This window comes from Leptidea sinapis, chromosome 1 (assembly GCF_905404315.1).
Source record: "Leptidea sinapis chromosome 1, ilLepSina1.1, whole genome shotgun sequence".
Taxonomy (NCBI): Eukaryota; Metazoa; Arthropoda; class Insecta; order Lepidoptera; family Pieridae; genus Leptidea; species Leptidea sinapis.
In genome coordinates this window covers 1,428,235-1,489,182 of record NC_066265.1, presented here as the reverse complement: position 1 = coordinate 1,489,182, position 60,948 = coordinate 1,428,235, and the positions used below count along the sequence as shown (strand labels likewise).

The window sequence follows — 60,948 nt, the reverse complement described above, 5'->3', positions numbered from 1 at the left end:
GATAACGCACGAGTTGAATGCAGAGTTCAGGAATGTGAGAGTGCTGTGACCTAATTATAATTATTGATGACAATTATCATGAGTGTGTCGATAAGTTAAAACAATGCTTTAAGTTTACCATTTTACACTAGGTTAAAATTATGAAAAAATATATTATTAATTTTATCATCATTTTAACCTAACATTTAAATCTTACATTTTTTTTTCTGCCTTTCCTCAACACACAATATCACGCACACAAGCATCTAATAGTTGCCGTAATAAAAAAGTTGTTCTTCTTAGGTAGTGTGGTATCTAGTCAGAGTGCAGCGAAGACCAATACTTAATCTAAGTGATATCCCTCACTTTTGGTAATAAGTAATAACTGTACAAATTTAATTTGTACCAAAATGTATATCCGGCATCATCCACATTTTTTTGTACAAATAGCCTTGTTGCGCAATCAAAAAAAACTTGTATATTTTGCGTAATTTGTAAGCCAAAAAATTAGCGAAGACTCTTCCTAAGGCGATAGTTATACTTGTATTTCTTTGTTCAAGTTTTCACTTCTGCAGGCACTCACGGAGTTCAACCCATAGAAAGAATACGAGCATAAATGACATTGGCCTGGTACAGATTGAATTACTTCCATAGACAAAATATCAAAAATGATTTTTATTATTTCATTAATTAATTAAGTAATTTTACCGTACCAAATTATACTTCCGTCATAAGAAAGGTAATTAATGCTTTTGACCACATTACTGTTTCTATTTTTAATTAATAAGGCATAAAGAGTAATTATTTTTAAAATCCAAGAAAAAAAAAATCAGCGAAAAAAAGTGTAAACTTACTCCTAGTTCAGTCTGATTCTATTGCATTATAAAATTTTCACGATTATTTTTTCTGTCCAGTAACCGTATGATCATTAAGTTGCAGTAGCTATAATTAGTTAGAAGTATAAATCTTTCATCCATAATTTCAAGACTTTACGAGTTTTCGATCAGCCCACGTGTCCTGACGCGAGTTTTGCATTTTATACCATTTACTAGGGACCGTTCAACAACATATTTGCCTGGGAGGAATTTTAAAATTTACTTGGCGTCCTCTGTGATTTATCTATAGGCTTATGATTGTGTTGAACATTCAACGCTGGTCACGAAATTATGTCACTATGGCATAAAAGGAACTGCGCTCGATCTTCTGATTTCATATCAAAACAATAGAATTCAGACGATCGATGTGAATGGCAGGAGATCTCTTGGGACTTCTCTCAGTATGGGGGTACCACAAGGGTCTTTTCTTGGACCGTACTCATTTTTATCTATATAAATGATCTTCCTAATCGTATTGAAAAAAAATAAGGTAGTATTGTTTACGGACGACACTTCACTCATATTCAAGGTGAAAAGAAACCAAGTTATGTATGAAGAAGTAAACGATTTTGTATATGACATCGTGTACTGGTTTAGCGCTAATAACCTGATGTTAAATAGCAAGAAAACGAAATATATATAATTTACTGTATCAAATATCAAAAATGAAGATGCGGATAGGATTAAACGGAGAGGTTATAAAACCGGTGCAATCTGCTATATTTCTAAGCATAACTCTGGATTCCAAATTACAATGGGCCCCCATATTGAAGGATTGGCGAGCAGACTTAGTTCTGCAGCATACGTGGTTAAAAATATCAGACAATTAACTGACATTAATACGGCGCGACTAGTTTACTTTAGTAATTTCCATAGTACTAAGTCTTATGGTATATTGCTATGGGGCAACGCTGCCGATATTAATACAATATTTGTGCTGCAGAAGAGGGCATATCGTGCTATTTATAAACTAGGTCATTAAGAAACATTGAGAGCAAAATTTAAAGAAATTAACATCTTGACTGTTGCTTCTCAATATATTCTTGATAATGTAATGAATGTTTATAGCCAAGTAAGTGAATTTACTAGAAAAAGTCATAACCATAACGTTAAAACCAGGAACATGCATAAACTTATAATGCCTACTACTCGGCTAAGTCGAGTTAGTATGTCTTTTGTGGGGCGAAGTATATGCTTTTACAACATGATCCCAGAGAATGAATGAATCAAAACAAATGTATTACGAAATTCAAAACAATTCTTATAAAACGTTTGTGTGGTAAAGTTTACTATAACATAAATGACTTTGTCAATGATACCACAGATCGGGAATGGAGCAACCACCCTAAGGCTCTTAAATAATAAGTTTAATTGTATGATATTACTTTATAACCATATTTTAATGAAAAAAAAAGAAGCCCGTTGAGTTTGTTACGACCGTTCTTCTCAGGTCTGAGGCGTACTTTTTGGAATGGGTTTGGACCTTTTAAGCTTTCATTAAGTGATATAACAATTTTGAATCAAAATATTTGAATTTGAGTACTGCATTGGGATATTAAAAGACGAAACAACTCCGTCCACACGTTGATAAGACTGTAATTATGGTAGCAAGTACCAAAAACACTTCAGAAATTAATTAGAGAATCGACCTTCATACAAATAACAATAATGGATGAATAGTTACCGTACCACATGAGTAAATAAAATAGTATTTACTCATGTGATTGTACTACGGAACTCTTTTTTGTTCGATTCACTAAAAACATTGATTTAGATTTTGTTTCGATATAAGATAAGCAGATGCGGTTAAGTTCGATTTGTTAACAGACGTATTTTATGCTGTTGTACTGACGCATTTCAGTGTAATAAATAAATTATAAAAAGTGAATACATAATATTATGGCCCCACAGATCAAATATACCAAGGTATGTTCGTAAAATATACTAAACATTGATGAAACGATTAGTTTTTGAAGCGTGAAAGTTATTTTGTGGGAATGTCATCACTACAGACCAAACTAGTATTTTCTACAAAAGAGTATCAAACTTCTACTCTCCAATCATTCTCCATTATGTTCCATAGCCTATTCGCTATATTAATTATTTATGAACCAATGCCTTTTGTGTGTTACTGTTATTAAAATTAGAGCTACAATATTTTTAACAGATATTATATTTTTTAGTTAAATTAACCATTACTTAGGTCCAGACAACATAAAAATTTGTCAGTAATACAAGTAATAATGTGACCTAAATCTGTGACGAAGAAGTCAAGTCTATTTTTTTGTGAATGGGATATAATCTTATGAGTTGCATACTTGTTTCTGTTATATTTTCAGTAAATATAGTATTCAGTAAACTTTAGCCAAACAGGCCATTTATCCCAGTAAATTAACAATATATCCTAGATATTCCTAAATTCCTACCAAATTGGTACTTTTCAAAATATTTATATCTTGTTTATTGTATTATTGTAAAAATCTATATTTAAACTTTTTAATTTTCCTAGAATTGAGTTTATATAAGTGTGTAATTCTTTCTAGGTGTGTTGGTATGATTTATATGTTATGCTGTGTATCATTCTAATAGTAAAGTCCTCGAATGGTGACCACGTACCGGAAGACGCAGAATTGGTAGGCCCACCACAGGATGGACCGATGATCTGGTCAAGATCGCCGGAATACGTTGGATCAGGGTAGCGCAGGACCGATCATCGTGGAGATCTTTGGGGGAGGTCTTTGTCCAGCAGTGGACGTCTTCCGGCTGATATGATGATGATATGATAATTCAAATTGTATTTCTGCAGATATTCATCGACAACCAATGGGTTGACGCGAAAAGTGGGAAAACATTCGACACATACAATCCTCACGATGAATCTGTTATAGCCAAAGTTGCTGAAGGTGATAAGGTATGACGTTGATTAAAAATTTTAGCCTTAACATAAGCATAATTGCTTTAATAAAATGACTAAGAGATGATCATTTCCGACAAGGTACATCATTGGTGTACTTTCAGGATAATCTACGAACGACTTCAGTGAATTTTTTGTGCCGTTTTGTCAAGAAGTTATTTTATAATCCTATTTTGATACCAACAGCAAAATTCCACCATCGCATATTATGTCAAAATACGTAATTCCAGTCACATCAGGTTGACATCAGCTGGCCTTCTACAAACCCGTATTTTGCAAGGAGCTTCTTGCCTCGCCTCGCACGACCACTTTTTGGAATCAATTACTTTCTCAAGTTTTCTCCAACTGATACAACTTTGGGACATATAAAGCATAGACTATAGAGCATACTCCCAAATCAAAGGCCAGCAACGAATTTCTTGTCCTCTGGTATTTCAGATGTCCATTGCAACAAAGCAGTTGTCAGTTCGCAATAGTAAATGGAAATAATGTGAAGAATGATAACTGAGTACGTGATATTTGACTTTGACTTCATAATAATTAGCATATCCGACTCAATTATAGGAAGAATCTTTTCTTAACGTCTAAGCACCACAGAAGTGTGTCAAAGTTCAATGTACTTGTGTCAAAAATTAGAAGAACTCGTCTTTTGTAGTTGTGTAATAGTCTGCCTATGGATCACCATGTTGCGTGTTCGATCTAATCTTTTATTTGAATGTTTTTCCATGGATTCTTTAAAGAATTCTGGCAGAGCGACAAATCACAATGTGTAAGGAAGTGTAATTTATCGGCTTTAGTTTATGAAACTCGAAATATTAGCATGATGCTCATCTGATTTAAAAAAAAATACGGGTTGCACTCCGGAAGTGCCGGCAGAAGTGAAAACTTGGTCATTAAATTGTGAATTTTTAAATATTTTGGATGTTTAGGGAATAATTTCGCAAGAATTGCTTTATTTATCAATATATTAAAGTACTAGCATTTATGAGGTCTAATAAAATATTCATTTATTGCGCTCTCGAACACAAAAATGACAATTTATATTGAATAAAAAATTTAAGAACTATTACAATTATTATACCTTAAAAAGTTTATCTCTCAGAAAAATCAATTTTCATCCATAATCTCACGACTTTCTTACGAATTTTCGATCAAGTCACGTGTCCTAACGCGAGCTTAACATTTTATACCGAACAGATGTTTCTCTCTTAAGTAAGAGCCCTGCTAAGTTTTTTCATGCAATTTTATTGCTATATCTTCAGATATAGATACACGAACACCTGTTTTTTTCTCAGTGGAAAAAAAATGTCTAAGAATAAAATTTATTAAAATTCATACAGCGGTCGCTATAATCACTAATGATGAAAAATACATATATATTATATATATAATAGCCATATTTTGATATCAGGATTTTTCAGAAGTTTTGGATTAGATAAAGAAATTATCTGATACACAGCTGTTTTGTTTTTTGGTTGCGTCATGACTACTAAAACTGGTTTGCTCGTGGCGGTGCCGTGGGTTGGCCTTTTATCTTCCCTGGTCAATTCTGTCATCGAGGACTCCTTTTCTTTTCTAAATAAAATATTTTACAATGCTTTTGCATTGTTGCAATTACTGCACTCATAAAATTTTGAACTTTATTTGAATGATTTATTCTCCTTTTTTTGAAGTGATAATTTCTTATGGGAGGGTAATCCGCCTCGTTACGTAACGCGATACTTCCGTCAGAACAAAATCAATTGAAACAATTTTTAACCGTTATAATTTAATGGTTTGAAATAAATTGTTTCAAATTGCACAGTTATATTTTTTTAAATCTCTAAGTGTATATTTTGTTTACTTATTACTATTATAATAAAAGCCGTCTGTGTCAGTTATTTAGATGACATACAATGTATAAATTTCGTTGCTTATTTTGGCTACCATAAGCAAATTGTTTCTTTTATAGGATTAACAAAATTCTAATGTAAAATAATATATTAATAGTAATGTAGTTGTTCTAGAAAAGTAACTAAGAATAAAATATATTTTAAACACGGACGAGTAAAAGGACTCTGCGCCGTGATATTACCAAGTGAAGCACCGTTATACTAGTGTGTGTGCGGGATACTAGTTACACAATTTTTCCTCCCTTAAATAATCATATATGGCCACAGATATAGTATCGTTTTTACACTTTTTACAACGCACGACGGCATTTTTAAAATATTTCATTGAGACGCAAACTGATCTGTCACAGACGATGACAATTCTCATAATGGCCACCTATCGGCCTGTAGTAGTGTAAGTGTGTGCGTGGGGCTATGTATATACACGTTAATCGGCTTGTTTTGGTGCTACACTGTTATGTAAAGTGACACGGAGTCCTTATTTATTTACTAGTCCGTGATTTTAAAATCATCACTTCGGCTTTTTGTCACAACTTAGTTGAGTTAATAATTTAGTTATTTATTAATATAGTTTAGTTGAATTAAGTGACCGACTACCGAGCGAGTCGGCCCCACGTTTCATTCCTGAGCTATTACACCAGTATTAACTATTGGTTTTAAGATAACAAGATTTACTTAATAATAATAGAGGGATAATTTATTCAAGCATAAGGTACTAATTGATTTAATCGATATAAAAATGAATTTACAACTTCATTATAAGAGCAATTATAAATCATAAAAAAACAATAATTATTCTTTAATAAACCAAGTTTCATATGATTGTCACCTCTTGATTTGATAGAAGCAATTAAAGTTGTTTAATATGTCTTAGAATAACATTATTGTTTATAATAAGTAATTAAGCGCAGTTAATGATTTTTAACCAAGCTTCGTTCTAAAGTGATTTTCGTTTGTCATATTTAAAAAAAAATCACTAAATAACATAAATTATTTTTTGTATAACTTTAGCATTTTTCCTAAAACATGAAAAATACCTAAACCCACGACCTACTTTCGCATCACATACTTTTCGCGAAGGACAAAGAGCCTCGCAAAGACCTGCCGCCCGGAGCCACGCAATGGGTAGGGCCGCCTCTGTGTTTACACATTACTGCTTCACGGCAGAAATAGGCGACTTTGTGGTACCCATAATCAAGACGGCATCCTGTTCAAAGGAGCCTTCCATTGGCTCGTCGTACAGTGTGAACAAGTTTGTTGCCAGTAAACATTCTGTGGTTAGGTAATGATACAAAGTTAATAATTATATTATATTATAATTATATATTTTTTACGGAAGATGAGGACAAACCTGGAGCACATCTGCAGTGTCAAAGGAATCGCAGAAGCGTTGCCGGCCATTTCGAACGCGCATACCCATACACTAGCGGGCCTCCCACTCCCATATGCCAAATTGTCGTTTGGACTTCTTCGTCTGTCGTCTGAACATGCCGTTTGACATAATCGGCTGTTTTTTTTAAATGTTTTGAGCTTGTTCGCCAATATCTGCTATCACTAAACCATTTTGAAACTAGAACAAAGTAGTAAAATTACTGATCCAACTATTGCATTCCAGGCAGATATAGATTTAGCAGTGGCTGCAGCAAAACGTGCATTCAAGCGTAATTCAGAATGGAGACGCTTAGAAGCATCTCAACGTGGAAAACTATTGTTCAAATTCGCAGATCTCATCGAAAGAGATTTTGAATATTTAGCAGAATTGGAAAGCTACAATAATGGCATGGTACGGAGTATGGCTACACGCTTCATAAGTCTAGCTGCTGATCAAGTGAGGTATATTGCCAGCTTAGCGGATAAAATTGAGGGAAGCACTATGCCATTGGGTAAGTAACTAAGAAAATAATACATTAGCAGTTTATTGTAAATTTGTACTCCTTTTATCTTTACCGGTTGGTGGACGATGAGTTGGTCTTTGGTGAACTGGATGTCCTCTGCGCGTTGTGTCGTCTCCATCGTCTATAACACAAATATTTTTATTTCAATAAATAAAGTCAAGTAATATATTATTATTAAGAGGATAATTAATCTCAAGTCTGGGTTGCTACATCTCGTGATGTAAAATTAATTTTACTTATTATATACAATTTTATTTAATCGTTACAAGTTTTATTGAAAGTTTATTCCGCTAAGATGTGTCTTGGCCAATTAGAAACGTGGCCTCAGCACGAGGCATCTTCAGGAGATGTTAACATACTAAATTCTAGAGATTGAATTGAATGGTCGTGATGTCTTCTGAGAAGATACAGGCTTTACAATATGGCTTTGAAATCTGGTGAAATGGTAAATCTGGCTGATAAAAAAAAAGACAATCTACATAAGTTGATATTGAATGGAGAGAGAGAATAAAGATATTTTATCGCATGTTTTTAGTTTGATCCACATATTTCGCATCTTATTTAAAACAAATAATTAGAAATGGTTCTATTTGAAACCATAGCATCTAGCATTCTCATAAAATATTTTATGCAAGTTCTTTAACTCTTTATCCGACTACAAGCTGATCATCATATTTACGCCTACGTCGACATTTTCCTACACTAAATAAAATTATTCAATTTGGCGTTATTACGCGGAAAACCATAACTATCAAAATGTATTCAGTTATCTTAAGTGTTAATGTCACTAATCTTTGTTAATCTACATGTAGAACGCACCTGAGGACCAACCGCACCGTTTAAAGTTGGGGGTTATACGCGTCCTTGACTGAAAAATGACACAGAGAGTTCTCTCTCTTTCTCATTTTTCTAAAAACTGACTAGAATTAAACCTCGAGATCAGACAACTAATACATGGCTAAAAGGGAAATACAACACATAGTCCGTAAAACAGCAAGCTTAAAGTGGCAATAGGATGGTCATATCTCAAGAATAGAAGATTTTCGGTGAAAGATGTTGCGTGTTCTAGAGTGGCCTTGTGGGAGAAGACCACCGCAAATTCGTTTGAAAGAAGAAGTTATATAATTCCAAATATTGGTACCAGGCCAAACTGGTAAAGCATGTAGACCAAGATATTGCTAAAGGCCTAAACCATTATAGTAGAAGAATGCTAAAAATAACAAGATTAATCAACTATAGGAACGTATGGGTTGAGTATGAGCTTGAGTTCCAGAGTGGCAACCTTTGGGGGAAGAAGTATGGAAGCGCAGGACGGACAGACATGAAGAAGAAATATATCATAAAGATGTATTTAACGGATGGGTTTCTGGGCAAACTGATAATTCACGTAGCCCAATTATAGTAAATGTACTAAAAAGAAGAAGACCAATCAACTATAAGCACTGTTTTGATTCCGGTGGTGTTATAAATAAAAATAAATAAATAAAAGGCATAATAAGACTCATAGTTACAAAAAATTATAGACACTGTAAAGGTGTGCCAAGTTAAAAGTAAAATTAAAGTAAGTAAAACTATAAATTGCACATATTTGTGCAGGCATTTTTTGTTCTTGTCCATGCGAACAGAGATCCAGCACTTAAACACTGGATTCCTGATGTCGTCAGAGACAGCCACGAGTATTTTGTTGTCGGAACGTCGCAGTCTGCTCTTTTTTAAGGCATTATTTTCCCCTTCTAACATAATGATCCACGGTGCGCACGCGGCAGCTATAGAATTTTTACATCATGTTTATAGCTCAGACTCATAAACGAACGACTCATAAACCTAGATCACGACATAGAATTTCACACAAGTATTTTGAAAAATACACAGTTTTCAAAGAGTTTTGCTACTATATGCTTCGCGATTTATTCATACAAAAGGATATCTTTTGGTTTCATACTAAGATATTATGTTGAAGATTGCAAATATTTGTATTTTTTCAAGATGGCAATACAAGTAATTATAGAACAGTAGCATAACCACATGAGTAAATAAAACGGTTATTGGAACGAAGTTCCTTACGGCAGGCTTGGAGGGGATAGGGATTTTGCTGCGCGACGAACTGAAAAAAATGTGATAGTAAAACCGTAAGAAAAAATCCGTGGAAAAAAGTGCGTGGAAAAGTGCGTGGAATAAAACCGTTAAATGAGACGTGCGCAGGCGCGACAGTCGTTTCTATTTCTATGTAATTGTTATTGTCAAACAAATGTCTTATTTTGTCTTGACTTATGTTGTCAAACAAAAATAAAGAGACATATTTTGTTATTTTAATTGATAATTTGGATTACGATTTTTTTATATTTTACGTAATTTATTATTTCCTAAAATACTGAATTTCCTAAATACTTTTGTGTAGTTAAATAAAAACTAATCTGCAAAATTTAAGAGAAAAATCAAGAAAATCTACATAAAATTGAACACGATTTTTTTTACAAATTGTGTCGATTCTACATTAGCCGAAGGAACTTATTTCCTACCTGGTGTCCCACGACACCACATCTTTTTTTACTCATGTGGCGTAATTGAGCGGACTCCTTGTATTTTGTTCCATCGTCTGGACGGATGCTAGTGTTGGTCCATACAAAAAGATTGACACGTAGAAGGCGCGGCGCAGATATATTAACAGCTCGGACAGCGATCAGTCACGGCGGTGTACGGCGTGGACCTCAATAATTTTGTTATCCCAAGATTGCTTATCGGCCTTGTAAATCGTGTGTATGTGTGCGTGCGTCGATTCGGGCGCTCTAGTAAATCAAATCAAAGTCACCACTAGCGACACGCTGGTATGTTTACGAATATGACATAATATTGTCTTTATTATGGGCAGATGCTGACTCTTCGCGTCTACGCGTTACAACCGTAAAAACATAAAAATATATCACAAAAAGATTTCATCAACTATGATGAAAAAGTTATTCGCCAGGCACACAAATAAGCATCGCAAAAAAATAAGTACCTAATATGATTGATGATAAGTACAGCTATCATTATGACTTGCGTATTATATCGTCAACGTCATTATATAATTTCTGTGAATCAAAAACATCCGTATGATGATGTAAGCTGCATTACAAATCCATGTTTAATGATAATCTAAAAGAACGAGTGAGCTAAGTAGGATATATTTTACCAATTGTAGGGTCCTTTGCACAGGATGCCGGCTAGATTATGGGTACCACAACGGCGCCTATTTCTGCCGTGAAGCAGTAATGTGTAAGCAGTACTGTATTTCCATAGTAGTCCGTAGCTAGTGAAATTACTGGGCAAATGAGAATTAAAATCTTATGTCTCAAGGTGACGAGCGCAATTGTAGAGTCGTTCAGAATTTTTGGGTTTTGCAAGAATCCTGAGCGGCACTGCATTGTATAGGCAAGGCGTTGCAGTTACCATCAACTGAACGTCCTGCTCGTCTTGTCCCTTATTTTCATAAAAAAAATATATCCTATATTATGGAACACTCCATACTAAATGCCTAAATGTACGGGAGTGTTTTATATCAAAATTTTGAATAATACTTATTTGATTTTAAAATAAGTTATTGTTATTTTGTCCAGAAGGGATAACCCTCACTTCTGGAATTCATTTCAAAGGAGTTCGGCTTCTGGGCTTCAAAGTTGCCCAAAAGGCAGTTCAAAGCCCAGAAGGCTTCAAAGTTGTGGAAAGAGCGCTCGCACGGAACGCGAGAGGTCGCGGGTTTGTGTCCCGCATCGTTCATATTATTTTGTTTTCAGTTTTATTTGTGTAAAGTTATTGATATTATTTTATTGATTAGATAACGTTCTTTCGATATCAGTATAAAGTTCCTTGATATCTGTTATAGTTACAGAATAATCGCCACGTCATTAACGATAACACCCTGTATATACAAGAAATTTCTTCCTATGTATTGACTCATCACGCTATCTCTGGAACCATAAGGCGTAGAGACTTGAAATTTTGTAGTAAATATTCCTTTTGCCGAGTAGAGCTCAGCTAAGATCTTACGAAATTCCACTCGCAAGAGTTTTTAGGTTTCCGTAGCCAAATGGCAAAAAAACGGAACTTTTATAGTTTCGTCATGTCTGTCTGTACGTCCGTGTATGACACAGCCACTTTTTCCAAAACTACATATAAGAACTATACTGTTGAAACTTGGTAAGTACATGTATTCTATGAACCGCATTAACATTTTCACACAAAAATAGAAAAAATAAACAATCAATTCTGGGGGTTCCCCATACATAGAACTGACAAACCCATACGTGTAGGGTATCTATGGACAGGTCTTCAAAAAGGATATTGAGGTTTCTAATATCATTTTTTTCGATGGGCACCGTCACTCAAATTCGACACCCTGACGTTAGTTTGTCAACTAGATTTGTATCATACTTCAGCTACCACGCCTCTTGAAACTCATATATCTACTGAACCACAACCAGTGGACAAAAATAATTTAATGATACTCAAATTAGCGCCATATTAGTAGATTCTGTAACCAATAGAAACCCGCATTATTGAGTGAGTGTTATAGGCTATATGTTAACCCGAAAAATGAAAATACTAAAAAAAGGGTCGAACAAAACAGTTACGAACGCTGTCTAACGATGAGAGATATATTATGATTGTATTGTATACTAGCTGACCCGGCAAACGTTGTATTGCCATATACAATATTTTTAGAGTGAGACCGTTCCTTGGACATTGCAACATTATTTTATTTTTCTAAAATCAAAGAATTTTTCTTATAGTATAAACGTAGCCTAAGTTACTCCTTTTTACTTCAGCTACCTGTCAATAAAAGTCCCGTTAAAATCGGTCCAATCATTTCAAAGATTATCCGGAACAAACAGACAAAAATTTAAAAAAATGATCATTTGTTTACCGTATAAATATTCATATACATGTAGTAAAAAACGGTTATTTCAATATTACAAACAGACACTCCAATTTTATTTATATGTATAGATATGAATGTGGCAGGATTGTAACACCAACTAATTAATACACAGTTACACTGGTAAATGCGGGTAACAGCTAGTTACAAATATAGATATTATTGTGGCTATTATTAACCAAACTTTATACTATATAACCTATATATATATATATATATATGGTTAAAAGAGTAGATATATATATATATATCTAATATCTACTATTTTAACCAAAATTTTTTCGCCTCGTCTGCTCAAAATCCTGGCGTGGAGTTAAATATTATAGTAAATGCAGAACTTGCAGGCTCTTTGATATTAAATAACTCCAAAAATACCAACATTTTTGGAGTTATACTGCTTTTTAACCGACTTCAAAAAAGGAGGAGGTTCTCAATTCGTTGGTTTTTTTTAGTGTTTGTTACCTCAATTCTTTCGACTGAGTGGGCCGATTTTGATAATTTTTAAAAATTACCAAAAATAACAATAAAATCGTAACTAAAATAAGATTAACTAATTAGACTGTATAAAAATACGCAATTATTTTTATAATTTTTAGTGCATATTATATATATTGTTTTGAAATAGTGTTCCTGAAGTTGTTTTTTTTTAACAATTATCTGAATGACTTTTTTTTTGCGCACACCGTCACGTAAATTCGACACCCTGACGTTAGCTGGCCATCTAGACCATTTGTATCATACTTCAGCTACCAAGCCTTTTGTAACTCATATGTCTACTGAACCTCAAACAAATCGAAGAGAATTAAATAAATTTCAATATATAATTTCAATTTATATACGAGTTTTAAAATAATTAAAAATAATCTCTCTCTAGGTGTAAAAGAAATAATTTAATAATAATTAATTATACTTTATTTAACTTAATCATGTGGAATAATAATATTTTCGTTGGTTGTATTTAATACCTTCTTTATTACAATATTGTTTTTTCTGTAAACGTAAAATAGCAAAAGCAATAATTTTTTTAAGGATTTTTGTTTTACTACGCAAAAGAAAAATAAATTTTTGCGTACGTACTTAAGTACACACACTTTTTTTTAAATACTTTATGAAATAGTTTTTACTTTTCAGGAGGTCAAAACTTTTCGTATACCCTGAAGCAGCCAGTTGGTGTGTGTGGCCTGATCCTCCCATGGAATGTACCTCTTCTTATGTTCCTCAGTAAAGTTACAACAGCTTTAGCTGCTGGTAAGTTTGTCAAATCAAATGAAATCATAATCACTTTATTAATTTAGGTGAAAAACACACGACACTTGTGGATGTCAAAAGTTGTTTAAATCTATTTAGAATTAACCACCATTTCGGAAAAGGTTGAGCTAATGCTAAGTTAAGTTAATGAGAAGAAGTTGCAAGAATCCCTTTGCCACTGTTTTAAATCAACATTTAATTTCCCATATTCACAAGTCAAAATAAGGTTAATAAAATAGACATTTAATTTCAAATAAATTACAGTGTATTTGGTACATAAAAAGTTAACTATTCACCAAATTTCGTGCAAAAAAGTTTCTTTTGTAAAAGATAAAAAAAAAACAAAAACTTGATTTAATGTAAAAAAGTGGTAAAACAAAAGTTGTAGATGTTCTTATTACTCACAACTTTGCCATTTGACTATTTTCGATAGAACATATAGTTTTGCCGGAAATCGAAATAAACCGTTTTTTACCCTTAAACAGCCCCCATTCTTTCATTTTTGTTATATTCTCTTCCATTTCCAATGGGTTTCATCATACTATTTTTTTTGGTTTCAAAAATGATCTATCGTGGTCTCATAAGATCGTTTGACATATGTCAGCATGATGTGTTTACAAGCGCTACCAACGTTATGAACTGTCATACGATATTTGACATTATTTGAAATTTTAAAGTTCACGATATATTATGATTGATTAGACTAGACATCCCTATTAATTATAACATTTTTTTAATTACTTACTGTGTTAGTATTGTTTTATATAATTATAACTATAATCTTAGAAATAACTATAATAGCAAATTGTATTCAATTCTTTGGTTAACTTGATTCGTGTAAGTTAGTTGGCACTGCAGTAGTGCCAACTACCAGTTGGTAGCATCATAACTGTGACGGTCGTGCCCTATGCAAGCCAGAGCGCTCAGTTCGAGAGAACATTAATTATTGTGAATTGTAAGGGGTAACGCTGCCTAAGTTGTATTGAATCTTTTACTATAATAATTACTATTAGTGGAAATAGTAAAATACAGATTTTCTATTTTAAGGGCGTTTAAACCAACCCCTTCTACACATATTTACTCGGATGCCCGAGATCTTTGTGCGATTTAAAAGTCAATTGTATTTTATGAAAGACTATGAAACATTGAAAATAAACTTTTTCTAGCAACTAAAGTCGAAGAACTGGGCTTGGGGTATTTGTTGTCTTTATATAAATTTCTAAAATTGAAAGTATTATCGACAAATAGTTCAAAATTCATGGTTGCAGCTTAACGTAGGTACCCAGGTCATTATCATAACGTAGGTCAGGTCGAACCTAATCTTATCTTCAAAATTAATAGTAAATCATAAAATTGCCGATTTGTCCTGAAAAATTGAAATTATTATTTATACATCCTTCGTCTTCTTCGCGTGCCTCTCCGACTAGAGGAGGTTGGCAGTCAGCTTTGTAATTTCAGCTTTTTATTCTTCGCGAGGATAAAAATTAATCTATACATTGCTGCCATCTAATAGAAAGATAATTAATGCCTTTGCGAAAGAACTTTTGTACTGCCTCTAAGCTGCCTATGTTTTTAAGGGCCGTGATGTGCAGATTGCACTTTGCGACCTCAGTTCGCCGGTCAGGCCAACATTAAGTCAGTCCCATTACTGTTCATTAATGGCGGAGAATTGAAATCTTACATTTATTTCTAGGTTGTACCGCTGTTGTGAAGCCTGCAGAACAAACCCCTTTAACTGCTCTAGCATTAGCTGCTTTGCTGGTGGAAGCTGGAATCCCAGCTGGTGTTGTGAATGTTGTTCCTGGCTTTGGTGAAACAGCTGGAGTTGCTCTGACGCACCACAAAGATGTCGCTAAGATATCCTTTACGGGATCACTGGAGGTTAGTTCAATAACGTTGTCAAATTGCAATGCTGAATACTTGCACACAAAGTAGCTCGAATAAAAAACAACTCCATTAGATTTAGCTTTAGCAAAAGTTCCATTTGTTGCCATTAAAACAGGCGTTACATTATTCGGCGGGTTCCTATGTTAAGTACATGTGGTCTTTTTAAAAACGTATTGATGTGAATTAGCCCTAAGCGTATTAAAGGCAACCATGCACTTGATGGTAAAAGAAATAGATTAAGAACACGAATCGCATAGTGGAAGTGCTGGTCATTCAAAGAAATGAAAATATTCTGTAGGAGGAAGCTATATAGGTAATACTAGCATTCTTCCTACTTATGGATTCCGACCCAGACTGTTACAAAAGCTTATCTTCAAAATTAATAAAAAAAAGTAAACAAAATTAAGACAATCTGCTATGACAAGAAGCATGCTCCGAAAATTAAAATACATAAAGTCAAGAATAAAGCCCTACTGAAATATAAAAATAGGAGACGTTTCAATAAAGGTAAGGCAATTAAATTGGAGGTGGATTGAACACACAATAAGCAATAATGTAATGCTACTCAAAATACAATAAGCGGAAAAGTTGAAGACAGTACAAAAAAGATGGGCGAGCTTAAGTCAATAACAGGAACCACTTGGACTAGATGGACAGTGATAAAAAATAATGGATATTTATGCATTAGGCCTTTTATTTGTAAGGAAAGAGAAACCCAACAAAGATGTCGGTTTCAATTCGATATAGAGGCAAGGCAAGAAAAAGTATGCGTATTAATAAAGCAAGAATTATTGTAACATTATCTTATAATAGGAGCGTTTACAGCCTCAGGAGTTTCCCTAGTTTTTTGGAATTATTTCATCTTCATCTAGTTTCTCAAGAATTTTTTATTTAATTGTTTTATGGCCGTTCCCAACATACTATCTACAGATAGAGATAAATAACTACCTTCATTAGCTGTCAATAATCTGAAGCTGTCCCAATATACCCGATAAGTCATTCTTGTCGCCAGTTCACTGTTGCAATTTCCATACAAACTACTATCCCTGGTAAGCTATACGTCTTCCCATTGACAGACAGCGTGAACGGATAGGATGAGTAACCGTCGATAAATTTATTGGGACAGAAAGGTCACTGAAAGTTACGATTTTTTATCTCAAGTAGGCCACTACCGGAGATAGACTGAATATTGGGAATGGCTATTAGTCATTCGTATTTTGATTTACAACGCGCTAACACAACAAAAAACTGAAGAAAATACATCAAACATTGAGTTTTATTGACACAAGAAGCGCCAGATTCATTCTAATTGTAAATTTTGCAATTTTTTAGTGAAACTTTTATTACATCGTCTCAAACTTTTTCGTCTGTGTGTTGCATTTCGCGTGACGGTCGGGCGGCGCCCATAGTTCGCAGCAGGTGACCGTGTAGTGTACATATTATTACTCATTTGTGCCAGTGCTCCACTCTATTTTGATTGTTTTAATTTCCCATTATCATTCCAATTTCCCAAGCATAAAATTAAGATTGATAAAGCGATTTTTATACCCTTAATGGAATATTATTCCAAAAACTTTTAGTTAAATGTCTTTATTGTGAAAAAAAGTTTCACTTTTACCGTCGTTTCATAAAACCACACAATCCTTTTTTTTATTTAATCTTTTTAGTCCTTCGTATTTTGATTTACAACGCGCCAACGCAACAATGAAACAGAAGAATTAACATGGAGCATTGAGTTTTATTGACACAAGAAGCGATTCATTCTAATTGCAAAGGAGACAGTTTTTTTTGTTCGATGATTAGGCCCACCTCGAAATGTGGTGTAGTATTGAAACATATATTGATTTATTACTTATAATCTCTAGATTACAACGGTATATTTAGTTAGAAATGGTCTAACCGGAATACTGAGAAATACGACAAAAATGTGAACGTCAAAATAACCTAAAAATCGTATAGAAATGTTAACAATAAGCTTTAATATCTTGAGAAAACAGAAACGGCTATAATTAAGTAGGAGTAGTAAAAGGCATAAAAAAGGCATTTATTTTCTCAAAATTGATTCCTTTACAATTCTTTTTGATGTCATTTCTAATAACTACTAGATACAGCATTCTTTTGTTGCGCTCTTTTCAATAATGTACAGTTATTTCTATCGCTATAAAATAATCACAATCTAGTCCCAGGCTGTCCGATCATTTAGATATTCAGCAGTGAAATAGGATTTACGACAGAGCAATTTTTTTTATAAATCATTTAAATTTATTTATAGATAATGCCTGAACAGTGGCTGGGTCTTTATTATAAAAGTGTATACATTTACCCTTAAAGCTATTATGTATCTTATGAAGCCTACTAGAATTAGTTACAAGAAATGCCTTATTTCTAGTGATATAATAATGAAAAATACTATCTGATATCAAAATCAACAGAGCCTGTAGGAAGTTTACAATGATGCACAGAACAGAAATGTTCATCACACAAGAATATTAATAGTTCAAGGCGTGTGTACACCGACACCCCAATACTTCAGCTTAGCAGTCAGGGCACTAACCCTAACCTCTCAAATTCAAATTCAAATTCAAAAACACTTTATTCATGTAGGTCACGGAAATGACACTTATGAATGTCAAAAAAAAATAAAAATATTGTTTCTTATTGAATTTACCGCTACTTCGTAAAGAGTTGAGCTAATGAGAAGAAGTAGCAAGAAACTCATTGCCACTCTTTTAAGTCAAGATTTACGTTTTAGTTGTTTTACAAATCATTTCAATTACAATATATGCAAAGTGACGCAACAAAAATACTCAAATGTCAAAAACTGAAAGGCTTACACGAGTAAGTCAAAAAAAGAAAAAAAAGTGAATTAATACTTATAAACACAAGAGTTATTGAGTATAGTAGGTGCATCAATCCACACATACCGTAAATAAATGGAGGCATTATGTGAGCATTTCATAAAATAATAACTTTAACTTTAAAGGAAATAATAATAATAAAAAGAACTACAAGCAGACCGGTAACAAGATCATCCACCCACTAAACCAGAAAGCTTGGCAAAAATACTTAATAACCATCATTATTTTTTTAATGTAGGAGGGTCCATTTACTATTTGGCATTTGAATTTGTAATAATTATATTTATTCAGGTTGGAAAGCTGATACAACAAGCTGCTGGGGCTAATAATTTGAAACGTGTAACTCTTGAGCTTGGTGGAAAGAGTCCTTTGGTTATTATGGATGACGCTGATTGTAAGTTCCATTAATTTGTTAAATACTTATAAATAAAAGTAATACATACATACATTATGTTATGTTTTTAAAGTGATAACCCTCACTTCTAGGACTAATACACAAATAAAATTTGAAACACAAAACTTTATGAACGTTGCGGGAACGATGAGAGTTGAACAAAGCAAACAGAATTTTATAACGAGGCGGTACTCGAACGGTCAGCTCAGTTGGTTAGAGCACCGGCACGGAACGCCGGAGATCGTGGGTTCGAATCCCGCATCGTTCATAAAGTTATGTTTTTCAAATTTTATTTGTGTATTAATCCTAGAAGTGAGGGTTATCACTTTAAAAATATAACATATTGTTTAGATTTACAAGAGCGACATCTCAAGTCAATTTCCTAATATGCAAAAATTGGGGTTGAGCAGGTTATCAACTGTAAAGTAGATCCTGTAGATGAAGCCACAACCTGAGAGTTGAACAAAGCAAACAGAATTTTATAACGAGAAGGTACTCTTACGGTTAGCTCAGTTGGTTAGAGCACCGGCTCGGAACGCCGGAGGTCGTGGGTTCGAATCCCGCATCGTTCATAAAGTTTTGTTTTTCAAATTTTACATACATACATATAAATAAAATTGGAGTGTCTGTTTGTAATATTGAATTAACCGTTTTTACAATATGTATATGAATATATATATATACGGTACATACATAAAAATAACATTTATTACAATTTTTATCTGAATATCTGACTTTTGTCTGAATTCGGCTAATCTCTGAAATTGCTGGACCGATTTTGACGGGACTTTTATTGGTAGGTAGCTGATGTAATAAGGAGTAACTTAGGCTACGTTTATATCAGAAAAAATCTTTTATTTTAGAAAAATAAAGTAATGTTGCAATGTCCAAAAAACTCTAAAAATAATTTATATGGCAAAATAACGTTTGCCGGGTCTGCTAGTTCTATAATAAACTTCCAAATCATATTAATGTATTTACAATTAAAAAATTTAAATGTATCGTAAAAAAATTAACATCTAAGGCCTATTATAATGTGTAAGATTATTTGGATGATAAAGATAGTTAGAACGAATATTTCTAAATTTATTGCTATTGAATATTGTTATACTCATATGAATGCTATTTTTTGGAATGGTACTTTTTTACTCCATTCTGACTTGCACTAAATAACTTATTTAATATTACAGTGAATAAAGTATTATTTTAATTTGAATTTGATTTATGGAAAATTACTGTAAATGGAAGATAACAACCAAATGTAGTTTTAAGTCGTTCTCAAACCGAAATAGTTTTTAAGTCCTATATACACCTCAACAGGCTTACGGCCGTTCCCAATATACTATCTACAGATTGAGATAAATTACTATCTTCTACTGTCATTAATTAGCAGTCAATAATCTGAAGCTGTCTCAATGTGCCCGATAAGTGATTCTTATCGCCTTATATTGGGACGCGTGAATTGAAATTTCCATACAAACTTCTATCGCTGGTAAGCTATACGTCGTCTCATTGACAGACAGCGTGTGAGTTACCGTTGATAAGTTTATTGGGACAGAAAAATCAACGATAGTTACATTTTATCTCAAGTAAGAGCTAGACCGAATATCGGGAACAGCCGTTAACCTATAAAAGCGTGTCAAATAAACTATACTTAACTACTTACTATATATAATATTTAACACAAAAGTGAAGTCTGATTTGATATATATCTCTAAACCATTTTAAAAATTAAACAATGGATGTTTACAGCAGTAAAACAATGCTGTAAATGAACAAAATTATTTGATACAAAAGAGTAAAATATTTTAACAGACATTTATTATTATGACTTGGAACTAATTATGCAATGGAAAATTTCAGCATTCAAAACTGTAGACATGTTTTATTGAACTGCTATTATTATTCAATCTACAGGGAAAATATGGTGGCAGCTTTCACCCTTTTATTAAAAACGCTCTTTGATCAATTTAATGGCACGCCTCGTACGCCCGCTGTTAAAAGTTCATCGCAGAATTTTTGCATTTTTAAAAAGTTATGTGAAATTTTTGGAAACTCTATTCTGAACACTGTTTTATATATTTTTAATTTTAATAATTTTCAATGTGATGATACTTTTCAGTCTTTGATTTCTTTTTAGTAATATACAAACATAAATTAGGATATCATCCCCACCATCTGGATGTTATCTCAACATTGCGGTTTTCAGGGAACTTTCTTCTTCGTACTATCATGCTGTGGAATGAGTTTCCTTGTGCAGTGTTTCATGTTAAAGACCGGCAACGAACTATAAAAAAATTAATAACGTTTTTCTATCCTTTCGAATCGGAAATTTATCATTTTGGTTAAATTTTATTTCAGTGGCAGTCGCGGTACAATATGCCGCTTTCGGTGTTTTCACGCATCAAGGCCAGATTTGCATTGCTGCATCCCGTCTCTACGTTCAGTCAGGAATCTACGATGCATTCGTGCAAGCTGCAGCTCAGGTCGCCAAGTCTCTGAAGATTGGCAACCCGGCGGATGAAACCACGCAGCACGGTCCACAGGTAAGTCATTTTTTGAAATTAGATGATTACACATTGACACATTAACTGATGAATTATTCAAATAGAAGAACAAAAATTAAATTTGTAGCCAAAATTTATGAACCATGCGGGTCTCGAAATTGCGATTCTCGGGTTCCGTCCGAGCGCTCTTGCCAACTGTGCTAACCTTTCCAGTGACGCATGGATCGTAAATCTTTGTATGCCTTGTTCAACTCTCAGCTTCTAAACGATCGACTTTACAGTTGATAACCTGCTCAACCCGAATAATTGCATATTAGGAAATTGACAACCAGTACCTTCAAAAAAAGCGCGTGCACCACTTCTGTGATTCCTCTGGTATTACAAGAGAATGTAGGCGCTGGTGATCACTAATACCAGGTGACATACACTCGTTGGTCCTCCTTTTCCATAAAAGAAAGCCAGAAGTTTCTTGTGCCCGTTCTTTTCAGGTCTGAGCCTCTTCGGCATACTTTTTTAATGGGTGGTAGTTTTTGACTTTAAAAAAGTTAAATCATATCCTAGTTCTAATAAAAATATTTGAGTTTAAATTATTGATGATCTTATTTTCAAATAATTTTAATGTATGGTTTTTACCCAAGGACAAAAGTATTGCCACTTACAACATTTCTATTTCCTTATTTATATATCTTTGGTCCTGCTGGTATCACTGTGTAATTAATGTCCCATTTGTAATTAATCCGGGTTTGTACTATTCGGGTATTCTCAGACCTTTACTTTGATTAACCTGATCCGAGGACACAGCGTCAACGGCATCCAATTAAAGCAGACACAAGCTCGGTTCTAATTACGAAATCACTCGGATCTGTTAATTGTTATTTTATTTTATTTATTGCATTGGAAACAAGATCATCAGCTCAAACCAACATACAATTAAATCATTAGTCAATATACTCGATTACAAGAAATTTCAATATACCACAAATTCAAGCTCTAAGGGTTGATGCATCCGATATATCGTATATTACATCGTATTATGTCGTATTAGTAGGTACGTTTATATAAGTAGCTAGTATAATATCTTATATCTTTAAACGAGCAATTCTTGTATATATATAATCTGAATCTCGGAAACGGCTCCAACGATTTTCATAAAATTGAGTATGCAGGGGATTTCGGGGGTGATAAATCGATCTAGCAAGGTTTCAATTTAAAAAAAAATGGTTTTATCCATGTTTGAATGAGAAACAGCTACAATAACATTAGAATACAAAGGTAAATTTCGCCATTATATACAAGACTATTATAGCTCAGATGGGACATTGGGTGATCTGGAAAGCAGAAGACCCCGGTTCGAATCCAGATGTACTATTAGTTTTTTTTTTGTTCAAGTTTTGTACATTCTTAAAAATCCGAGCAAGGCTCGGTCGTCCGGATATTATAATATAATAGCTGTCTCGACAGACGTTGTTCTGTAGATAATAAAAAAATAATGTTTTATAGGACTTTACCAATAATATTTAAGAACATCAAGAATTATTTCGTAAAATATGCTCCCTGTTGTTATAATGAAATTGTTTCACAGCGGAACTGTCAAACCGTGCGTCAGTAAATTCTCTCATAGAAATGTCCATATATAACAAATATTGGAAATAAAAATAATTATGGGTCCCAAATCGAAATAAAAACTATCCTATCTCTCAAGTTGGACCAAACTGCACTCCATGAAGTATCCCCATTTAAATCTGTTCATTAGTTTAGGAGTCCATCGCGGACAAACAACGTGTCACGTAATTTATATATAATTAGATTATATATAGTAGTTTATATTTATACAGTTTATTCTTTATTACATTTTATGTAATATTTCATATTATTTTAAATATCAAATATTAATTGTAATTAATTCTAATTTGTTATACGTACGTTACAGTCATTGTAAAAACACTCTATTTGGTTGAAAAGAGTGGTCGTTGAGTTTCTTGTGTTGTTCTCACCTCACGTGTTCAACTTTTCCCAACATAGTGTAGATTCAGTTATTTAAAAGAAATATTTATAGTGACTATTCAAAAGTGCTTAGTTTAAGACTAATTGGATAAAGATTGATTTGACTTTGACTTTGAAATGTAGTAATTTCAATACTCGTTTTATTGTAGGTAACTTATTTATGAATGTTATTTAGATTATAATTTGTATAGTTATTTCTTTTCAAAGGTTTCATCTAGTGTGTGTTTACTGGTTTTTCTTCCACTTTTCTTACTTTGTTAATATTTATATTTAAACAAGAAAAATAATCGATATATAGATATTGTTATATTCTCACCATGAACTGTTATTGCGATTCAATTGACAATCTAAAATGAACTGCTTTGCTATTTCGTACCACGACGTGATTAAAGCTATCTAATTTAGGTTCACGTCAAATCAACCTATTAAATCACAATGATGTCATTTGAATATAAAAAATGATGTCATTTGAATCGCAAATTGATTTAGTTCGTTCATTCATTCGTACCATGAGGTAATATTTCAACCTAAACTGGATAGCTTATGTGTCAAAGTAAGCGATTCGAAAAAAGATGCTACTTCCTTAGAGGAAAGTGAATCGTGTGGTTAATAACTTTTAAAAAATAGTGAAAACATACAGAAAAGGAAAATTTTATTGTTGAAAGATGAGATTTACTTACTTTGTTAATATTTATATTGAAACAAGAAAAATAATCGATATATAGATATTTTTATATTCTCACGGCTCACATAATATTATATAGTAATTAGAATATATTTTCTGTATAAGAGAATATTGTAATATTCTTCTGAGAAATAAAGTTCTTAAAACGTTTTATTATTACAGGTTGACAAAATTATGCTGGAGAAAATATTGGGTTACATCGAGAAGGGGAAACAGGAGGGAGCAAGATTAGTGACGGGTGGGAAACGGGTTGGAAACAAGGGATACTACATCGAACCAACGGTGTTCGCTGATGTCAAGGATGATATGACCATCGCTAAGGAAGAGGTTTGATTACTTACTATTGATAAAGTTTAACATCGCATTAAAAATACGGAACTCAGCAACAGAACTGGCGTTGCTGATGTGGGAGAAAAAACCGCCAGGTTAACGTGAAACTAGGCTGGGCATGTATGTTGGATGACACAGACCGATGGGCACAGGTCGTCACGCCTTAGGTGCCTCAGAACGGGCAAAGATAATAATAATAACAATAAGTGTTGGTAGATTGGTTAGAGCGTCGGGCATTTATTGTTGATATCACCATCCCGTGTGATGATAACCTTGTGAAAGCTGAAATAAACAAATTGTCGAAGTACCTAGATTTTGCACACGAGGTTACTGACATATGGGATGTTGATTCAACAATAACTGTCCCAATAGTCGTTTCCGTAAACGGTCTTATAGCAAAGAGCCTCGACCATCATCTCGAGAGGGTCTCACTTAATAACTGGATAAAAGGTCAGTTACAGAAAGCAGCTGTATTGGGAACGGCTCACATCGTGCGGAAGTTCCTCAGTCTGTCGCCCTAACCACCGGCGGAATTGTCGTGAACCAACGCCGGCGGACTTTATTTTTTATATTTATATTTGTAATATTGTTTTTTTATAAATATGTTATATATCGGCGCAAATACTACAACACACCTATTATAAAAGCGAGAATAATTTAGTTTAATTACATTGTGATGTGAAATTATTGTAAAAACAACATGAATGTAAAACACGTGCACGTGCACCGAGCCCCATAAATACGGCCGCATTTCAAAACACGTGGATAAGCACGTGCGCCGGGTCCTATAAATACAGCCGCACGGTCGACACTTGAGTCAGTGGTGCTCGGGCTGTCGTACGGTACGGACCTCTCTGGGTCGTCGTAACGCTTCCCGTTGAATAAACGAAAGTAATAAAATACCTACTCGTGTAGTTTTCTTTAGAAGAACCAATGAGTGATCTTCAGCAAGATAGCAAGTGTGATGTCAACAGTAATGACGTCACACCTTTTAAAACAATACAGAGGTTCTTTCCTCGTCATATATAAATATGTAGAAAATAAGATGAAATTGTAATAAAGAGAGTAACAATAATAATAATAATAAACACATTCATCTAGAACTTGCCCTGAAACATTAATTAATCATCACATACACCATAATAATATAAATACAAACCAAAAAAAATATGGAAAATTGCATCGCTAAATTATACTGGGACATAGATATAAGGACTGACCGTACTATTCTCAGTAATAGGCCTGACATCACACTAACCTTAAAACAGTCAAAAACAACCTACCTGATATTTAGCCGTACCCAATACCCACATTCTTAAGCAGAAACACACCGAAAAAATCCAAAAATATATAAATCACTTGCAGATGGAATCAAACAAATGTGGCACGAAGAAACTGTCAGAATTATACCCATCGTAATTTCGTCAACAGGTGTAATACCAAAATCTTTGAAATCTGCTCTCAAACTTTTAGATCTTCACGAAAATACATATTATATTCCCTTACAAAAAACAATAATTATAGATACTTGCTTGCTGTTTTATGAACCCAACCAAAATCTTTGACAATCCAAGACGAAAATCATACCAATCATCATTCATCAACACACAACTCATTAACACCACATCTTCATACGCAATACACTTGAACCAAGTTACTTGGCATATGCCCGTACTTAGGTTTATCACCGACCTAAAGGCGATAACCAAAATCTGTTGTAAATAATAATAATCCTTTATTTCATTTTTGTACACTCACTGAAAATAACTAATTATTAATAAATAATTATTAAATGTACAATATTTATTCAATACTTAATTTTTATATCTTTTCATCGTTAATTGTGATAAGAATAACATTGAAAAACGGTTTTGCAGTGATATTAAAAGGGGTGCCACCTCTTATCCCAAAACTAGTTAAAACTGTATCTTCGGGGTCAGTGATTCCTCGACAAATGACAATCACAAACGAAACAATTAATAATAAATAAAAATTAAATATGTGTGGGTGTTTGTGTGTGTGTGTGTGTGTGTTCAATTCATAGTGAGTAGGTCACAATTGACTTTGAAAGAAGCGGACGTCGAAAACCATGGCGTGACGATCTGGATACTTCTAATAAGACCTGTGGGTCTACCATGAACTCTTATTGCGATTCAATTGACATCCTAAAATGAACTGCTTTGCTATTTCGTACCACGACGTGATTAGAGCTATCAAATTTAGGTTCACGTCAAATCAACCTATTAAATCGCAATGATGTCAATTGAATGTCAAAAATGATGTCATTTGAATCGCAAAATGATTTAGTTTGTTCATTCATTCGTACCATGAGGTAATATTTCAACCTAAGCTGGATAGCTATGTGTCAAAGTGAGCGATTCGAAAAAAGTTGCTAATTCCTTAGAGGAAAGTGAATCGATTGTTAATAACTTTTAAAAATAGTGAAAACATACAGAAAAGGAAAATTTTATTGATGAAAGATGAGATGAGAATACTTTATTGGACTTTTTTGTAAAACAAAATACTGAAAATAAATACCAAAAATGAAAATACTAAAGACGAGGCAGTTGTTAAATAATCATAAAACCAAATATATTAAATTCACCGCGCCAAATGTCAAAAATGTAGATGCGAATATTTTATTAAATGGAGAGGTGGTAAAACCAGTGGAATCTGCTATATTTCTTGGCATTACTCTTGATTCCAAATTGCAGTGGGGCCCCCATATTGAAGGATTGGCGAATAGGCTTAGTTCTGCAGCATATGCGGTTAAGAAAATCAGACGGTTAACTGACATAGATACGGCGAGATTAGTATACTTTAGTTATTTTCATAGTATTATGTCCTATGGTATATTGTTATGGGGCAGTGCGGCCGATATTAATACTATCTTTGTGCTGCAGAAGAGGGCTATTCGCGCGATTTATAACCTAGGTCCTAAAGAATCATTAAGAGAAAAATTTAAAGAAATAAACATTTTGACTGTTGCTTCTCAATACATTTTTGATAATGTTTTGTATGTTCATAAGCACATTGAGGAATTTTCTAGAAACTGTGACATTCATAATGTTAACACGAGGAACAAACATAAACTTGTTATGCCTACTACTCGGTTGGGTCGAGTTAGTAAGTCTTTTGTTGGGCGATGTATATGCTTCTACAATATGATCCCAGAAAATGTACAAAACAAATGTGTTACGAAATTTAAAAGAATTGTTAAAAAACGTTTGTGTGGGAAAGGTTATTATAGCATAAACGATTTTCTTAATGACACCACGGACTGGGATTAAAGCGAACACCCTCAGGCTCTTTAATTATTAATGTTCATTGTACGATATTACATTGTAATCCATATTTTATATAAAAAAAAAGCCCGCTGAGTTTCTTGCGCCCATTCTTCTCAGGTCTGAGGCAGTCTCTTTTGATTGGGTGGTAGATTTTGACGTTCAATAAGTGATTATTAATCCTATTTTGAATAAAAAAAAAAAAATAAGGGCCCGGGCTATAGCCTATTCGCAAGAACGAATTAAAAAAATGTAGGTACTCTGTGTCAAATCAAACATCAATGGAGGTGCGTTCATAACTCGTTATTTTTACGAAAACACACTTACAAAGAACTATATTTACTTACATTACTATTATTTAATAAGTACAAAAACCTACCACATTACTATTATTTAATAAGTACAAAAAAGGGCTATTTTGTTTATAATTTGACGCTATAAAGCGCAATTTTAAAATGTATTTTTAGTATTTTCTACGTAAAAAAAAAACCGCAAAAATCATATAATTTTAGGTTACGAAACGCAACGCATATGGTTCGAGTAAGAGAGACAAACTTATGCAAATACTGTAGAGCGTCATCTCTTTCTCACACCGCGGACCACAGACAAATTTATTTCGTTCATTCTTTGTAAGCGATCCAAACACCATTCAGTAAAAGGCACTTCATGGTACGAATTTTAGCGATTCAGTTTCGGTACCTAAACTGAACTGCATTGGAATCGCATCGCTTATTAAAAGTTGATGGTAGGCCCTCTGGTGGAGCTGGCACAGGACCGCAATAAATGGAGTAAAGGGGGGGCCTTGCCTAGCAGTGGGATCCGATAGGCTAATAAAAAAAAAACAATTTCCTCAAATAATTATTTAAAATTAGTAATTGTTATCCGAATCCACAGTAGTTGGTGTTTCAATGCTACTTTAATTAAACTTCAATGCTATTTTAATGCTATGCACATGCATATAATATAAAAAATAACCAAAATATTATACTATCTATCATTGCTTTTGTCGGACTTACTTTACAAATTCGACTACCACAAAAAAGTCTTTTCATTGCTATTTTACATCTATATTTACGCTTTCAGCATTATACATTATTTTTTATGCAACGTAAGTACGTTACGTGATCTATGTCTCAAGATAACGAGCGCAGTTGTAGTGCCGCTCAGAGTTTTTGGGTCTTTCAAGAATCTTTTCTTTCATGCATTGTAATGGTTAGGGAGTATCAATTAATATCAGCTGATCGTCCTGCTCGTCACGTCCCTTATTATCATAAAAAAATAATCCAGCGGCCGAACTCCTACACCGGAGTTTACGTCAAAATGCAAAATAACACCCGCATCACGTTGACGTCTGGTATTCAACAACCGCGCGTTTTCCAAGAAATTTCTTGCCACGCACAGCCACTTTGTGGAATCAATTACCGACTGTTGTTTCCCGAACCGATACGACTTTGGGACCTTCAAGAAAAAAGCATATTTTTATGAAAATAAGAGGCGAGACGATCAAGGCGTTCAGCTGATGGTAACTGATACGCCTTGCAGATTACAATGCAGTGTCGCTCAGGATTCTTGAAAAACCCAAAAATTCTGAGTTGCGCAAAAACGTTTGCGCTCGTCCCCTCGGGACGTACAGACTGCAACACAGTAATGTTTACACATTAATGCTTCACGACATAAATAGGCGCCGTTGTGGTATCCATAATCTAGCCGGCATCCTGTGCAAAGGAGCCTCCCACTGGTAAAACTCCCACCTTAAAGGCCTGTTGTTGCGGATGTTCATGGGAGGTTGCCTCGCCACTCTCCATTGCCCGTTTGCCTCCTCTTATATAAAAAAAACATTTGTAAGATCAAAATATAATCATAACTTTTTCACGAGTTGGGGCGGCGCTGTGCATAGCGGCCTTCTTTAAATTAAAAAGAAGCCCTCTAAAGGATTCAAGACCTCTCTAAGAATAATCAATCCATTGTACTTTCTGACTTTCTTAAGATTCTATTACAAAGGGAAGTCCAAGATAATAAAAATTGTAAACAGAGTAATTAAAATGCTGTATTTCTCCAACATACCACCACCAACTCTCGTTTTGAAAGTAGCAAATGATCGATAAAGCATCTAGCACATAGGTTCTCAACGTGGGCGATAACGCCCCCTTGTAAGCGTTACAGACTTTCGGGGGGGCAGTAGAAGACCCAGAGAAAATTAGGGGGCGTGGGCAGATTAAAAAATATAGTCTAAAAAGGCAAAAAATACACGAAAATACTCTAGACAAAAACATATTCTCAAAGTGGGCGGGGAGCAAAATAAGGTTGAGAAACTATGAATTCTAGCATATCACTATACCGGGTTGGTTTTTGGAGATGGGCGGTGATGGCCAAGTCGGAAACTACAAGACTTAGAGGAATGTCGTGAAAGGAGTCATGCCCTCGATTTATAAGAAACCAATAACTGCATACTTAGTTTTTTAAAATTAACCCGAATGATTTTTCAAAAAAAGTACAGTCCGCATTATTGAACCAATGGACTCTGTTGCTAATAAGGATCAATCTTTGCGAAGAAATGTATTACTAAAAATGAAAGGAAATACCAAATTTTGCATGCAGTCAGGTCATTAGAGAGACGTATAAACTTATGCATTGGTGTCAACGGATATCATGAAAAAGTGAAATGTGAAAAGAAATTTGTAATTTTATTTTATTTGCTTTCATTTCTAGTAATATCTTTACAAAATTTGATCCTTATAAGCAACAGAGTCCAATAATACAGGCTGCTTTTTTTTGAAAAATCATTTGAGTCGATTTCCATCAAAAGATCAAGAAATTAAAAAAAAAAGGATTGTGTGGTTTTATGAAACCACGGTAAAAGTAAAACTTTTTTTCACGTTATAGCGATTTAACTAAAAATTTTTCGAATAATATTGACATTAGGCACTAACAAAAACAAACAAAATAGCGTGGAGTACTGGCACAAATGAGTAATAGTCTATATACTACATGGTCAGCTGCTGCAAACTATAGGCGCCACCCGACCGTCACGCGACATGCAACACACAGACGAAAACGTTTGCGACGATGTAATAAAAGTTTCACTTAAAAAAACTGAATATGCAGTTATTGGTTTCTTATCAATCGAGGACATGATTCCTTTCACGACTTTCCTCTAAGTATCATAGTTTCCGATTTGGCCCTCACCGCCCTTCTCAAAAAACCACCCTGTATATATTTTTTGAAAGTCCTACGAAATATCGTAGTTCCGAAACTGTTTCGATATTTGAACTAAATAAATTAACAATTACTCTATCATTTAGTGTTTTTTTAATTACTTAAAAAAAGACGAAGTTTTCATGTCGTCCTTACCGTCGGTCGACCTTATGTAGATGATCTGACAGCATGATAATACCTGCACAATTTTGATTTGTCAAGTATGTGTTGTGGTTTTTTTGGTAGTATTCATATTCAAAATACTAAAGTGGTAATATATAGTGTGACTGACAGTGTACGACTTGTTAATACAACAAGGTTACAATACCATAGACAAATAAAATAAAATAGACAGTCTCTCAAAGAAAAATTAAAAGAAAAAATATTATGACTGTTCATTCTCAGTACATTTATGAAAATTTAATATACGTTCATATAAACCGTCACCTTTTTGCTCTTAATAGTGATTTTCATTATTATATCACTAGAAATAAGGGATTGCTTGTAACTAATTCTAGTAGGCTTCATAAGATACATAATAGCTTTAAGGGTAAATGTATACACTTCTATAATAAAGTCCCAGCCACTGTTCAGGCATTATCTATAAATAAATTTAAATGTTTTATAAACAAATGGCTCTGTCGTAAATCCTATTACTCCACTGCTGAATATCTAAATGATCAGACAGCCTGGGACTAGATTGTGATTATTTTATAGCGATAGAAATGATGGTACAATATTGTATATTTTTTTGAAAAGAGCGCAAAAAAAGAATGCTGGGAGAGTTTCTTGCGCCGCTTCTTCTCTCTCAGAGCGCCATTTGTTTCCGAAGCGGTAGTAGTATCATAGTATAGTAATGACATCAAAAAGAATTCTAAAGGAATCAATTTTGAGAAAATAAATGCCTTTTTATGCCTTTTATGCCTTTTTACCAATAGATCCGCTTCCTTTTCTATCTTGCTGTATATCCGTTAGAGATGTTCTTCTTTATTGCACGCCTTGGACGCCTATACCTTTTTTTAATGAAAATAAGGGACGAGACAAGCAGGACGTTCAGCTGATGGTAACTGATACGCCCTGCCCTTTACAGGATAATTGAAAACCCCAAAAATTCTGAGCGACACTACAGTTGCGCTCGTCACCTTGAGACATAAGATGTAAAGTCTCATTTGCCCAGTAATTTCACTAGCTACGACGCCCTTCAGATCGAAACACAGTAATGTTCGCCTAAAGGCGAACTCACTGGTAACGGTACCTAAGTTATGTTTCGTCATATTATGCGCGTTTGTATAAATATTTCATTTATAAGTTCTACGTTTTGATTATTATATTAGATATTTATTTTGATTTTTCGTTTCCTTGCGTTGGTTTGATACATCTATAAGATAAAAATAAACTTCACTAATAAGGTATTTTCACTGTTATGAAAGAAAATAGATTGAATTTTATGAGCAGAATAAATCCATCTGTGTACAATACCAGGAGACTAATTAGCCAACCGCCCGCCCACTTAAGAACATTTGAGAATATCTATCATTTATGAATGAAATTTATATAACAGAAAATCCTGATTTATTTATCTATTAAAGCCTATTACAAACTATTTTTTTTCTTACAGATGAACTTACAGTACTAAATAATAGATTGACCAAAAAAATCGTATAACTAGAGGCCAATTAAAAGTTCATACAAATCTTAAATTATCTTAATTATATTAAAGAAAAATATATTGATATATTATAATCTAGATTCTTATTCTTTCTTATTTTAGTTATCTGAAAACAACTACAGTTATATAAAATTGAACAAGTAGTAACAAAAGAGCTTTATAAGGCTTTATTAAAAACACGTAACTCTATTTGTAAGAGTTACTCCAACTATATAACAGGTAGTTACTAACAATAATATTTTTTTTTATGGAAAAGGAGAAAGAGTAATATTTTAAATACTACTAACTATTATACTAACTACTTACTTGTAATATACTAACATTATATGCCATTCTGACCGGAATATGCAGTTTCTCATTAGATTTCATGTTACATTTTTTCTAAATTAGAAAATAAAGCAATTGTTTTTATTTCCCACTTTTCTGGTTTGAGTATCTGATACAGAAACTTATCTATACATACATACATATAAATAAAATTTGAGTGTCTGTTTGTAATGTTGAAATAACCGTTTTTTACTATACTTATATATATACGGTACATAAACCAAAATAACATTTCTTACAATTAATGTCTGTCTGTTCCGGCTAATCTCTGAAATGGCTGGACCGATTTTGACGGGACTTTTATTGTCAGGTAGCTTATGTAATTAGGAGTAACTTAGGCGTTTATTTTAGAAAATTGTTTTATATGAGAAAAATAAAGTAATGTTGCAATGTCCAAGAAACGGTTTAACTCTAAAAATAACGTTTGCCGGGTCAGCTAAGTAATATATATCAATTGATACAACAAATTGAGTTTGATTTTTTTTATTCTAGATATTTGGTCCAGTACAGAGCATTCTCAAATTTGAGACTCTGGATGAAGTGATCGAACGGGCCAACGAAACAAACTATGGCTTGGCTGCTGGGATCATCACAACCAACTTGAACAACGCAATGAAGTTTAGCGAACAGGTCGAAGCAGGCACTGTTTGGTAAGAAATACATATTATTTGAGATGTAGAAAATTGAAAAATAAAATTCCTACTAATCAAAGTTAAAATCCAGAGTCGACAATTTTCAAACTTAAATGCTTGATAAATAACTGCAAGAATTAACAAAGCATTTTTTTTGAGGAATCGAGCAGGACGTTCAGCTGATGGTAATTGATACGCCCTGACCATTACAATGCAGGGCCGCTCAGGATTCTTGAATAACCCAAAAATTCTGAGCAGCACTACAATTGCGCTTGCGACATAACTTGTGAAGTCTCACATGCCCAGTAATTTAGTAACTACGGCGCCCTTCAGACCTAAACACAATAATGCTTACACATTACTGCTTCACAGCAGAAATCGGCTCCGTTGTGGTACCCATAATCTAGCCGATATCCTGTGCAAAGGAGCCTCCCACTGGTGAATCTGGTGTCGACAAACTTAACTGGCCAACTTTAGTGCAAATATTTACTTTTTATTCTTATAACCTCCACACTTGCCTGTTAATACTTTCCAAGTAAAGTTTTAGGTAACGACAAAATATAATAACTATCAGATATAGACTATCGGTACACCGCTGAAGTCCTTGTAAATTTTCCTGCAGATAGATGTGTCTTCTACCGCATTTATTCCGAAGAGCTGTTTAACCTGATTCCTGCAGCCGAATTCCACCGTCGCAACACACGCCACAAGTTAGGATATCATCCCCACCATCTGGATGTGTGGCGGTCCTCCACAGTGCGGTTTTCAAGGAGCTTACTTCTTCGTACTACAACGCTGTGGAATGAGCTTCCTTGTGCGGTGTTTCCGGGACGATACGATACGGGTACCTTCAAAAAGAGCGCGTACACCTTCCTTAAAGGCCGGCAACGCTCCTGTGATTCTTCTGGTGTTGAAAGAGATTGTGGGCGGCGGTGATCACTTAACACCAGTACGCTCGTTTGTTCTCCTATTCTATAAAAAAAAAGTTAATAATTGCTTTTAAAAATTTAATACCTTTGAAGAAGGATAATATAACGGAAAAGAAATTCAACCTGAATATATCCTCAGGCATTTGACGGAGCCCGTTTCTCTTTATTACAATATGAAGCATAAACATGTTCTTCAGGAGAAAAACACTTTTTATTAAATACTATGTTTTGTTTTAAATTAATTTTCAGAAGCGTCATTGAACAACTGTGCAAAATATTAATACTAACCTCTACAGTCATTATTTTCATTCATCGAAACTACAAAAGATCTGGCTTCTAATATTTTTATGCTATCGGTGTAATCACTGAACTTGTTATAAGTGTCGTTTTGCAAGATGGAGTCGCTAGCTTTTTTTATAATATTTATTTAAAATACAATGTAGTTATAGCTTACAATATAATAACACACACTTCAACTTTAGGAAGCTTATTTGTGTGTGAAGCCGCTTAAACTTAAATTACATAATATTTAAAAAGAAAAGAACAATTATTTTCAATTAATACAGTTATTTCAAGATCTTATTTTAAACAAAGTAGTATAGAAATCAATAAAATGCAAAAATAAAAAATAATTATCAACTAAATGTTAGTAATTACAAATTAGTTGTCTACTTAGCTTACCGCAGATAAAATTATATTAATGAAGGATTTTGTCTCTTGGAAGCTCCCTCATCAGTTTTAAAATGACTGTTATATTTCAGGGTGAACACGTACTTGACAATGCGTCCACAAACACCTTTCGGTGGATTTAAGGAATCCGGAATTGGACGTGAATAGTAAGCATCTTCTCATAATATTATATTCTCTATGGAAATTATTATGTCTTTGAAAAAATTTTGTTAAACATGCCTTTTTATCAATGTTAAGCTGCAGATTTTACTCTTCTCATAAATAGTAGTTACTGGTCCTATGTTCAGGTACGATTTCTATTGTTGATATAGTTATCTTCTTTGGCCATCAATTTTGGTAAGGCGTCATTAAAACTTTTATTGATTTTAAATTGCAGTGATAAGTGATAACCGACTATACTTTCTTGTAACTTAAGAGGGATCACAATGGAATTGGACATGGAAATTTAAATGGACAAAATGTTTTTTTTTAATGAAAATAAGGGACGAGTAATTGATGCGCCCTGCTTATTACAATGCAGTGCCGCTCAGGATTCCTAAAAAAACCCCAATTCTGAGCGGCACTAGAACTTCGCTTGTCACCTTGAAACATAAGATGTTAAGTCTCATTTGCCCATTAATTTCACTAGCTACGGCGCCCACCAGACCGAAACACAGTAACGTTTACACATTACTGCTTCACGGCAGAAATATTATTTCTAACATATTTATTCAAATAAAACAAATCTTCTAACTAATATAGGTACAATACTATGATTACATTAAATTAAAACTATCAACAAAATGAATTTTAAGTATAAATTTTCAGGTTTTGTTACTATTGTAAATAAAGGTATAAGAATGGTGCCTCCCTACACAGCCCTTAGTTCAGAACTTTTTGTTAAAAAAATAATTTATTTATTTTAATATTTTTGATGACATTACCGACCTTGGCATCCATCATCGAAAAGCATTCCGCTGTTTGATTTTACTTACGTGCAAGAAAGTTTCTTGAAAACCGCACTGTAGACTAACATTATACAAACATAACTACCATCAAAAATACTTAAATATAATAAAAAGTAATAATAAACAAATAAAATAATGATTTGAGGCGTATAGTTGCAAAATACTCTAAAATGATTCTAGGAAAAAGATGAGAAAGTACTTTTTTTATTTTATTATTTACTATTCCAGAATACAATTTGTATCTGTTAACATTTTTACTGTAGAAAGCACGGCAACACTAAAGAAAAAAATAAAATCGTCAATATAGTCATAAAAAATAAATAAATAAATAAAAAAGTTTGATTATAGCGGATTTTGAAACTCATCGTTCATTATAGTGGGATTTGAAATTGACTCGTTACGTTTTAGGGGACTTTGCAAGCAACATAAAATTAAACTTGGATGGGTTTATACATCGTTCATTGTGTATAATCAGGTTTATAGGATAGATAACAGTGGTTAGTATAAGCATTATATTTAATAAAAATAAGTGTGTACATAAGAAATTAACACTTTTTATTAAAATTAATTTGACAAGACAAACAGGTAGTTACTGCAAAGTATAAAAATTATTTTTTTAACAAAATGCTTAAAATAGAGTAATAAACTTTGTAATAATACCCTGCATAGTTGTTATAAAAGATTACACATAACTTTTATTTTCTGTAAATCCAGATTCACACAAGTCAGACATAGTAGGACTTTCAATCATATTTTCCGGTTGTTCTTGTGCTCTGATATCAGGTTGAATCATAGTTATTTTTTTCCCTTTTTTGGTAATTGTCATTTTTGTGTTGTTTTCTGCCCGATAGTTAACTTCAGTCTTAGTCCGGGTAATAAATATTCGTTTACACTTCATAAAAGCAAAATGCCGACTAGTAGTAGGCTTTATAATATTCTGATAACTAGTCTTCCAGTCATATACAGGAATTGATGCCACATCTGTACATTGTGTATGTTCTTGCAATACGGACACATATTCAGTTGGTGATGTTATAACTTCCTTAGTTTTCATGACCTTTTCAATTTTAGCAAAAACCCTGTCTGGGGGAATAAACGAGTGGCCAACAATAGGGTAAATTATTTCTATTCTTTTAAGTTGCCTTGGTGCTTCTAAGTAAAGCCATTTACTGAGCATTGAGATCATGCCGGTATTCTTGTTCTGTCCAGAACACCCATCAGATATTATTCTTAATACCTTAATATTGTCCATCAAATTGTTATTTTGCAGAAAGTTGTAAAAAGCACTAATTATTTCATTACTGCTTTTTGCATGGGTTGTATCGTCCCAGTAATAAGAATAAACGTTACTTGGTGTCAATTTTGCCTTCGAGTTCCCTACTACAATAGCAAAATGGTAGAAACTAAACTGTCTACTGTAATAACTGATCTGGTAATTTAGGAAGTGCTTGGTTCTTTTGACAATCGAAAGATATTGTCAAATGCCCATCAGCTTCTTCTTGAAGTATGCTGTAGAATGCTTTATATTTCAATCTGTGAATACGTTTCTCAATAATTAATTGGTTTTTATTCGCTACATCTTTCTCTGCTTTCAATCTTTCGCCAATCTCAGTACATGTTGAGCATACATCGGTTCTGGGTGTTCCGAAGCCGATGTTGTAGTATTTGTTAAAGACATTTCTAAAGAAATGTTGTTTTACTTGCAAGTCTGGTTCACGAGATTCCTTGTATATGCGCCACATTTTACGTATGTTGAGTTCTGCCGAAAGATACACTCTATCCATATTTTTGGATCTACAATAGTGACTCTCTTGGCCTTTCAATGATTCTATGAACCACTGAACAGACAATTTATGGCAGTAAACTTATCCGTATTTCTGTCCCCACCCCGATTTTCTACGGGCATTTGACCCCTACTTTCATAAAATCTTTGTAAAACACCCTGGATCCGATCTTTCTTAACTAACAGAGCCCCCATAAATGTTTTCTGACATACTGGAACTTTAGCACCTTTATCTTCTAAAATGTAGTATTTCATTGCCTTTATTCGTTTATCATTTTTCTTCCTTTTTGCTTCCTGTATTGAACTAAATTTCAAAATAAAATTATCTTGAGTAACTTTGTTGGAACATAATTTTTCGTAAAATTTTCTAATCATCTGCATAGTTAGTTGTTTGCATTGAAATGCCTTTTGGTTGTGATTACAGGTAGGGTATTTTGGTAAACCAGCAGCTTTGTATCTGAAAGAAACAAATCATAACCTCAAATTTTTGAATACTATAACCCGACTACGTATATTTTATACGCGTAGCCTATGTCACTCGGGCCATCATTACGAATCCCAATGGATCAATATACCTCAATTATTAAGTCCACTCAACGATAAGGCGCTAGGGTGGAAAATTACTACATACATACATAGACTTCCGTAGTCCGGTTAAAATTTAAATTCGATTTACTTAAAAAAACAATAAAACCTAAAAAACAATAAAAACCCATCTTTATAGACATCGTTATCTTTTCTCTAAGTCATTCAATATTTTTTAAATTGCGCACGCTTGTATTACACCGTCCCAAGCCAAAAAAGGTGCATTTCTAGTAACCATTTAACATACCTTTTTTCACGTGCTACTTCTCGTTTCCACTTAGATTTTATAACAGGACGCTTCCTAGACTTGCCAAGTTCAGATTTTTTAATAAATTGTACTAATTCATCCATTATTTAACACTAAAAACCCAATATTTACGTACGTTATTCTCCACAATCACAACAGAAATCGCCATATTGCGAATGAATGAATGAAGTGCTCTGATTGGTCACTTTGATTTTAGGGCCTTTTGAAAGTGAAACATATCGTTATAGCGGTTTTTGCAACTAAACACGAATAAGCTTTTGTAAATTGGTACGGTTATAGTGGGATTTGCTAGGAAGTTTTCTTTTTATTTCAAAGAGAATTTAAAATACTAGCCGTTGATTTAAAAAAGCCAATCTATTAAAAATGTTGTTTTAGGGGTTTTGCAACTATACGCCTCATTTATTGATCTCGAATATTTTTACACGCTTTTTATTAGCTTTATCTGTATGTATGTTTGTTTTTAACCGACTTATTTGGGCGCGATTTTGACCCACATTGAACAGACAGATTTCGTTTAAACTTCGTAAATTTATCAAGGACCGATGACAAAACATTAATTTAATAAAATTATTCGATTTCTCAGTTTGCAAAATAAGATTTTTGTTAATTTATATAATTTTCATCTATCGTCTATAAGGCAGGAATTGATGTTAATTTTAAATTTAAAAATAAATTTTCTATTTTTTAGTTCGGTTTTCTATAAAAAGCGTGTTTGTAGTTTTTTTTTAACTACTATTAATTTAATTCGTCGTTATTAGCTAAAATGGATAATATTTACTTTCACAGTGGACCGCAATGCGTCGACCAATATCTTGAAGTGAAGACTGTCACCATGGCTTTGTCGTAGAACAAACTAACTTGTTTTAAATTCAACTGAGACATTCGAAATGAACAGTCAAGTGCATTTTATAATAAATTTTTCAAAGCTATAAGAATGTTTTTTTCTTTTATCTTCCTTTAATTGAACCACATCAAACAAGTCTAAATGGATTATAAGTTATTTTTTTGTGAAAAGACTTGCCTGATGATAAGGAATATTCCCATTTTTTTATGAAAGACAGGACAAGCAAGTGCCCACATTCTCTTGCAACAGCAGAAGAATCCGAAGAGCGTTGCCGGCCCATTAAAGGTACCCATGTCGTATCGCCCGGAAACACCGCACAAGGAAGTTCAGTCCAAAGCTTGGCTGTACGTGGAAGAAGGTTCCTTGAAAACCGCACTTTTTTATGATAATACGAGACGAGCAGGACGTTCAGCTGATGGTAATTGATACACCCTGCCCATTACAATGCAGTGCCGCTCAGGATTCTTGAAAAGCCGAAAGATTCTGAGCGGTACTACAATTGCGCTCGACATCTTGAGACATAAGATGTTAAGTCTCATTTGCCGTGTAATTTCACTAGCTATGCCGCCTTTCAGACTGAAACACAGTAATGTTTACACATTACTGCTTCACGGCAGAAATAGGCGCCGTTGTGGTACACATGGTACATAATCTAACCCGGATCACGTGCAAAGGAGCCTCGCGCTGGTTGGGATATTGAAAAGAATTCATGGTTATTTAGTAAAATTATATTTACTCACGCTTACTGACCTACGTTTTGTAGATCAGTAACAATCAAACATATAAGTCATGCTGCCGGACATTAGTTTTATCTGTACTTACTAAAATATGTAATCTTTTAATACTGTTTTTATGGAATTTAGTGTAATAGACCAAAGATAGACTTGGCCAAATTGTAGTGGGTTCAATAAAACACACTTGTTGAAGTTTTTAATATTTAAAAAAGGTTGGCTGCTCCAAATCTACCACAAATAACAAATATGTAATTACATCTTAATTTATTTTACACACTATACTATAGGTACTTATGTAAAAGAACAGCGGTATATAAAACACTTTTAAAGGATTAAAACGCGTGTAATTGTAACGGTTTTACATTAGGTGTTTGCGTAAAAGTAACATTTTTATTTTAGTTAACCCGACGTTTCAAGACCTTTCCAGATCTCGTTTTCAGGGGGACGCGTTTTAATCCTTTAAAATTGTTTTATTTAAATGTGTAACACTCGCGTTAATCAAAGAAAATACTAACAGCGGTAAAATTAGTAATATTATATTAAATTATAACAGTGAGGGACTCTAGGCTCTTCTGGTAAAGTTAAGTGTCTTTACCTTATTATCTTATTGTTTAACGGACGATGCGGGAAATAATTCCTTTACTTTTATAATTAATGATTAGTCGACGACACACACCAGAGTAAGAGGCCAAGAGAAGCGATGGACACACAACTTCCCTGCAAACATTTCAATTGATAGGGAGGTGTAAAGTAACCACTAGGTTACACCCCGATTAAAGGTATGGATTCTTAAATTAATAAATAAACTATTAAAATAAAATATAAGGTATCGTGACGGAATCTTGCAGACAAGCTGGGATTGACAGTCGGGCACCAATATCCGATATACATATATAAAATTAAATCAACTACAAAATTCGTAATCTACTTAATTATTTAACTTAGTTTATTAAAAAATAACGAATGTCTGGAATCGAAAACATCTATGTCCAATTTGGATATTTCATTGTATGAGCGAAACATTCTTATGATTGGGTTGTAATACGAGATGTTATTTGAACAAATGTCTAAAATAAAGGATTTTGATTATCAGCCCATTTGTCTAATATTTATGTGTATCCGAGATAGCGAAGCAAATATTATAAAGGAGTACTTAGATTTATCTTGTAATAACAAACCAAGTAATATATAGACACTATCCAAATTTATTATGCTTCATAAGATACATAATAGCTTTAAGGGAAAATGTATACACTTCTATAATAAAGTCCCAGCCACTGTTCAGGCATTATCTATAAATAAATTTAAATGTTTTATAAAAAATGTCTCTGTCGTAAATCCTTTTACTCCACTGCTGAATATCTAAATGATCGGACAGCCTGGGACTAGATTGTGATTATTTTATAGCGATAGAAATGACTGTACAATATTGTATATTGTACAGTCATTTCTTGCCATCTGTGTCTGTCTTTGGCAACGTGCAGTGCGTCATGTAGTCCGGTATTCAGAGATGTGCGGATTTGGTCAGACCATCTTATAGTGCTGCGACCTCTGGGGCGACGTTTCGGGCGATATGTCCAAAGAACTCTAGGATTCTACGGAGGCAAATGGATGAGAGTCTGATTTTTACACCTAGAGTGTTAAGGATGGATTGGTTGGTGCGGAATGCTGTCCAAGGGATTTGAAGCATCTTCCTCCAGCGCGCCACAACTGAAATTGTAATTATTTTATAGCGATAGAAATGACTGTACAATATTGTATATTTTTATTGAAAAGAGCGCAAAAAAAGAATGCTGGGAGAGTTTCTTGCGCCGCTTCTTCTCTCTCAGAGCGCCATTTGTTTTCGAAGCGGTAGTAGTATCTAGTAGTTATTAGAAATGATATCAAAAAGAATTCTAAAGGAATCAATTTTGAGAAAATAAATGTATTTTATGCCTTTTATTGAATACCAGGTAAGTAGAAACACCCCTAATGAGAAGGTAATTACTAATAGATACAGGTGATAAGCCGGCTTCAACATTTTACGTAGCGGGTTCACAGTGGGATCCTAACATGGAATTTATAAGGAAAATGACATCCACGTATCAAAACTCGGCCAAACGACGTAAATCTGTAATATTGGTAAAATTTAATAGCATTAGTTTAATAACATTGAACGAATACTGAGAATAGCCTCATAATGTAAATGAATAAGTTTCTAGTGACCCTGGCTACTGAGATCAGTCCCGGGTTCGAATCCCAGTAGGTGCAAACATTTATATGATGAAAATGTATGTTTGTTTCCGAGTCAAGGATGTTTATAAGTATTTATGTATATTTAAGTAAGCATATGGTGTTAAATATACCGTTGTATTGTACCCCTAGTACAGGCTATTTATGCCCAGTTTGGGGCAAGATAACTTATGTTAAAGTGTATTAATATTATTACTGTCTAGTAAGGCGTCTCCCCCGAAAGTGAATGATTTCCGTTATTCGAACCTGACCAAAGAGTGACTAAGATACCTAACCACAGATAGATAATAACCAACAATGGAACTAAAACAGACCTGATGTTAAGTGATTACCGCCGCCCAAACTCTTTTGAAACACCACAGGAATCAGACTCACGTTACTGTGTTACTGTATTTTCAAGTAAAGAACTTTCATAATATGGAGTATATTATGAATTGGGGTATTATAAATGTCTTAAATCAGACATTTATAATGACTGACGTTATACGCTCGACGTATTACTAAATGGACACCAGGAGAACATAAATATTATGGTAGCGGTGATAGTAATATCTTTCATAGCGGTTGTAATCATGTGTCATCCTAGCAACTTGTACTTTATATGCAGTTTAGAGGTTTTAATGAAATTTTTGCATCGGATACAGCGACTCCGTTGATTGAGTTTTTGGACGCCAAATTTAATTTGTAAATGAGCAGCAGTCGCACTGTATCAACAACAAGATCAAAAACACTAATTGACGCAGTATTCCAAAGTTATATTGAGAATATTAAGACCAAAGTATTTATTGAATACTTTAATTACCATAAGCCTCTTGTATTATTTATCGAAAATGTAAGCTCTGAGTCTGAATAAATGTACGTTATATATACGAATAAAATGTACAATAATTGGCAAACCCACAATTATCCTCTTCCCGAAATTTTACATTAGTCTCATTAATTTGAAGCAAAAATTTTTGAAAGCTTCACTTCTACCACGTGTGATGCACATATGTATTTATTTTATTAAAAACACTCTGCTTAATAAAATTTTGAACCGCGCAAGATATTGAAATATACAAATAATACAGTTAAGACAGGTATCGCGTTTGAAGTATTGAGATGAACTGACAATCCTTCACAATAAGATTGATGATGTCAATATCTGTAATGCCTTACAAAGGGGTAGGTATAACAACCCCCGCGTTAAGAAGAAATTTACACGAATGAAAGGTTTCATAAATTTAACTGATACGTTATTGAGGTCTATCTAATTCTACTTCAAGATCAGGATTTTTATTGGATTGCAAAATACTGTTGACATACTAGTCCTTTAAAAAAAAAATATAAAAGCTAATGTAATTGTTCCAAGTATGCACTATGCCCAAGTGCTGGCAGCTATTTAGGTCAACGGATCAGCCTAGCTATCCAATGTGGAAATGCTGCCAGTGTTAATAAGTTAATTGTAATAAGTTTCCCCGTAATAATTGTTTTATTTTAATGTAATCATAGTTATATGATTTGTTTTCTTTGAATAAATATAATATCTGCTTTATCAGCAATATCAATATTGAAATATTGCATATTGCAAGAGATGAAATCTTTTTTACCAATCTATTAATTACTCTTATGGTAAGCTATAAAATTTAAAGGAGTGTTTTGTACACCAGTACCATATAATATGACAAATCCATTAATAATCGTTATTCTCACATTGAATAGAGAGTTTAGCAGGTTTATACATTTTTCAATTTGACTGTATATTCATTTTTCAATTTTTCAGTGTTCAGTTTATGCTACGTATCTATATCACTTGAGGGTCAACCAATCTTGTCTATTTCATTAAATTAAAAATAATCTAGGCTAACTGGAATAAATAAAGATTTAGAGACTGCTTTGAGATTAAGTACTAAATTAAAATATCCTTATACTTAGACCATTTAGACGTATGCACACTAACACAAGTGACACACAAATGGCAAATGTAAGACGTCACGCACACTAAAGTAATACACCTGGAATGTTTTCATCGGTTGTCCAGCAACAAGAGGCTCTATCTAGCCGTATAAATTACCGAAGTCCTTATGCATTTGTTTTCGCGTTCATTAAGACTGATGTAGTTTGTTTAATTTTACAAACAATGAGAGTGAAGACACAGTAGACATAATGTGTACGAAGACGTCTTTGAATTTAAACGAGTGTCAATAAATTTCATTGTTTAGTGTTCAAAATTGAATAAGATGTATTTTGGAATTTATAAAACTTGTAATGTTCGGGTTATGCTATTCACGACTGTAGAAATTTTATCTAATGTATCATTAAATCGTTCTAGATTCATGTAAATTTCGAGTAGCTGTAAAAACATATTACAAATGTGTTTTATTTTTGACCTTTTTTACCCGACTTCAAAAAACTGGTTTTAAATTCGTCCGTATTTTTTTTTATTTAATCTTAACAAATTACAGTAAGGGTGCGATCTGTTGCAGAATTTTAAACTGTCTGTAATCAAATTGCAATGCACTTACCTTCGTTGCTGCATTGAAAAAATTTGTAGGTTTACACATATTTAGACACATTATTAGTTAGTGTAGGTACTTCAGATTCGCTTAAAATAAAAAAAATAAACAAAAACCAACCGATTTCAAAACCTACCTTGGCTGACACAGACTCCAAAAATAACAATAATCGGAACTAGAATTAGATTAATTAATTAGATTGTATAAAAATACGCACTTGTTTGTGATACTTTTTAGTGCATATTATATCTATTGTTTTTGAAGTCGGTTGTTTTTTGGAATTTTTTTGTCCTCAAAACCAGTCAAAGATTTAATTAGAAGTTCATACTTACTATATGCGAAAAGAATTTATCCGCGGTCAATCAAATTACCTTCAGCTTCCCATGGGTGTCATCAAGTGATATCTGAAAGTTTGATTTTTCTCCTGAACAGGTAAAGGTTGGAAATCCCACGACGAACGTGGAGCGTGGTGTGCAATCAGTGATATCGTGTTCTCCCTAAGATACGATGGAAGAGGCAGGATTATGTGTCAACCTATTATGACTGACAGTCAGTTATATTATAGTGGACGAAAGAAGTGGGCAGATCGGCGCTAGTTCTCTGCATTGATCTATGCCAGTTTTCATGTGAGTGAGGTACTTATGTGATCGATGATCTGGACGGATCTATCGTAGAAAGGCAGCGTGACTGTTCCACATCAAAAAGCCTTTTTTTTCAGCTCTTACGGAACTCATAGGCCTGGGACGTCCCTGTTTGCTTTACTTCTCGATGTCGCACAGTAATCATGTAAGGCACAACGATTTTCTGGAAGCATCCTTCCTACTACTTTGTTTTTGCCACGGTGTTTTGTAAGTGGATTATCAGCAGCGTCTGCAAGGGGTGTATGTCCTCGCTATCAGGCCATCGGCAAGCTAAGCTGCTCCTAGGCAACTATCAACGTAACACGATTACGTGAACAATGCATAAGCTTGGACAGGAGACAACTGAAAACCCCTTACGGGGTTCCTCTCAGCCCAGCCAGAATGGGTCTAAGTTAATCAAACCTGTGCAGATTCTGCTGCGAAGCTGCTAAAGACCTCAAACACATCCTTCTGGAATGCGAAGCCATTGCCACAATCAGGCTGGGGTGTCGTTAATACCTTCACTCAAAGCAGAGGATTTGCCCTGCCAAAACCCTCTGAAGATTATATCCCTCTTAAAAGTAATAGATCTTAAGGATATAATTTAAATTTCGGCACAGTAATACATTTCCTAGTTATGAGTCTCGATTTTTCCAAATCTCATTTTTAGACATAGGGAGTTAAGGGCCCAACATGCTAGCGCAAGCAGGGTGCGAAATAGATCCTAGGATTTAAGTGAACCTTAATCCGCAAATTAAATAAAAAAGGAGTGTATGTAGCAAACAAGTACGTGACAGCGGTCACTTCTTTGTACCTCGCATACGCACATTCTCTTAGACACCTACTATTACACTCCACTTATCATACTGTTCTTTTGTGTCAACCTGCCTATCTAATAACTATGGATTATTTTCAAATTGTTTTGAATTACAGTTTCAATACAGTTATAATACGTTAGTGACTTTTTAGTCAAAATATTTATTCTATATATATAAAACAGAATGTATATTTGTATGTTCCCTAATAACTCCTAAACTATTCGACCGACCGAAATATTTTGTAGATTAGATTCGTTAAAGCTCAAGGAAGGTCTACATATATAATTTATATGGCAAAACAACGTTTGCCAGGTCAGCTAGTATATAATATTTAAAAGTCTTACGGCCGCACAAATAAACTTGGTATTAAGTTTTACCTGAGAATAAACCAACGAATATGTAACATTTTGACTTTATTGTTGACAACACTTTCAATACAATGATAATTCTGAAGTTTTCCGAATAACAAGCAGCCTTCCAAATAAACGCGGGAAACGTTATATATCCGAATAAACCAATCGTAAGCAAAATTTCTATTTGTAAACATTTTGCATTTTGTTTTGCACATTTTTTATGATAACTTTATGCCAATTTTATTTGTAAGGCCGTTAGAAATTAACATGTCTCTTAGATTATAATACATTGATCATCTTAGAGAGATTGATTTATTGATTGATTGATTGATTGAGTGTATTTAGCGAAACTACGGCATTCAACTTGCGTAAATAAAGCTAGCGCGGAAGATGTTCTACTTATTCTCAGCTGCGTGCTCTGAGTAGTTTGTTATTTCATACAGGGCTTGCGCCGATGAGGAAATTTTCATTATATTTTATATTAAAATTGGAAATAAAAGTATAGAAGGGGTTTGTAAGGCTGGCAATCTAGGGATAATTAATTTGGAGGAATTGAGATTCGAAAAATATGTGAATAAAACTATAGCTAACTGCTACTATCGACTAAAGCCATTATAGTATTAGAAATTATATTGATACTCGGTTACGTCTTACACTATGCGATTCACTAATCTTCGTGAAACTGAATTTCGGACAGGTGGTGTATGGTGATCGATTGCTTGCTCGTTCTAGGAAGGCTATGCAACGTGTACAAATGCAAGTGCACGCTAATGCTCAGACATACCTGTCCGATCCCATATATTATTTTACAAGAGCCTCTCAATATGGACCGGCTGTCTTAAAACACCAGCTGCAATTTTGTTTATCGCAAATCTAAGTCATGATTTAGGTTTAGTCAATTATTATAGAAATATGCTTGTCGCTATATGTTCCATTTAATACTATTTTTTATTTTAAAACATCGAAGAATATAATTATTTATTCTATGAAAAGCGCACTATATTTCCGCTGAAAATCAGTGCTGTGTCATAGCCACGGCCTTGTCACAGATAATCCTGACTCGGTGACCCATTTCCTGCACTGCACAGGAACTCTCCAATGTTCAATCAATCATTATTTGAATACATTCTTTTTTCTTTCTTTTAATAAATGTTTTCTCTTTCTGAAGGAACTTTCTATTTCTATTTGAACTAAATTTGTCGAAACAGATTTAATTTTTTTTCAGTTATATAACGATAAGTGTCAAGTAAGTAGGAAAAAAGCCTGCCATCTGCGTGCTATTCCGGCGTGGGCCGCAAAAACTGGTTTAGTTACAAGTATGGAAATGTTTATCGTGAATAGGCTTAAAGGCCCGCAGCATAATTACATCTCTCTTTTATCTGAAAGCTATTATTGCCAACATAGTGAACCATAAATACAATAAAAATTGATAATTTATTGCTATCGCACATATTTTGGTAGTTAGAAATTGATCACATCTCGTTTTTGAAGTAGTTATTTGTCTTTTATACTTATATTTATTATGGAGTATTGCTGTCATCTCTGGTCTGGCGCACCCCAGTATCTGCTCGATCCATTTGACCGCGTGCAACGTAGAGCAGCTCGAATTGTCGGAGACTCAGTGCTCTGTGAACGGCTGGATCTCTTGGCGTTGCGTAGAGACGTCGCATCATTGTGTGTCTTCTACCGCATTTATCACGGGGAGTGTTCCGAAGAGCTGTTTAACCTGATTCCTGCGGCCGAATTCCACCTTCGCACGACACGCCACAAGTTAGGATTTCATCCCCACCATCTGGATGTGTGGCGGTCCTCCACAGTGCGGTTTTCAAGGAGCTTTCTCCCTCGTACTACAAAGCTATGGAATGAGCTTCCTTGTGCGGTGTTTCCGGGACAATACGACATGGGTACCTTCAAAAAAAGCGCGTACACCTTCCTTAAAGGCCGGCAACGCTCTTGTGATACCTCTGGTGTTGCAAGAGAATGTGGGCGGCGGTGATCACTTAACACCAGGTGACCCGTACGCTTGTTTGTCCTCCTATTCAATAAAAAAAAAAATACTATATTATTCGAACAAATATTTGAATAGTTATGACGATGAAACAACCGAGTGCGCGTAATATGGCATGGTCCGGTGGCGGGCGAATGGGAACAAATCGCAGTGTCAAACCTTGAAAGAAGCAGGCATATATTTGGGCATGCCGTGTTTTTCTTACGGCCAGCTACGTGTTTGTTTAATAGTTTAACAGATCATATGAGCATATTGTAATAGCTACCTATAACTTTTGCATTACCATCAACCATCATATACATACATCCGTTTAGAAGTGGGAGAGTCACGCTGCCGTCTTATGACGTCAACACAATCGGGCCAGACTCGTCCGGGTTAAAGTCCGTCCACCACCACCTTGTAGCCGCAGCCGGCCTTGTATTTCCTTACGGAGACGCAGATATCTCTACCTAGCGATACGTCATATTTAACGTACCCCGGGTACAAAATTGAGCATAATTTTTTGCCTCATGCAGGGGTATGTGTGTACGTTAGGGAGGATATCTGCTGTCGCCGTCTCGGCAATTTTGAGGGTAGGGACCTGTCTACTCTCTGGCTCCGCGTAGATTTAGAGGACCGCGTCCGCATCTATGCGTGTGTCTACAGGTCCCATAGTGGTAACGCAGAAACCGATCATCTCATGGGTTGCGTTCAAGCGGCAATTGATGACGTGCTTGCACAGATCCCCTCTGATTTCAACGGGCACAATGCCGAATGGCTTGGATCACGTACCACAGACTACGCAGGCCAATCTGTGCATAGTTTCGCATTGGCGTATGGTCTGTCCCAATTGGTTGAGTCGCCATCGCGGCTCCCGGATGTGGATAGCAATGTGCCGTCCTTATTGGATCTTCTGCTGGCTACACATCCCGACTCTGTCGACGCTCCTCTCAGAACGTCCGACCATTGCCTGTTCAGGAGTGTAGTGGCTATCCGACGCCAACGTCGCAGACCACCAGCGACCCGCCGCGTTCCTTTTTGCATCCTACCCTTGGGGCAAGGTTTGTTTCTCTTCGGATGATCCTAGTGCCTGCGCCGTTGCAGTAGCCGATGTGATACTGCAGGACATGGATATTTTTATACCAAGCTCTGTAGTACCGATCGGTGGCAGATCACAGCCCTGGTTCGATGCGTCAGTTAAAGCAGCATCTGACTGCAAAAAACAAGCGTATCGATCTTGGGTTGCGGCGCTGGGCTCAAAGGATCCGAACTGCAAAGTTCTAAAGAGGAAATATAACCGTGCCTACAGAATTTTTAAGCGGCAAATCGCCCGTGCGAAGTCAAAGCACGTCGTCAAAATCGGCGAGCAGCTTTCCAATTACCCGACTGGAACACGCAAGTTCTGGTCGTTGTCGAAAGCTGCTCTTGGTAACTTCAACCAGCCGTCCATGCCGGCATTGCACATGATGATTGACACCCTGGCCCATACGGCAAAAGAGAAAGCCGAGCTCTTGTGCGCTCTTTTCGCCTCCAACTCGACTCTTGACGACAACGGAAAAACACCGCTGACCATCCCGCGGTGTCAGAGCTCTATGCCTGAAGTACAGTTCAGACAGAAAACTGTTAGGCGAGCTCTGTTTTCGTTGGACGTCAGGAAGTCGAGCGGGCCGGATGGCATTTCTCCAATCGTGCTTAGAACGTGTGCCCCTGAGTTAACGCCGGTGCTAACGCGTTTATTTCGGCACTCTTATTCAATAGGCGTAGTCCCTGACTCAAGCAAGTCAGCCCTTGTCCATCCAAAAAAAAGGAGACAGTTCGGATCTGGCGAACTACAGGCCTATTGCTATTACCTCCCTGTTCTCCAAAATCATGGAGAGCATAATTAGCCGCCAGCTCTTGGTATACCTAGAGGGTCACCAGTTGATCAACGACCGACAGTACGGCTTTCGCCATGGTCGGTCGGCAGGTGATCTTCTGGCATACCTAACACATAGATGGGCGGCGGCTATTGAAAGCAAGGGGAAAGGCCTGGCAGTTAGCCTGGATATAGCAAAGGCCTTTGATCGTGTATGGCATAAGGCGCTCCTCTCAAAACTTCCATCGTTTGGGCTTCCCGAGAGCTTATGCAAGTGGACCTCCAGCTTCCTCACTGGGCGCAGCATATAGGTCGTTGTCGACGGATATCGCTTGAACCCGAAGCCCGTGAACGCTAGAGTGCCCCAAGGCTGTGTGCTATCTCCTACGCTGTTTCTTCTCCATATCAATGATATGTTGGACACCTCCAACATTCATTGCTATGCAGACGACAGCACTGGTGATTCCCGTATACACGGACCATGCAGGTCTCTCTCAGGGAATCGTTGACCAGTGTCGGGAGAAAATTGAACCTTGTCCAATTTAACCCCCAGAAGACTCAAGTTTGCGCGTTTACCACAAAAACAAACGAATTTGCCGTATCATCGCTCATCGACAACACTTCCCTTAAGGCCACGCCTAGTTTTGGAATACTGGGTCTCGAAATCTCGAGCGATTGCCAATTCCGTGGCCTTCTAGAGTTCAAAGCCAAAAGGCTTCGAAGAAGCTGGGCGTCATCAATAGGGCACGGCAATACTTCAAGCCGGCCCACATTCTAGCGCTGTACAAAGCGCAGGTCCGGCCACACATGGAGTATTGCTGTCATCTCTGGACTGGCGCACCCCAGTATCAGCTCGACCCATTTCACCGCGTGCAACGTAGAGCAGCTTGAATTGTTGGGTACTCAGTGCTTTGTGAACGGCTGGATCACTTGGCGTTGCGTAGAGATGTCGCTTCATTGTGTGTCTTCTACCGCATTTATCGGAAAGTTACCACTTATTGGTAAAATATCCCGGTACTTTCAGAATACCTTTCTTTTTCTTATTCTATATAACTATATGAAAATCTAACATATACATACACTAGCCAACCCGACAGACGTTGTTCTGTACATAATGAATTTGTCAATAATATATAACATCAAGAATTGTTTCGTAAAATATGCTCCCTGTTGTTATAATGTAAATATTTCACAGCAGAATTGTCAAACCGTGCGTCAATAAATTATCATTTTGGTAATAAAAATAAAAGAAAGGATCGTGTGAAATTAAAAGCAATTAAAAAGAAGACAAATTTTAAGAATGCATACAAAACATTCAAACAATTAAAATGGAAATGGACAGGTCATATGATAAGAGAAAAGACAGAGAAATGGGCAAGACTAATAACTGAATGGCAACCACTATATAGCAAAAGAAATAGAGGTAGACAGCCTATGAGATGGGAAGACGACATCAAGAAAATAGCGGGGCAACTATGGACTCGTATAGCAAAAGATAGGACAGAATGGAAATCTTTGGAGGAGGCCTATGTCGGAAGACAAGCACACAGTATTAACCGTTTGCCGATAGCATTTAGAGGCACTTTTTTTTATTATTTTAGTACCTAGTATGTAAAATTTGTACAGTAATAAAGGCTTTTTTATTTATTTTATTTATTTAATAAAAATAATTATAGGTCCCAAATCGAAATAAAAACTATCCTATCTCTCAAGTTGGACTAAACTGCACTCCATGAAGTAATCCCCATTAAATCCGTTCATTACTTTAAGAGTTCACTGGAAACAAACATCAGCACACTGGATTTATATATATTTAAATTTTGTGATATCTATCTAAAATTATCCCCATTTTAATATAAACAAAGTCTCTACGAAAAACAATTCCCAAATCCACTAAATATTATTAAAATTAATGAGTAATCAAGTTATTTGATTTTAAATCAAGTTAAGAAAAGCCCTATTTAGTTGGCAATCACGGACATGCGCTTTAGATACACAAAATTGTTTGTTGAAATCTTTGCTTTCTCGCGCTGCCTTAGCAAGGTAACTAACGCGTCTACGATTGAGTAAGATGGTTTGAAGTTCGTTATAGTGTGAAGTGACGAGATTATTAAATAGTATGGATTGAGTTTTGAGTGTTTTTAAAATGTGATTAACACGCAGAAGCTGTAAGTTTAGTTATTTTTAATAGTTTACTAAAAGAAAACTTTGAGAACTTTAAAGGTTGATGCATCTAATATAGGATATTTTTTATTTAGTACAGTTATATTAATTACATTTTTTTTATTAAATATTTGATATTTTAAACGCTTTTAACTTTGAACACAATTCATATATTGGTTACAGAAGGTACAGGATAATTTGAAAAAAAAAATGTTTTATTTTAGATAATTAGCTAAAAAAAATATCAAAGCTATCCTATTTTTCAAGTGATATGAAAACTTATTTTATTGATGAATCTTTAAAATGTTAAGCTGTATATATACTAACATTTTAAGTTTTAATCTTTATAATAACATTGTAGAGTGGAATAACGGTACGTATTATGTTTTGAAGTTGAAAAATATACGATTTTTGGTTATTACACGAAGAATTCCAATCAGAAACAGAGGGACTTGGGAAAGTAGCGGCTCTCTCGACTTTATTAGAGCTTATTAAACATGAAAGTTGAAAATTTTACATGCATTGAATTTTAAATCTAATCTCTGGGGATTCATTAGTTTAAGATAGAGATATAAATATAAATTACGTAATATATATGATTAAAATTGATGAACAATTCGTTTAGTCGTCCTTTCGCAACATTTGATGCATACACAAGACAAATGCATTACTATACTTACTTAAACATAACGATGGCTAATTGGATTCGAACGACGTCTACTAAAATGTTTCAAAAGTGCCTTTGTAATAAATAATATAGTGATTAATCAGAAGCGCTTAGTTTAAGCCTATTTGAATCAATTTTATTTGATTTGACTTGAAAAGAGAGAGACCATTAGATAATTAGTTTTTTTTTTAATTTTTTTTTAATGAAAATAAGGTACGAGACGTTCAGGTGATAGTAATTGACACGTCCTGCCCATTATCATGCAGTGCCGCTCAGGATTATTGAAAAACTCAAAAATTTTGAGCGGCACTACAACAACGCTCATCATCTTGAGACATGGGCAACTCTCATTTGCCCAGTAGTTTCACTAGCTACGGCGCCCTTCAGACCGAAACACAGTAATGCTTACACATTACTGATTCGGCAGAAATAGGCACCGTTGTAGTACCCATAATCTAGCCGGCATCCTGTGCAAAGGAGCCTCCCACTGGTTTTTCATATTATTTCAAAAAATGATTTATATGGTTTTACGAGCTTACACCGAAAGCTCTACGAAAAGATGACATCAAACCACACCGATTTATTATCGCTATAAAATACGCCTTAGAGACCTTCTTTTCATGCGACATGGGATAACGAATTTATACCATCATTTGATGTATCTTTCAACAACATTCGTATTACAATATGATACGCTGAAGGTAAATTGTGTAAGCTTAAATAAGGTACCTTTTTGGCAGTTCAAACACCGAATGTTGAGTAAAGGAAAAGTTGGAAATTACTGGTTTCCTTCTACTACTAAACTTGTTTCAAAAATTGGATTATCGTGTACGCGTTCTTCAATTAATCCAAAAGTATAATTATTCGATAATTTATTCATCTAGATAGTCTCTTGCTGTTGGACAACCGATAAAAACAGGACAGGAATATTAGTTTAGTGAGTGTGACAGGCTACGTCTGACATTCGCGATTTGTATGCACACTTTGTGTTAGTGTAAGTGAATTGCTCAAAATAGAGGTTAGTTCTAATGTCTATTTTTTCGCCGTTTTCACAGCTTTTTTTTTAATTGTATGAATGTCATTAAGATTCTAAGAGGCCAGTATTCAAATTCTAAAAAAGGTTTAATTGTAACATTCAGTGTTCCCCTCGTATAATATGGTAGCAGGTGAAGTCAGTTGCCTTATTTACTGAACACAGAAAGCATATTGGAGGCCAATTTGATATTATTTTACATACATTAAAAGAATATTCCACAATTAAAAAAATTAAAACAGGCAGGAATATAAGTTATGTTTGTGTGACAAGCTACGTCTTACACTCGCGATTTGTATGACACTTTGTGTTAGTGTGCATGAATTGCTAAAAATAGCTCAAAATAGAGGTTAGTTCTAAAGTGTATTTTTTGACGTTTTGGCAGCTATCATCAGGGCCGGATTTAAACTTAATGCCGCCACTGGGCACCGGAAAAAAATCCGCCCCAATACTGGAACTTTACATAAACTTATACCTTATATATTTTATTTTTCAAAACTAAAATACATAATTTATTGCAGAAACTTTACTATATGTAATATATTCTAAAAACATGAATAAATATTTGTTTTTTTTCTAACAATTAGAAATTTGGCACTAAGGGAGACTCATAATTATATTACATAAATTTTTTCACAGGCAAACACGTCTGACTTTTTGAATTGCGAATTGGTCGATTAAACAAAATTAATTAATTATAATGAGCAATCTTCAATCAATCAATCAATCAATCAAATTCTTTATTTGCGTATAAACATGGTATGTTACGATGGTATAATGTTACAGTTTCACATGTTGCGCCAGGCTTAACTAGGCATGCAAATTAATTTAATACAGTAAATAGTAAGGTAAATAACACATAACGTCTTGATAAGACAAAAAAAATTTTTTTCACTTTCAAAATTTTGCCGCCCTGGGCACTTGCCCCAACTGCCCCTAGTGTAAATCCACCGCTGGCTATCATAGTCTATCTAGACGTATAAATGATCTAAGATATAACTGACGAATAGTAGCGCTCGTAATTCCAAATCTCAATGATTTCGTCCAAAAGACTCGCCGAGCCGTTAAAATCTTCTAATTACTCTTCAATAAGATTCGTTTTCAAATTTAATATGAATGCTACTTGCACGATTTAAAACCTTCCAGTTTTAACATTAACAAGTTTTTCGTATCATATCAATGATAAACTAAATTCAACTTTACTACTTTTATAATAACAAAGTTAATGTTGAATCCAATAAAAACGCATACAAGGCATTTATTTTCTCAAAATTGATTCCTTTAGAATTCTTTTTGATGTCTTTTCTAATAACTACTCGATACTACTACCGCTACGGAAACAAATGGCGCTCTGAGAGAGAAGAAGCGGCGCAAGAAACTCTCCCAGCATTTTTTTTTTGAGCTCTATTCAATAAAAATATACAATATTGTACAGTCATTTCTATCGCTATAATACGAGTATAATCACAATCTAGTCCCAGGCTGTCCGATCATTTAGGTATTCAGCAGCGGAATAATAGGATTTACGACAGAGCAATTTTTTTATAAAACATTTAAATTTATTTATAGATAATGCCTGAACAGTGGCTGGGACTTTATTATAGAAGTGTATACATTTACCCTAAAAGCTATTATGTATCTTATGAAGCCTACTAGAATTAGTTACAAGCAATCCCTTATTTCTAGTGTTATAATAATGAAAATCACTATTAAGAGCAAAAAGGTGACGATTTTTGTGTTATCCTTCTTCGAACGAGACTCGTGCCAGAATTTGGAGTTGTTCTCCTGAGGACGCCTCGTGTAGGGGCGAAACACGTGTCGATTTGATTGAAGACGACTCCTAGCGGAATTTACACTCAAGACGGCTCACAACAATTGGCTAAAATGGATTTCCGAAAAATATCGCTTAATTCAATAAATTTTGATAATGTTGAAGTTTAGTTGATATTAAACGTATTTTTGGGATGTGATAATGCATTTTAAAATCAACCCACTTTACTGATTCGGTATCTATTTTTTTGAACACTCTACACAAATTATCTTACCTCAAACTAGGCATAGTCTGTAATATGGGTACAAGACAACGATATATTTAATACAATATACTTACTTAAACATACATAAATACATAATATAAACATCCATGACTCGGAAACAAACATCCATATTCATCATATAAATGATTGCATATACGGGATTCGAACCCGGGACCTCTGTCTGACCTAATCATTTAAACAAGATGTTGTCCTACGACTTATATAAAGCTAATGTCTCATAGATTCACATGCAAATATAGTTTATATTGTGATTAATAGAAAGGTTTGATTTTTTTTCTCTTCATTCGTTTGGCAAACACCTAAGCGATAAGCGCGTACACCTTCCTTAAAGGCCGGCAACGCTCCTGTGATTCCTCTGGTGTTGAAAGAGAATGTGGGGGGCGGTGATCACTTAACACCAGGTGACCCGTACGCTCGTTTATCCTCCTATTCCATAAAAAAAAACAACTTTGAGCCGTTTATAATGTTCTTGAATGAAAATCGATCAGTTGATTAATTTATAAGTTGAGTTATTATTTTTTAAATTTAATTTCCTATAAAATACTTTTTTTTTGATGAAACTCTTTGAAAAATGATTATTCGAATAACTTACGCGGACTTTTTAACTTAACTAAAATATATAATGCATAATGATATCTTATGGCATATTTAAACGGATGGCAAATAATGAAAAATGTAAATGTTTAATACTGAAAACAGTCTATGGTTTGTTGAAAACCAGTGAGCAGGTTAATTAGATTATGATTAAATGTTTCTTAACCACTGCAACGCGCGCCTTGACAGCTGGTAGTTACTTTAACGTCCCGATGACGCGATTAACGGCCGTTTTCAATAACCTCTCTATCCTTACTTTAATTTACTAGACGTAGACAAATCTATCCTTTTACGCTTACTTACATTTCAATAACCTATTGACAGATAGCACTGGACTATAACTATATTGGACATAACTATGAATAGATAAGATCTTGTAAACGGTGACAGCAATGTATCCGTGAGTGAAACTAAGGGTAGATAGGTTATTGAAAACGGCCTTAAGAATATCCGTAGGCGAGTGCCAGATTTATACCTATGGTTATATAAAATACATTCAAGTAGTTATAAGTATAGAAAATCGACATGAATGATAATTGAATTATGTTTTTGACCCAAGTTCAATAACTTGGTAAATAAAAGGTTAAAGCTTGAGATTATAGGTTTAATATTAGCGTGTATATTAATAAAACTTGTATATAATTTAAATAGATAATTCATTTAGATACAATTTGTACACTTATTAAAGTGAATTTTTATGCTATCGGTTCAAGGGACTACCAGGAGGCCTTGTTCTGAAGAAAATCAGTTTAATACACAAATAAAATTAGCTGTCTTCATTAAAATTTGTAAAATAGGAAGCTTAAATATTATATATATATGCTTATTATGTGTCAGTTCAGCTCCAAACTTGGGGTCACACAATGAGGTCACTTAAAACCAGTGATGTGCTCACTATGTATGTATGGACGCAACTGTAACTGAGTGGACTCCAGTTTTGGAAGACCAGTGCCACGTAAAGTTTTGCTTTTGTTTTTTTTATTTTAAGTAAGTTAAGTTTTAGATTAAGCATATATTTTGATATTATTAACTATTTTGTGTGAATGTGTCAGTTTTTCTTCCAAAATAAATTCATTTTCATTTAATTTAATTTAAATTTATTTGAGGGATATTCAGTTACATGATGTGGGAGTATATTATATCATCATGATCATTTCAGTTGAAAGACGCCCACTGCCGAACAAAGGCCTTCCTTAAAGATCGCCATGAGGATAGGTCCTGTGCTTACCTCATCCAATCTTGATCAGATCATCGGTCTATATTGTGGGGGGCCTACCAAGTACCAACAATACGTCTTTCGGTACGTGGTCACCATTCGAGCACTTTACTGCCCTAACGGCCATTAATTCGTTGAGCTATGTGCACTGCCCACTGCCACTTCAGTTTATTATATCTAATAATATATAAAATTTTCGTGTCGCGGTGTTTGTAGTTAAACTCCTCCGACACGGCTTGACCGATTCTCATGAAATTTTGTGTGCATTTTGGGTAGGTCTGAGAATCGAACAACATCTATTTTTCATCCCCCAAAATGTTAAGTCCCCCAAATTTTTTAGATAAATTATTTATTTTTTATGATACAACATTAAAAAATACACACAACCCAAAATTTTCACCCGTCTACGATCAACACCTATCTTTGTATCGAGATTTTAATATTCCATCCACAAATACGCAATAGAGTTGCAAGATAAATGTTATGTACGATATATTTGGTAGTTCTGAGAATCGGTCGTCATCTATTTTTTATACCCCAAAATTTTTTTTAATACTTTATATGGCAATACAACGTTTGCTGGGTCAGCTAGTATTTGTATACAATTCCCCATGAATGAGTTACCAGTTTTATGATATCTGAAAGTTGGAATAGCAGTAGTTAATTAGGATCGTAGCAATATTTATGAACTAAATTTTACGCGTATCATTGTGTCATATTTATTACTAAACAGCAATCAATCTTAGATTAGATTACAAGGAATTAGCCCTTAATAAATATACCGTAAGATTAATATTCAAACGAACTAACAACGCGTTTATAACTTTTGTTTATTGGTCGTTAGTTTCATGAAATGTGGATCGTAAATGTATTACCTGTGGACCATTAATATTTCAATCAATATGGTAAAGACGCTTACAAAACAAGGAGATAGATTTAAAACTACTAGATCTGATTTCAGTTTATCAAATGAACCTTAATTGGCTTGGGTTCTTTAAAGTAGGTACAGAGTTTGTAAGAGCAAATTGTTGTTAGAATTAAAGTTCTTAGATAAACTATTTTACAATGTTACCTTGCTGAGAAATTTTGTACTAATAATGTACCTGTGTACATCTCGAAGTAATGACAGTAAGGGACGAGACGAGCAGGACTTTAGATGATGCTAATTGATACGCCCTACCCATTACAATGTAGTGCCTCTCAGAATTCTTGAGAAACCCAAAAATTCTAAGCGGCACTACAAGTGCACTCGTCACCATAAAACATTATATTACATCTCATTTGCCCAGTAATTTCACTAGCTACTTGCAGAAACAGACACCGTTGTGGTGCCCATAATCTAGCCGGCACCCTATGCAAAGGAGCTTCCCACTAGTTATTAATAAATTATACTTCATATTATGTAGCCTATTGATATATTACTTAGATCATTTATACGTCCAGATGGCTATCTACGACGTTTTCATAGCTGTCATAGTCTTCTGGCAGCTATGAAAACGTCGCAAAAAATTTAGTTTGACAGTTAACCTCTATTTTGAGCAATATACACTCACTAACACAAAGTGACATGATAATCGCTAGTGTAAGACGTTGCTTGTCACGCACATTATAAACCTGACCTGTTATCATCGGTTATCTAGCAGCAAGAGACTATCTAGACGTATAATTAATAATCAAAGATATTTACTAATTATGTATATCCTGAGAGTTGAACAAGACATATCAGTTGGCTCAGTTGAAAGAGCGCTCGAACGAAACGCGAGAGGCCGCCGCTTGAGTACCGCATCGTTCATAAATTTTGTTAAGGAATTTAATTTGTGTAATTAGGCCCAGATGTGAGTGTTATCACTTTAAAAAATAACAAATTTGTTTAGACGAATAATTTGTAAATTAAATTTATGATTAGTTATTTGTGTGTAAAGTATGTAAATAGTGTATCTTTATAAGTAAAAACCTTAATGGCCGCCCTTTTGTGACGCGAAACCTATAATCTATCCTAATTAATCCCGCTGAACCTTGTGTAAAAGCTTAAAATATAGTGTGATTCTACTTAAAACATTATAAATTGTGTAAGATACAGTGAAATTTAGCAGGTCTGCTGTGTACAGTGTTTTTTGTGAATATTAAGAAAATCAGTGCATTGGCGTGGTCTACTCTGGACAATTGGGCTTCATCGTTTACGTGTAGGTTATTAAAACCTCACGTTTCTTTTGAAACGTGACGTCAGTCTCTGAATTTTCCCGATATAATCCCATTCTCCTGACAGTGCGCGGACAGCTAGATTCCAATGTGTATAATTTTTGTATGAAATAAAAAGGGTATTTTGAGATTAGAAGCAAATACCGTAGTGTGGATCTGAGCTGAATTAGCTCCTAATTAATATACAGTCCACCAAAAATATTACAATATAAAATAGCTCATTAAAGATCCGACCCTGAGACAAAAACATTTCTGAGGATTGCCACTATAATTATCATTTTTCATGTCCTACAAAATATACCAATCATAAAGGCAAAATTATCAACCACCATCAAATATTTTCGAAGGTCAAAGATTATTGCGTGAGGTATTAAGAAACTCATTAATCT

At 34.4% G+C, this 60,948-nt stretch overlaps 1 protein-coding gene across 1 annotated transcript; it reads left to right on the top strand.

The window, feature by feature from the left end:
• The first annotated feature begins 2,639 nt into the window (after positions 1 to 2,639).
• Positions 2,640 to 39,627, top strand: LOC126979791 (aldehyde dehydrogenase 1A1-like). Its single transcript, XM_050829331.1, has 11 exons — positions 2,640 to 2,780; positions 3,661 to 3,765; positions 7,276 to 7,543; positions 13,602 to 13,718; positions 15,412 to 15,599; positions 18,755 to 18,857; positions 21,219 to 21,403; positions 24,216 to 24,380; positions 33,351 to 33,508; positions 35,181 to 35,255; positions 39,479 to 39,627. Exons 1-11 carry the CDS (start codon positions 2,754 to 2,756, stop codon positions 39,537 to 39,539), a joined length of 1,452 nt encoding a protein of 483 aa, XP_050685288.1. The 5' UTR covers positions 2,640 to 2,753; the 3' UTR covers positions 39,540 to 39,627.
• The last annotated feature ends 21,321 nt before the right edge of the window (positions 39,628 to 60,948 follow it).

Bases quoted from the DNA above. Each gene is read 5' to 3' on its own strand.
- LOC126979791 (XM_050829331.1), top strand. From the start codon at position 2,754: ATGGCCCCACAGATCAAATATACCAAG. The intron at 33,509-35,180 runs GTAAGAAATACA...GTTATATTTCAG, and splicing joins GTCGAAGCAGGCACTGTTTG to GGTGAACACGTACTTGACAA. The intron at 35,256-39,478 runs GTAAGCATCTTC...TTACTTTCACAG, and splicing joins TCCGGAATTGGACGTGAATA to TGGACCGCAATGCGTCGACC.